General features: G+C 36.6%; 1 protein-coding gene across 1 annotated transcript; it reads left to right on the top strand.

Annotated features, from left to right (window-relative positions):
• Positions 1-20,131: 20,131 nt before the first annotated feature.
• Positions 20,132-38,437, top strand: LOC118829155 (pancreatic triacylglycerol lipase-like). Its single transcript, XM_036736121.1, has 12 exons — positions 20,132-20,177; positions 23,140-23,294; positions 23,941-24,066; positions 27,308-27,442; positions 28,684-28,795; positions 30,065-30,184; positions 30,283-30,402; positions 31,156-31,274; positions 33,320-33,449; positions 35,033-35,141; positions 35,700-35,864; positions 38,374-38,437. Exons 1-12 carry the CDS (start codon positions 20,132-20,134, stop codon positions 38,435-38,437), a joined length of 1,401 nt encoding a protein of 466 aa, XP_036592016.1.
• Positions 38,438-72,089: the final 33,652 nt, after the last annotated feature.

Here is a 72,089-nt window from a genome sequence, read left to right as displayed (position 1 = left end):
TTAAACTACTTAGAAGACTTACATGTCCATGTTACATTTACACATTAGAAAACCAAGAAAACTTAAATATGAACCATACAAAGCAATGCAATCATTAGCAATGTGAATTAACATTGAATTTCTGGTATCCCTGTAACACAGTACATATAACATCATAAATTTTTAGTCATGCCATGTCTCTTTGATGGAATTCACAAAATAAACCACAATCCATTCTTCTTTTAACATTATTAATTGTAACAAAGCTTTAGACAGGCATGATATTAACAAAATAATATTCTCACAAGTCCTTGACCTAATTGTCTTCATACCATTACCAAGAATTAAAGGACCTTAACTTACATAGGACACTAGTTCCAGTCCTACAGTAAACTAAGATATTTCATAATCAATTATTTTAATAGATTTATTACTGTACTTACATTGCTCAAGGAACCTCCTCAAGACTAGTTTTAAACAGCTTGCATGTATTTCAAAAATTAGACCATCTAAATATGATAGGTAAAATGTTTCTGATTTAATTTCAGCAATCAATTGCACAATTTTTATTAATACCCAATTGTTCTTATGTCACTTTGAAACATTTAAGGACCTTATTGCACATAGATGCAAAGTAACTTTAAATCCCAGTCTTAGTCTATGGGATAATGATTCAACCTTATATTTGTATCTTTATTTCACAGACTTCTTTTTCCTATGTCCAAATTATTCCCAATATTATCTTTCATATGACTATATATACCAATTTATCCAATCATTTGATAATCCCCAGGTAATTCTTACTTAATATACTTAGTATACTCACTTAAATTTGGTTTCCCATTTTTGAAACTTCAGAGAATTTCAGTTTATATATCATCTGCTGTTTTCTATCCTTACCTAAATCTTGTACCTGGTATAAGAATCTTTTAAAATGTGAAAGTCCAACCATAAATGAACTCATCTACCTTTTAAAATTATCAGACAATTACTTTAATAAAAGAGAAATAATTTTACTTTTACCACCATCTTATACAATTTTTGTGCAAAAATTCCAATTTAAGATCTATTTACCAAAGCATAATAAATTTTTGGAAGTCAATCATATATTTCTGTATATAATCCTTAAAGGAATCAATCTGATCCTGTTACTTTTCCCAAAATTTTGCTTTTCTATTGAATTAGACGTCTATCATATTACATCTTTGTGTTATTACTTTGTCTAATCATTTCCTCCTTTTGAAGGATATTATCCCTATGTTTATTATTTTTATTTGGCCATGAATATAGATCAAATTGTAGATACTCCAATATTCATCTATTACCTAAAAGATTTAGCATTGTGCTTATAAAACTTTGTGATAATATAAATTTGCCGTGAAAGAAAAGAGGGACAATGTGACAGAAGGAAAGAACTTCCTCTGTTTGATTCCAGGCATGAGTCATGTTTGACAGCCAGTCATATAGTCACTAGATGCTGAAAGCAGGGCTTAGGAGTAATTAGGTGGAGATTTTCCTTTTCAGAAAGGAAATAGCAGAATTTGGGAAACAGAGTCAAGAAGATACTACCTAGGCAGTGTTCAAGGTCATCTTCAAAACTTTTCCCAGACACAGACATCCACCTTTAAAGTTCTTAGCCTGCAGTACGTGCCATTCTACTATTGGCTTTATGATACCCATCCCTATTATCAGAGCTTAAAACAATAGTAAATTGTAGTCCCATAAGGTCTTAAATAGCAAATAAATATCCTTCAGACAGAACTGCTCCGAATTTCATTGAGCATCAATTCAAATCAAGTTTCACAACTTTTCTGTCTTCTAAAATACTAACTAAGATTCTCTTAGCATAACAACTATGTACGGGACAGGAAGGGCTTGGATGACTCCCATTTATCCCAAGACTTGCTTATCTGCCTTAAACAAAAGAGGTTCCTGACTTTGATCTCACTACATATCTTTGTTTCTCAACCCTTTTTATTCTTCCCCAATTACACTCATTCTGGAGAAAAGAGACGCTTCAGGAGTTGAATCTTTTATGTATGCTTAGGCCGTGGAATGATTACAAATTCAGAGTAGGCCTTCTAAAAATTGCACAAGAGATTTTTTTTTCAAAACATCCCTTCTAAAAGTATTTTCTTTTCTTTAAACAGTTTAAAATTTTATCCTGATGTTAAGAGGAATAGTCACTAAACTTTTATGAAGAAAATTATGTGGAAAGTTTTAAAATGATATGTGTCTCTCTCCTCTTCCTTAAAGCAAAAACCTTTCCTTAGTCAAAAAGGTGTTGTAATGGGGAAGACACTGGGTTCTGCAGCTCAATAATTTGTTCAGAGCCATTTTTTATAGGCGTTTGGAGGGACCTGGGGCAGGGAGCTCACGCAAATCCATGCTTTCCAGCTGCCATCTTGGCTCCATCCCCACCCCTTCTCTTTTATATCGATATTATTTTGCTTGGTGATTTCATTAGCTCCCATGAGTTCCATGATCATTTCCATGTATGTGATTTTCAGATCTACTTATGCAGCCCTAACTTCTCTCCTTACCTCCATTCTCATATCACCAAATACCTATTGAACTGAATGTCCCCCAGAAATCTTAAACTCAATGTGTTCAAACTTAGCTCATAATATTTCCTCTGTCTTTTTGGTCTTCCCAATTCAGAGTAAGTTCAGAAATATTGCAAGGTAGTCCATGATCACTGCTATTAATTGAAATAGTTCTAGAAAATCTAAGGGGAGAAAAAGCAGTTGAATGAATGATTATAGGCAAAGTGGAAACAAAATTTACAGCTTTATGTAGAGTCAAGATGGCAGATTAAAGGCAACAACCTAGCCAAAGTCTCCCCAAATTCCCCTCCAAACAACTTTAAGATAATGCCTCAAATCAAATTTGGAGCAGCAGAGCCAACGAAAGGTCAGGATGAGACAATTTTCCCACCCGAGACAATTTCAGCAGTAAGCAGGAGAGGTCTGTGACAATGGGGTGGGAGCTGGCCAGGAGAGTGGCAGCAGCACCAGCAGCAGGCCTTGGAGGTGGCTGGGACAGTGGCAGTAGCAGCTTTGGGAGCTCTCAACCCAGAGATGGCAAGGGGTTTGGACAAATCACTTGAGTCTGAAGGGGAGCAGAGGCCCATCCTGGGTAAAGACCAGAGAGCAGACCAGGAGAGCAGTGACCACACCTCTCCCTGCATCACACCACCTTGGAAGCACTGAAAACTTCTCCCACCCCAGAAATAGCTCTGAAAACTGTAGCAAAAAGAGCATGAAGCTTGGGATAGTGCATTCCCATGTCCAGATAAGGTGAATCCAAGTTGAACATAAATTTCAAGTATAAGAAATAGGCTAGAAAAATGCACAAACAACAAAAAAAAGAGAACTTGACCTTCAACAGTTACTACAGTAGCAGTAAAGACCAAAACACAAACTCAGAAGGAGGCAACAATGTGAAAATTCCTATAGCCAAAGTATCAAAGAAAAAATGCTAATTAGACAGAAGCCCAACAAGAATTCATGGAAGAGCTAAAGCAATAAGACTGGTGGAGGAAAAAGTGGGAAAAGAAATGAGAACATTGCAAGACAATTATGAAAAGAAAATTAACATCTTGGCAAAAGAAGCACAAAAATATTCTAAAAATAAAATCACCTTAAAAGCAGAATTAGCCTAACTATAAAAGTGGCACAAAAATTCACACAGGAAAAGTCTTCTGGGGGGGGGGGGGAATAACACAACAATGGCCAAGAAAAGATGCACAGAACTCACTGAAGAAAATAATGCCTTAAAAATTAGAATTGGGCAAGTGGAAGCTAATGATTCTATGAAACTTCTAGTAACAATGAAACAAAATCAAAAGAATAATTTTTTTAAATGTGACTTATTGCTTCAGAAAAAAAGCTGACCTGAAAATAGATAAAAGAGAGATAATTTAAGAATTATTCATCTACCTGAAAGCCCTCATTGGAAAAAGAGGCTAGACACCAAAGTCCAAGAAATTTTCAAGGAAAACTGCCCCAATATCCTAGGTCCTAATGGTAAAATAGAGATTGAAAGAACCCACTGGTCACCTCCTGAAAGAGATCATAAAATGAAAACTTCTAGGAATGTTATAGTTACATTCCAGAGCTCACAGGTTAAGGAGAAAATGTTGCAAGCAGCCAGAAAGAAACAATCAAATATTGTGAAGCCTCAATAAGTCTCGCACAGAATTTAGCAACTTCCACATGAAAGGATTGGAGGGTTTAGCATATGATATTCTAGAAGACAAATGCACTAATGCAACACAAAAATAATCTATTCAGCAAAACTGAGTCTAATTTTTCAGGGGAAAATGGATATTTAGTAAAATAGAGGACTTTCAAGCATTCTTGATGAAAAGACCAGAACTGAACAGAAAATTTGACATTCAAACACAAGACCCAAGATAAGCATAAAAAGGTAAACATGAAAGAGAAAACATAAGAGACTCAAGGTAAAACTTTATATTCCCATATGGGAAGGTGATATATGTAATTCCTAAGAGCTTTATCACCTTTTGAGCAGTTACACGTAGTCTACATAGACAGAGTTCAAGGGTGTGAGTTGAGTACGTTGAAATGATCTCCAAAAAATAAATAAATAAATGAGTAAAAAGAGGCACATATTGAGAGAAGTAGGAAAGGAGCAGTAGAATGGAGGAAATAATCTTACATAAGGGAGGCACATAAGGAAGAGCTTTTACAGTGGTGGGGAAAAATGGGGGGGTGGCAATGCCTGAACCTCACTCTCACTGGGCCTAGTTCAAAGAAGGAAGGATATAAATATACACCCAATAGGGAAAGAAGAACGGAAGGAAATGAGAGAAAGGGGGGTTGAAAGGGAGGACAGGTTAAAGGAGGCACTGGTCAGAAAACAGATTTTTGAAGACAGACAGCATAAAAAGATAGAGAAAGATCATTAGAAGAAAATTGGGTAGAGAGAAATGTACCATTAGTAATCACAACTGTGAATGTGAATGGGATGAGTTCATTCACAAAATGGAAGTGGATAACAGAATGGATTAGAAACCAGAACCCAACTATATGATGTTTACAAAGACACACTTGAAAGAGAAACACACACACACACACACACACACACACATACACACACACAGAGTTAAGATATCAAGATGGGGCATAATCTATTATGCTTCAACTGACATGAAAAAGGTTGGGGTAGCAATCATGACCTCAGACAAAGTAAAAAGAAAAAATAGATCTAATTGAAAGAGATAATCAGGGAAACTACATTTTGCTAAAAGGTTCGGCAGACACTGAAGGAATATTTTAAAAATTACAGCAAGTTTCTCTGATAAAGGTCTCATTTTTCAAATACATAGAGAAATGAGCTAAATTCATAAAAATAAGAGCCATTCTCCATTTGATACAAGTCAAAGGATATGAAGAGGTAGTTTTAAGAAGAAGAAATCAAAGTTATAATCATATTTAAAAATGTTCGAAATCGTTATTAATTATATAAATACAAATTAAAACAACTCTGAGGTACCACCTAACATTCATCAGATTGACTAATATGACAGAAAAGAAACATGATAAATGTTGGGGTAGATGTGGCAAAATTGGGACACTAATGCACTGTTGGTAGAGTTGAACTGATCTAACCATTCTAGAGAACAATTTGGAACTATGCCCAAAGGGCTATAAAGCTGTGCATGTCCTATGATCCAACAATACTTCTACTAAGTCTATATTCCAAAGAGACAAAAAAGAGGAAAGGACTTATTTGTACAAAATATTTATAGCAGATATTTCGTGATAACAAGGAATTGGAAAATGAGGGGATGCCCATCAATTGAGGAATGACTGAATAATTTGGGGTATATGATTATAATGGAATACTATTGTACTAGAAAAAATAATGAATAGGATGGATGTAAGAAAAATCTGGAAAGTCTTACAAAAACTCATGCAGAGTGAAGTGAACAGAACCAGGAGAGCCCTGTACACAGTATCAGGAACATTGTATGATGAGTACCTGCAAATTACTTGGCTATTCTCAGCAATACGAGCCAAGACAATTCCAGAGGACTTATGATGAAAACTGCTATCCATATGCAAAGAAAGAACTGATGGAGTCTGAATGAAGATCAAAGCATGCTATTTTTCACTTTTTTAGCCTTTTTTAAAAAACTTGATCAATACTGAAAGATGTTTTGCAAGGTTGCACATGTATAATCTACATCAAACTACTTACTATCTCAGGGAAGGAAGGAGAGAATTTGAAATTCAAAATTTTAAAAAAATTAATTTTAAAATTATCTTCACATTTAATCAGGAAAAATAAAAGATTATTTTTAAAAAATAGCCATATCTTGACCCAAAAGCAGGTATCTTTGTTTTTGTCAAATACACTCTGTTCATTTGCTTCTTCATATAGTCTACTTAATCTGTTCAACTGATCAGAACTAAATTATTCATAGTATACAAAAATGCTGATGATTTCAGTGGGTTTATTTTATATCTTTAACTATGATAAAATGTTTTAATAAATTTTTAGTTTACTCTAGTTTTCCTAAGTAAACAATATCATGTGCTCTACAAAATTTTGCTGTCTCTTTTCTTGTGCTTATCCACTCTATTTTAAAAAATTTTTCTTAGTGCTATAGCTTGTATTTCTAAACTATTGGTATTGTTCGTCCTTCATTCTTGAAGAAGATCATGACATAAGGAAGGTGATGCCATGACTAGCAAGTGCATTGGGTTTAAGTGAGGGAAGGCTGTGCAAAGTCACCAGCTTCACTTTCTCCTCCATAGCTACCTGAACCCACCGGCAAGATATAGATCAAGATGAGTTGAGATGGCCCTGGATGCAGTGGGAGACCTTGACCTTTGGAAGCTAAGGTCTTTCCCAGGTCTCAGTTTGACTGAGGAAACATCCATTGAATGATTAAGGCTAGGTAAGAAAGGAGGCAAAGAATGTCTTCTCCTACCTAGTCAAAAAAAAATCAATTTGCAAGGGGAAGATACTCAGGGTTTCTGGCCAAAACAGAAACAGTTGCTATTTCCATTCACTATGAGCCATCAGGGACTAAACAATGACCAGGTGGGGCTTGGGCTAGGTCCTATTGTTGGCCAATCAATGAGAAAAGAGTGATTTGGGTTTAAGGCATGATCCTTAAGTAAGAAATCTAGCCGGTAAATTCCATGATATCTTGAGAGGTTTCAGTGATCAAAATTTATATTCCTTGGGGAAGAGCACCCACATGTAAGGATATTAAACCCTATGTACACAGGGGGAGAGAAGGGGAGGGGAGGGGAGAAAAGAGAAGAGAAGGGGATAGGAAGAGATATAACCTTATGGTACAACTGCAATTCTGACTAGTTCTAAATGCTTTTCCAACTCTCCTCAATGCTAGCTCCTTCCTTCTTTTGATTATTTCCAGCTTGTCCAGTATATATTTTGTCTGTACATAGTTGTTTGGGTGTCATCTGTCTCATCACACTGTGATCCTCTTGCCAGTACAACACATAGTAGGTCCTTAATAAATGCTCATTGACTGACTGGCATTAGTCTTCATTGCATTTCCTCTGCCCTTCCTGCATATTTCATTAAAGGAAATTGTTGGTAGCTCCTTTTTACAGACATAAAATTTGGTCTCTTCTTACATTCCACCCACCCATGTCCATGTGCACTTTTGTTTCTGCTCATGGGTTCCCCTCAGTTCCCTTGCTTAGGAGAGAATTTCCTTTTTTGCAATTGGCTGGATGATTGCTTTGCTATGTTTGAGGCAATCTTAGACTGTGGAACATGACAATGAGTACACCTTCTCCACCCAGAATACTTTTTGTCCCCTTGACATTCCTATGACAGTTATTGTCAATACTGGCTAGTTTGTGCATGAATTGTGGAGAACAGAACTCAATCCAAATGAGTACAGGTGAGGCTATCTGAAGGTTACAGCAAGTGTAGACAGCATTTGGTATACTATGTTGACATTTTGATTATCCAGAGCCCCAGATGGCAAATGCCCTTCACTTTCCTTTGGTGATGCAAGTCTGCCAGATGTCTCTGAAAGTTTGCACTTGTGTCAATATTGACTTGTCTGCAAATACAACTCTCCAAATGCTTGGCTTATTTAAAAAAAAACTATCCCTTTGCTTAAGTCTTTAGAATTAGAGCAAAGTTGAGGGTGATGCAAAGATAAGGCAAATTTTAAAGACCTTTTTATTTCTTTCTAAATTAGCTGAATTTTTATGTACAACAGAATCTCTACTAATTGCACCCTACAATTAGAATGGCTAAAAGGGTAAACTAGTTAAAAGAGATTGATTTCCTCAATTTATAGAGTTATAGGATTTAGAACAAGAAGATATTTTAGACATACTCTATTCCTACCTTCTTATTTTACAGATAAAATGACTCAATCTAAGAGAGGGAAGGTGACTTTCACAAGATTATACAAGCAGTAGAGTCAAGATTCAAAGCCAAGTCTTTTGTTTCTGAGACCAGGGTTCTTTTGACTACATTTCACTGTAGGGATGGTCATACTGGTGACTTCTTGAACGTCCATGTACTGGGTCCACTATCTGAAGATATTTTATGTGCAATAGAGGTTGCTAGTCTCTCTCTTTCTCTCTATCAATATTTTTGAGAGGGTATTGTGTTGGTAACCAAAAATGGGCTCCTTAGCACTTAGTCAACAAGTGCCCTTGACTAGTTTGGCTTTTTCCCCTGAACTGAATGCTGTTTGTATGTTGGATTGGAGTAAGCTTATCGGCCCCTTCACCTTGCTTCCCTTGCTTAAGCTGATCGAAAGAACCTGTGCTTTCCCGGTCAACCCCTTCACCTTGCTTAAGCAGATTGAAAGAACCTGTGCTTTCCCGGCGTACCTTACACCCCCTGCAGAAGCCGGATGGTTAAAAACAGCTTCCGTTGGAGCCAGAGGCTGCTATAGCTACAGTTACAGCCACAGCCGAAGCTGAAGCTGAAGCAGGAGCTGCTGGTAGCAGAGCTGACCTACAGGAGGAAGCTGAACAAGGACTTGAGGCCAGTGGGTAATCTTTTGACCATAGAGGGGAAGCATGTATATGATTTTGCTTTACACCATCATGCTTCTCTGTGGCCTCCTGGTTACTCTTGTGCGGCGTACTTATTGGGCCTGGAAGCTTTTGATCAATATATCAAAATGGGGATGCTGGTTCATGGGTTGGTTACTGTGGAGCCTAAATATATGCTTTGATTCTTCTGTCTCCTACTTTGACAGTTTCTTATATCCAGCGGTTCCGAACCTTTCAGACATATATATGATCCTTTTTGAGATTATAAACTCTGCCCTCCTAATACAGTATGCTTATAAGAAGTTTAGATGATCCAACCTGAGGAAAAATAGCTAACTTCTTGGATGATAGAATCTAAAAAGATTTGATAAGATCAGAACACCGGGTAAAATATAATAAGATGAAATTTAATGAGTATAAATGTAAAGTCTTAGGCATGGGTTCAAGTAGTCAACCTTATAAATATAAGATGTGGCAAAATAGCAGTTCACCTGAAAAAAAGATCTAGAAGCTTTGACGAGTAGCAAGATTGTTATGTCAATAGTGTGGTAAGGCAGGCAAAAAGGTTGATGCAAAAAGAATAGCATAATTCCTACTTCCAGGGAGATCTGCTGCTATCTGGTCGCATCTTGTATTTGTAAATTTGATTAAAGGAACCATGTGCAGGACTTTACATTTATACTCATTAAATTTCATCTTATTACATTTGACCCACTCTTTTAACCTTCTGTGATCTTTTCGAATTTTTATCATTAAGAAGTCAGCTATTCTTCCTTGGTTTGGAATTCAGTTTCCAGTTCCAGGGGACTGATTGTCCCAAAGTACCCTGCTCTGGGCAGACTACATCTGTTATACTGGGTTCAGTTCTTGGCAACACAGTTTATTTTATTTTTCTCTTTTAAAAGTTGCATTGATTCCTCTAGTTTTTGTATCACAGACCTTTTGAGATATCTCCTTTCATACCTTGTTGATCCTTCCCTAGTACAAAATGAAAAATATCGGTTAATGAATGACACAGCCATCACATTCTACAGTACAGGCAACATTTTGCAACTTCCCCTACAGAAAAAAAATCAGGGAGGTGCATTTCCTAATCTTCTGACAAAAGCCAAGATTGGTCATTATAATTGTTCAACATTCAGCCTCATTTCATTGTTTATTTTATTTACATATATATGTGTATATATATATATATATGTGTATATATATATATATATATATATATATATATATATATATATATATATATATATAGTCTTTAGGAAGGACACTAATGAGTGAGATAGTATCCATAGAAAGGCAACAGAATGGTGAAGGGCCAGAAGAGCATGCCATATGCAAATACCTTTGAAGAATTGGGAATGTCTGAGACTGGTGAACAGAAGACATAGGGACAATATGATAGTTATTTTCAAATATCTGAAAGGTTGTCATGAGAGTGTCTTGCATGGCCCCAGAAGACAGAACTAGGAACATAATAGGTAGAATTTGCCAAGTGATGTATTTAGGCTTTATGGAAGCAAAAGCATCCTAATTTTTTAAAAAAATTGATTTATAGAGTAAAACAAGCATTTCCATAACATAGCACAATAAAAAGATCATTATACATGAAATTCCAAATCTACTATGCACAATATGGTATTCATTTCAAATATAAAATAAAATTATCATTTCAATTTCTGTTTTTTCTTCCTTTCCTGCCCCCTGCTCTAGACATGGCTACTGTTATACACAAATAGGGAAGTGTGTATGTGTATGAGTGTATATCAATATATCCACATAGCACATATATGTGTATAATACAAACATATATGTAAAATTATGGTATACATACTTCTTTTTATCAGTTCTTTGTCTGGATGCAATAGCATCATTTTTCATATGTTTCTATAGTTAGTTTGGGTATTCATAGTAGATAAAATAACTTATTCACTCAAAGATGTTCTTAAAACAACATTGCTATTACCGTGTACAGTGTTCTCTTTGTTCTGCTCATTTCTTTCTTCATTATTTTGTGCAAGTCTTTCCAAGTTTTCTAAAAATCGTTGAACTTGTCATTTCTTATAGCACAGTATTACTGCATAACATTCATATACCACAACTTGTTCAGCCATTCCCCAATTGATGGGCATCCCTGCAATTTCCCATTCTTTGTCCCCACAAGAGAGCTGCTATAAACATTCTAGAACACATAGGTTCTTTTCCTTTTTCCCTAATCATTTTTGGAAGTAGACCAAGTAATGGTATTATTGAGTCAAAGTGTGTAAGTAGTTCAATAACTCTTTGGGCCTAATTCCGGATTGCTTTCCAAAATGGTTGGATCACAATTCCATTAACAATGAATGTTTCCCCATTTTTCCACATCCTTTCCAACATTTGCCACTTATTTTTCTACCATTTTAGCCAATCTGGTAGGTGTAAAATGATATCTCAAGATTGTTTTAATCTGCATTTCTCTAATCAATAATGATTTAGGAGATTTTTAAAAAAATATATATAATTATAAATTATTTTGATTTCTTCATTGTAAAACTGCCTGTTCATATACTTTGACGATTTATCAATTGGGGCTTCCGAATGATCTGAAATCTCCCAAAATGGAATGTGCTGCCTTGAGAGACATTGGGTTCTCCCTTCCTGGAGGTCTTTAAGTAAAAGCAGGATGATCACTTGTTGGCTATTTTCTTATATCTCTTCTCCCATTCTCAACCAAGTTCAAATGCTGTCACCACTTGTTGACTATTTACTTTCCTTTCACTCTTCAACCTTTTTCAGACTGGCTTCTGAGGTCATCACTTAACTAAAGCTACTCTCTCCAAAGTTTCCAATGATCTCCTTTTTCTTTTCTTCTTCCTTCCTTTCTTCCTTCCTTTCTTCCTTCCTTCCTGGCAATTGGGGTTAAGTGACTTGTCCACAGTCATACAGCTAGTAAATGTTTGAGGCCTATGATTGATTTGATTGACAAATCTGGCTGTTTCTCTTTAGGCTTTATCCTTTGTAATCTCTCTGTAACAATTGACACTTTTATTTAACCTCTCTTCCTGGATATTGCTTCCTTTCTGTGTCTTTTTGAAACTACCTTTTTTGGCTCTCCTCCTGCCTGACCACCTCTTCTCCATCTCCTTTTCTTGATCATCATACATATACTACACCCTAACTGTGATTATACTCTAAGGCTCTTTCCTTAATCCTCCCCCATTCTTTTTCTCATTTAGTTACCACATTAGTTCCCATGAGTTAATTATCATCTCAACGCAAATGACTCTCAGAGCTATATTCTGCCCTATTTCCTTTACTAGTCTTAGTCCTACATCACTAATTGCTTATTTGACCTTTTGAATATCCAAATAGGCACCTCCAACTCCAAGTCCAAAATCTAATTTCTTACCTTTCTATCTCTCACTCAGCATTTCACCAACCTATCCTGGGTCCCTGAGCTTTGGTGAACTTTTTTTCTTTCCTGTTTTGAATTTTTATTTATAGAATAAAACAAACAAAAGATGATTGCACATGAGACTGCAAGTCTATTATGTACAACTTGCTATTCCTTTTATATACATAATACATTTATCATGTAAATTTCTTTCTTTTTTCGCTTCTTTTCCTCCCTCCCCATGTTAGAAATGGCTACTGTTAGACACAAATATACATATACATATATATATATACATACATATAAATGTCAAATTATTAAGAAATGATGAGCAGGCAGATTTCAGAAAAACCTGGAGAGATTTGCATGAACTGATGCTGAGTGAGGTGAGTAGAACCAGGAGCACATTGTACACAGTAACAGCAACATAATACAATGACCAATTTTGAGAGACATAGCTCTTCTCAGCAATAAAATGATCTAAGACAACACCAAAAGACTCATGATGGAAAATGCTATCCTCATCCAGAGAAAGAACTATGGAGTCTGAATGCAGATTGTGGTATATTATTTTCTTTTTTCCCCTTTCGTCCTGATTCTTTTTCACAACATGACTAATGTGAAAATATGTTTAATATGATTGTACATGTATAACCTTATCAGTTTGCTTGCTGTCTTGGGGAAGAAAATTTTGGAACTCAAAATCTTACAAAAGTGAACATTAAACACTATTAAAAAGACTAAAAAATAGATGTAAAATTATTCCATACATACTTCTGTTTATCAGTTCTTTCTCTTTCCAGCATGACTGAGAATTCTGTATTTGTCTGCCTCTGCTCCCTTTCCACCCTTATTTCTGGGAAAATAATCACACCAGCACTAGTATTCTCAGAAAAGATTTACTGATCAATTGCTCTATTCCATAACTATGACTTCTTTCACCAAAACATCTTTCCCTATCCACCAGCGCTGTATCTTCTTCTCCTGTTAGAATGTTAGCTCCTTGAAGACAAGGACCATCTTGCTTTATATTTTTTGTATCCCCAGATACAATTAAAAAATCATTTAATTAAACAATACCACTTGTAGGTCTGTATCCCAAAGAGATCATAAAAATAGGAAAAGGACACATATGTACAAATATATTTATAGCAGCTTCTTTTGTGGTGGTAAAGAATTGGAATTGAGGGGATGCCCATCAATTGGGGAATGGCTGAACAAGTTGTGGTACATGAATGTAATGGAATACTATTGTTCCACAAGAAATGATGAGCAGGCAGACTTCAGAAAAACTGGGAAAAACTTACACGAACTGATGCTGAGTGAAGTAAGCAAAACCAGAGAACATTGTATACAGTAACAGCAACATTGTGCAATGACTAACTTTGATGGACTTAGCTCTTCTCAGCAATGCAAGGATCTAAGACAACTCCAAAAGATTCATGATGGAAAATACTATCCACATCCAGAAAAAGAACTATGGAGTCTGAATACAGATCAAGGCATACTATTTGTTCTCTCTCTCTTTTTTTGGTCTCTTCTTTCATGTGGTTTCTCCCATTGGTTATGGTTCTTCTTTACAACATGACTAACATGAAAATATGTTTAATATGAATGTATATGTAGAGCCCATATCAGATTGCACACCATCTTGGGGGAGAAAGGAGAGAAGGGAGGGGAGAAAATTTAGAACTCAAAAATCTTTTGGAAGTGAATGATGAAAACTCAAAATAAATAAATAAATGTTTTAAAAAAGCATTTCTTTATTTCCTCCAAACCCATACCTCTTATCAACTTTTCTCTTATTGAAAAGGGAGCCATCATCCTCCCAGTCCCCCACTTTCACAACCCCAGAGTCATCTTAGGTTCTTCAGCTTCTCTTACCCTTTATATCCATTCAGTTGCCACATCTTGCTCTTTTTACCTCTACAATGTTTCTCCCAGATGTCCCTAATCACCACTTTTACAGCCACCTCGTTAGAATAATCCCTTATCACCTCTTGCCTGGATACTGCGATAACTTCTTAATTGGGCTGTCTACTTCATGTCTCTGGCCTCTAATTATCCACATCAGCCAAATGATTTATTTAAAGCATAGATCTCACCAGATCATTCTCCTATTAGATAAACTCTAATGGCTCCCTATTACCTCTATTATAAAATATAAATTCTTCTAAATAGCATTCACATGTAAATTTGGTATTCAAAACTTTTCATGGTGTGGTTATTATTTAATTTTCCAGCATTTGACATGTAAACATTGTTACATAAACAAATTTGCACAATATTACACATGTGACGCACATAATTCTCCTCCACAAACTTTAAGGTTCAGCCATGCTGACCTCTTACTATTTTTCACAGATAGCACTGCATCTTTCATCTCGATGACTTTGTACTCTATGTCTCCCAAGCCTGGAATGCAACCCCACCTTTCACCTTTTATCCCATCTCTTCCTTTTAGAACCTCTAGTTTCATTGAAGATTCAACTCAAGCAATATCTCCAACATGAGACGTTTCCTAATACCTCCTGGTACAAACACATTGATGGTCAAAAATGTTCTTGTATCTATCTATCTATCAATCTGTCTATCTTTCTATATATCTATGTATGTATCTATGTATGGACATATGATCATGTTTGCCTTTCATGGACAAAATGTGGAATGAAGGAAGGAAACAAACAATTATTAAGCATTTGCCATATACCACATACTGTTAAGCAATTTACAAATGGTATCTCATTTGAACCTCATGGCCACCTTAGGAGGTAGGTGTTATTATTATGTCCATTTTACAGCTGAAAAAATAGAGGCAGATGGAGGTTATGTGGCAGACTCAGTGTCACACAGCTAGTAAGTATCTGGGCAGGATTTGAACTTAGGTCTTCCTAACTCATGACCCAGTGTTCCATCCTCTGTGCCAACTACTTTGCTATGTCTTTCTATCCCTACCACCTATTCTAGTGCGTGGCTCATAGAAGGAGCTTAATAAATGCTTGTTAATAAATTGATTGGCATTGAACCGGGGGTTCTTGGTGAGGTATGGGATGAACTATGTGACTTCCAGGATCTCGTCTAATTCTGAGACTCTATTAGTCTATGATTTTTTTACTACACATCTAAAACAATAAAAAACCACAATTTCACTTTTTTAAATTAAAATTCATTTTCAACTGAAAAACATTCATTCACTCTCTCTCCTGATTGTACCCCTACCAGACAAAATTCAAAATCATCATAATAAATATGAATTTTTAGTGGGATATTTAAGCAACGAAACTCTTTTTTTATTTCTGGAGGGTGTACGTGTGTGTGTGTGTGTGTGTGTGTGTCTGTGTCTGTGTGAGAGAGAGAGAAAGAGAGAGACTTTGTTCTGAGTTGTCTAAAATAGCTATTAGTGTTAAATAGTGCTTTGCTAAATAATAACTATTCAATTATAAAAATGGATTTTGTGCTTTATATATGTATATGTGTACATGTATGTGTATATATATTCATATATGTACATATATATGAATATATATACACATACACATATTAACCCTGATGAAAAATAAAGGTTGCATTTTTTTTTACTAATGTCCCTTAAAGTTTACATCAGAATTTTAGGGTAACATTACTGGCTTTCTAGAGACACTTCAGAAAATATCACTACCCCAGCAGCTATGCACCCATTCTCCAAGAAAATCTATTTATGTGGTTTATAAATGAATACAATAAGAGGAACCCTTTCCGGAAGTTTTATTTAGGATTTGAATTCCAGCTTTTACATTGGGGATACAATGAAAGGCAAAAGTCAGACCTGGCTCTCAAGGAACAAAGTAGCTATCCATACTCACGTTTAGTTGTTTTCAGTCATGTCTGACTCTTTGTTTCCGCTTTTGAGGTTTTCTGGGCAAAGATACTGGAGTGATTTGTCATTTCCTTCTCCAGCTCATTTTACAGATAAGGAAATTGAAACAAATAGACTTGCCCAGGGTCACAGAACTAGTATGTGTCTGAGACTAGATTTGAACTCAGGTCTTCCTGACTCCAGGGCCAGAGCTGTATCTACTATGCCACCTAGCTGTCCCTTCCACACCCAAAGATTCTATGTAATTCTAAAAGGCCACCTCCAGATGAACCACTTGGCCTTCTGAGTTGGGAATACAGTTTATACTTCTGTGGCTGGGTACAAAAAAGTAGTATAAAATTGCTACCAGTCATTTTTGCCTGGCTCGAAAAATCAAGACAAGGTGATTCTCTGATGGATAGAAACATTTTTTTCTGTAGTCAAACTATATAGACCTAGACATAACTACTGGAGAATTGTCCCCACCAAAAAGTAGGGAACAAATCCCCTGATTTCTTGTTTCTGTGAAGAAAGAACAATAGGGTTGAAGGACAGGGAAAAGGAAGTGATTTATTTAGCAGATTAGATATTCACCTTCTGGACCATTTTTGATATTGTTTCAATAGAGAGGTCATAAAAATCATTGAGCTTTCTGTGAGATCCTATAGGTAACTTGGTATTATTGCAGACATTTCCTCTCTTTTTCTCTCCACATTTCAATGTTTGATCATGAAAAAATAATGAAAATGATGGAGAGAGAGAGAGAGAGAGAGAGAGAGAGAGAGAGATGGATGAACAAAGAGACTGTGTAATAATACACTGGAAAGTGCACTGGCTATAAAATCTGATCACTTGAGTTCAAATTGGGCAATTCACTTCATTTCTATAAGGCCCAATTTCTTCATTTGTTTAAAAACTGGATAGTGTGGAGTGTGGAAAGTTGGGCTAGGTGAACTCTAAGGAGCCACCTAGGTTCAAGTCTATGAAATCACTTCTTAGAATGCTAGCTATTCCCTAGCAAATTATCGAAGGATATGAAAAGGCTCAAAGGAAGAAATCCAAGCTATAACAGGCATATGGAAGAAAACTCCAAAGTTCTAATAATTACAGAAATATAAATCATGAAACCACCCTGTTTGCCAGATTGGCAAAAATGACAGCAAAGTAAAATAACAGTTTTTGGAAGGGCTGTGGGAAGACAGGCACACTGGTATACTATTGATGGAATTGTGAATATGTCTAGCCATTTTGGAGCAGTTCAGAACTATATTCCAAAATTCGAGAAACTGTGGAAACCTGCTGACTCAACATTATCATTATACGATTTTTATGACCAAAAATTTAAAAAGAGGATAAATTATTCATTTGCACAGAGATATTTATACTAGCTGTTTTTGTTGTAGCAAACAACTAGAAACAAAGTGATATTATATACCCAGCAATATTTTATATTCATATAGTCATTTCTGAATTGAATATTTTCAAAACTCTCTCCTAAAACTTGCCTTCCAGATAATTTCCCCTCAGACTTTTTTTAAAACTTAGTTGAATTCTATTTCATCATCATCCCGACATCTCATTCTGGAGGTGTATCACTTGGGTACCTTTTCTGTTATTGGCTAATTCCTATCTCTTGTGTATGGTTTCTTCCATATTGTTGTTGAGAAGTAAATGACAAATGACAAATCAAATGACAAACTCATTTAGTATTAAGTCAAACTAATATCCACCTCCTAAAATTATTAAGCTTTAATACTAGGTTAATAAGAAGAGAATTTAATCTTTTAATTGTTTGAGGATTTCCTGAGAGTATTTTCAGCAGGTTGTAGAAATATCATGTAGGCTGGTAAATTGTCATCACCTAGTTATAAAGTTACTGCAACAAGGATTATACAAAAAAAATTCTTGTAGGAATCTTGACCCATTAGAACTGTAAGGAGAATTGGGGCCCCTACAAAAGCTCTAAGGTTGAAATAATGCTACATTATTCTCCTCATCATGGCCAACTTCTCCATTTTGGCACTTGAGCCCCATTCCCTCATCTCCTCTAAGACCTTCTTCTAGTCATCACTCCCTTCATTTCTCTCTTATCTTCAATTTCTCCCTATCTCCTGACTGTTTCCTCTCTCCCTCTATATATTCTTAGGTTTGTCTTTTCTTTAAAAAAAAAAGAAAGCATCACTTAATCTTTCTGTCTCCTAACCAAACTGCTATTATTTTTCTGCCCATTCATCACCAAACTTCTACAAAACAGTTGTCTATACTTGTTGAATCTGATTCTTTTTTTAAAAAAAATTTAATTTTTTTCTCAAAATTAAGTTAAAACCAAATTTTTTAACATTTTAAAAAAGTTTTGAGTTTCAAATTCCAATCCACCCTACCTCCTTCCCCTCTCCCCTTCCTGGGGTTGCAAGCAATTATATATAGTTTATACATGTGCAATTGTGTGAAATGTTTCCATAGTAGTCATTTTGTACAGAAAGACTTGAATAAAAATGAAAGAAAGAAATACGGAAAGGGATAAATAGTCTGCTTCAGTCTGTATTCAGATAGTATCAGTTCTTTCTCTGGAGGCAGAGAATATGCTTCATCAGGAGTCCTCTGGGACAGTCTTGGATCCTTGTATTGCTCAGAATGTCTAAGTAATTTGCAGTTCATTGTAGAATATTGCTATTACTATGTACAATATTCTGCTCACTTCACTTTGCATCAGTTCATGTAAGTCTTTCTAAGTTTTTGTGACATCATCCTGCTTGTCATTTTTAATACCACTCTAATAGCTGAATCCATTTCTTTAGCAGCCACTCACTTCTACGTCCCATTACAATATTGCTTACAAGCCTATAACTTGACTCAACTTTTAGGTCCAATGCAACCAATAATCTCTTCATTATTAAATTCTGAGACCTTCTCTTGGGCTTCATTGTCCTTGACTTTTCTGTATCTTTTGACTCTCACACAACCAACCCCACGATGCCTTCTGTCCTTCTCCCTCCGTAATTCTACTTTCTTCTGGTTCTCCTTCAACTTCACTTACCACTCTTCTGTCTCCTTTGCAGGATGGATCACCATCCATCTCTTGTACCTTTAGAGTTAGAGTATTACAAAGCTCTCTGTCTTGGGCTCTTTATTCTCTTTCTGTTTTCTTAGACATCTCATCTGCTCTCATAGAGCCAAGAATCATCTCTATGCAGATGACTCCCAAAGCTATAAATCAATCCCTAATTACCTTTTCTGAAATCTACCCCCACATATTAATTATTTGCTAGACATTTCCTCCTAAATGTTCCATAATAACCTCAAAGTCATTATTTACAAAATGAAACTCAGGAGCTTCCTCATATAGTCATCCTTTACTGAGGAGAAAACACTGACTCCTCAGTAATTTTATCTGCAGGATTCAAAGCCCCCCACCATCTGCTTCCTACCTAGATCTCCAGCCTGATTTTGTATTACATCCCTCCATGTACTCTATGCTTGGGGAATATTTTGAATGTTTGTTGAATATGAGCAACTACTAAGAAGATTAACAAAGACTGTTTTGCACCTACTAACCTTCTTTCCCTGCGTATAATTACTATGGAAAATTTACCCACTATCTGGTTTTATCTGTGATTAAAATTAGAAATATACACTTGGCAGCTTCCCTATTTTTTGTGCCCCTTTCCCATGGCAATGCCAGCAGAAGATAAGATTTTGTTATAAAAGGACATTTACAGGCTATTCAGAGCAGAGCATGGGACTTGCCAGAACTTCCATGGTGAGTGGGGGAAACCTTTTTGAGACCTGTTTTATTATGCATATTATTCAAAACAAAACAGAATAATTGAAAAAAATCAAGTGAACATAAATCATTGTAGTCTTTGTTATGTTTCTCTACCAAGACTCAACTATGTATTTGACTTTATTTAGATGCTGCTCATTTGGACACTGTCTCTGCTACTGGGCACAGTGGCAGGTAAGAAACCATGTTTATGTCAGTGTTGGACATGTAAGTCCCTTGTGTGTCTCAGTCTGTGAAATGGTTCAGAATTATTTCCTCTATAGAGACAGTCTGATGTAATAGAGAGCCAGCCTCTGCTTTGGGAGAGCCTGGTTCATGTCTCACCTCAGGTATATACTGGCTGCATGGATCCTGGGAAAGTAACTTAATCTCCCTGTGCTCTAGGTAACTATCTAAGACTAAGTTGCAGAGCAGTGGTTGTTGATCTACATTGTTGAAGGAATTCCTCACAATAATATCCCTACACCCGTGGAATTACAGGATGGCCCAAAAATATCCCATGGTATAGTGTTCTAACTTTAAATTCTGGTAGCATTGCCAACACTGAATATATTTTCTTTGGAGGAGCTCACTGACATTGTGATGTTCAAGCCCAGAATTATGCTAACCTCAGAATTGCTTTTGCTCATGGGCTGAGCCTGCCTGTCCTCCATCCTGAGTGACTGTTGTGGCAATGGTTTGTTTAGGACCAAAGGATGAAAGTCTTCTGCATCTTAGATAAAATTTAAGCTCTCACGTTCAATCCTGATTAGAGCTGAGAGCATCTCTGCCAGTCACATAAGACTGGAAGAACATGTAGGTTCACATGTGGATACTACTTTGCTGTTCAGCACAATTTAAAAGAAATGTATTGAATAACAACTATATACCAAACACTGTATTACAGAATAGGGAGAAAATGTAGTTCATTCCCCTAAGGACATAAAATGGAACGAGGAAGATGAGACGTACACCAAGAGCTGTAATGCAAGGTAGAATATGCTAAATGCAAAGAGGAGATCAAAGCAAAGTGATATGAGAAATTTGAGGATAGGGAAATCACTTCTAGTTGGCAGAATTAGGGAAGACTTTTTTAAGGATGCAGCACCAGAATTGCGCAGTGAAGGAAAGAAGAGGGGCAAAAAGGGGAAGTATGAGGAAAGGATGATCAGATTTAGAGCTGGAAGGAACTTCATAGACCATCTACTCTAATCCCTTCATTTCAAAGTTTCTTAAATGAGGCTCAGGGAACTTAAATTACTTTGCAAAGTCACACAGCTCAGACTAAGTCTGAGTCTTTCTGACTCCAAGCCCAGTCTTCTACTCATACTCCTGACTGTACATGAAGCACACAGGATGACACTGAGGGATGATTAATAGTCTAGTTTGACTAAGAGTATTTGAAGAGAATTGATACTTAGTAGAATTAGATAAGTCTATAAAGGAAGAATGGAATCATATTGTTGAGAGCTTTAAAAGTAAAGAAAAGGACTTCTCTCCATTAGACAGTGGGGGGGGGGGATCACTGATGGTTTTTTATAAGAATCATTTTAAAGGTTACATTATCAAGATAATAAGAGAGAGAATAGAGAGACTGGAGGCAGGAAGACCCATTAAAAGGGATTGCTATTGTCCAACTAAGAAGTGATGAAACATTTAAAATAGGAAAGCTGTGGTGGTAGCAGAAATGAAAGGCAGGATGTGGGACATGGTATAGAAATTAAATAAATAGGACTTGACGACTGATTTGATGTAGAGGATGAAGGAGGGAAAAAAATTGAAAATGACTTTGGGTATTTCAGAATCAGAGACTGAGAAGGTGGTGCTGCCATTAACAGAAACTGACAAGTTAAAAGAGGGGCAGATTTTATGGGGGAAGAAGTTCAGTTGGAATCATGTTGAATTTAAGGGACTGATCTCACAGGTGTGGTAGGCTGCTGGAAATACATATTCTCTCACTGGATCTCCCAAACAACTCTATTAGGCATTATTATCATCCCTACTTTGCAACAAGAAAGCTGAGGTTCAGAGTTGCTGTGACTTGTCTAGAGTCACACAGCTAGTAAAACAAATACAAATCACATTTGTATACTATTTTAAGTTTTTTATTTTTATTTATTTTTTTGGAGGGTGAGGCAAAGCAATCATGGCTAAGTGACTTGTCCAAGGATACATAGGTAATAAATATAAAGTGTCTGAGACCAGATTTGAACTCAGGTCTTCCCAACTCCAGGGCCAGTATTCTATTCAGTGCACCACCTAGCTACCCCTACTTGATGTTTTTAAAGCAAGTTGTCAGGACTGGAATTAGAATCTACTTCTTTAAATTACAAAAACAAAGTTTGTCCTACTGCACCATTCTATCAATAATCCTTTTTTTTCTTTTTGATGGTTGGAAGGACAGGGGCTACTCACTGGCCTCATCTAATCTTCACTGGTCAACATGGAAACTTTGATCTATTCTGTTTCTGACCTGTGTCATTTCACTCCCTAGGCAACCTGCCAGCCCCATGCTCCCAAGGACTTCACATCTCTCGGGTACTCTGAGCCCATTGCAGCTTTGAACTTCTGAGCCCGAGTTTAGCCTCCCTGGTAGCAGGGTCTGTGGTGTGGGCCACCACATCCAGTACTAAGGTGCCTTAGCAGTATTTGGCACATAGTAAGTGCTTAACATGTTTGTTGGGGCAGCTAAGTGGCGCAGTGAGTAGAGCATCGGCCCTGGAGTCAGGGGGATCTGAGTTCAAATCAGGCCTCAGACACTTGACACACTTACTAGCAGCATGACCTTGGCCAAGTCACTTAACTCCAATTGCCTTCCCTTCCCCTCTCCCCAAAAAATAAAATAAAATAAAATAAAAAGTAACATGTTTGTAAATGATTGGCTAGGGTGTGCTTTCCCCCATTTCTATTGCCCATTAACCCAGCACAGAAATGGTGGGATTTAAAACAAAACAAAACAAAACAAATTGGTTTGTGTGGAGGTCTGACCAGGGCAATAAGAGGAATGAGACACTTTAAGCATTTAGTGATTTGAAGGAGAGGGAAGTAAAATCTAAAACATTATTTTAACAAGTCCTCCTTGTGTGTAACAGAGAACTCGTTAAAACTACCTCTAGTTTAATTTATTACTGAGATGCTCCTTTTTGGGTGATTACAGGAAGTGAAGTCTGCTATTCAAGAGTGGGATGCTTTACAGATGATAAGCCATGGGGTGGCACTGCACAAAGACCTTTCAAAGTGCTCCCCTCATCTCCAGAAGACATTGACACCCGTTTCCTTTTGTATACCAATGAAAACCCAAACAACTATCAGGTAAATCCTGCTACTATTTTAAGATTTCTGACCTGTGCATATTATTCAGAGGAAACGATAGGCTGGCTAGACTTCCTAGCTCCTCACTGAACATAGCCCAGAGAAGGCAGTTGGAGTTTGGGGGGACTTTTTAAAAAATAAGATCAAACTTTACCATGAATTTTCCAGGGAGTCACTATTATATGTCAAGTTATACCAACAAGCACCTTCTATGTGCCAAGCTCTGTGCTAAGGGCCAAGGATACGAAGAGAAGGAAAAATAACAGTCTGTGCTCTGGAAGAATTCAGAGTCTAATGGGGAAGACCATACATAAAGAACTGTGCAAACAAATTGAAGATCTATATTCTGTATTTTAAATATCAATAATTGCCTTAAATAGAATAGTTAAGGATCTACTCCTCCTTCCAGGTCATATATTTGCACGTTAAAACTGCCCCCACTATCATTGTTAGAGCTTATATATCACACTGTGTTTCCTACGCGATGGCAGAGTCCTGTGGTATTCAGCAATTAGGCTGTGATTTGCAGTAGTGTCAGTGTAGCTATGAAAAAGACCCCTTTCTCAGAAACTTTTCCTCTCATATCAAAAGAATCACATTTCAGAAAACAGAGAGGTTGATATGGATTTTTTTCTTCTTAACACAGGAAATTCTTCCAGACAATGTGGCAGCTGTCAAGAATTCTAATTTCAACACGAATAGAATAACTCGCTTTATTGTTCACGGCTTCCTAGACGAAGGGGAAGAAGACTGGCTGACAAACATGTGCGCGGTAGGATAACAGCAATAGTACACTCTACCCTCTTATTCTCTTATCCTAATCTTATAGAGCCCTTCCTCACAAAAACACTATGAGGAAAATAGTACAAGTTTTATTATCTTCATTCTGTGTATGTGCATGCGGCCAAAAATTAGTGAAGTATAGTGGAAAAAGCAATGGATTTAGAATCAAAAGCACTGGGTTCAAATTCTGCCTCTGATGCTTCCTACTTGTGATCCTACGGTCAGTTTGTAAAGCAAGAAGCGAGCAAGATCTTTTGACTCCCTGACCAACATTCTTTCTTCCTTGCCATTTTGCCCCTGATTATACTCTTATGTTGCCACTGAAGATACTCTCTTCGTGTTTTGTCAGGGCTTTCTCATGAGCCTTGGATTCCCAAATGAAACATTTAACTTGGCAAAGGAGAACAATATTCCATCAGCCTTGATTTCTGCTCCCTGACTTCTCACCGAAAGCTAAAGGTGTACACCTCCTGCATCCCTTTGATCTTTACTTCTGATTTCTATGTTTTAAACCTAGAAATGATTGTTTCCTTCTGATCACAAAAGTTGTAAAAAGAGAGCTAAGAGATTTTGCCTTTTAACGAAATATAGTCAGTTTCCAGTAGCCCAAGGATCTTAAAAAATAGTATTATGGCCACACTCATTAATTCACTCTCTCATTCAGAAAGTATAAACTGATGGCCTACTGTGTGCTGAGAAGATCAATGACTTATCCAAGACTCCCAAAACAAAACAGTTATAGGTCATTTCCATTTCCAGAGGTTTAGCCTAATGGCTAATCCCTTCATTTCATTCATTTGCATGGATTATTAATAAGATATTTATTAATTACTCAATTTGTATGTGGGAATCATGATGGACCCTGGCCATTTGCTATAATTTAGTTCATTGAAGGGCAATCCACAGTGATCATGGAGATGATGCCAATTGCCTTATTGCAATCTACCCATTTCACACTTTTATGCATGATGAACTACACTAGTTTTCTGTAGCAAATGAAAACTAATGAGAGAAAATCAAGATAACAATGAAGGAGAAACATTATAAAATTATTTTTCCTGCAAATCAGGATGCACGATACAATGGAACATTTCTTGACATCCTCAATTTGGTGTAACATCATAGACACAAAATTTCCTATAACACGGTAGGAATTACACATGGAAAGAGCACTGATTTGGGAGCTTAATGCTCACTTTAGCATGTATTAGCTCTGTGCCCTTTTCCAAGTCATCTTCCAGGTCTAGGTCTCAGTTTCTTCTTTGAAAAGAGAGGGAGCATGGAGAATAAGCCCTGGATTTGTAGTTTTTGGGTTAAAATACTAACTCTGTTATTTACTAAGAGTGTGCTCTTTGGACATTTTTACTTCTCTGGACTTTGGTTTCCTCATCATTAAAATCAGGGGATTAGAACAGATGATGACAGATGCTCCTGATTCTCCTCTAAGCTGTTTGACTAGATGATGTAAGTTTGGGGGGGGCAGGGCAGGGCAAGTAGTGCAGTGGATGGTGTTTTGCCCTTAGATTCAGGATGATCTGAGTGCAAATTCTACCTTAGACAGACACTAGCTGAGTGATCCTAGACAAGTCAACTAACCTCTCTCAGCTTTGGTTTCTTCATCTATAAAATGGAGATAAGGTAAAGATGTAATGAAGTTAACATATGTAAAGTGCTTTGCAACTATAAAATGCTATACAAATGCTAGCTCGTATTATTCTAGTGTTTCCTTTCAGCCTTGATATACCTTGTGCAGTACTTTAATGGTTATAATTCTCACTTCCTCTAACATTCTCAAAGAGCAGTGACTCTTTTCTTGAGACAGCAAGGCTACTAAGGAGACAGACCTTAAGTGCTTGTGTTCTAGACTTCTGAAGCCAGGCATAGGAGGGCTGAAAGGCTGTCCAATGAATATCTAGTAGAGTGGGGCACCTGCAGCTTCAAGACCATATGTTGCCCTCTAGGTGCTCAAGGCAGCCCTTCACAGAACTTCAAAGAACAGGTCCCTGTAATAAAAGGATTTCTTCTATAAAACTTTGACACAGTCAAGGTCCTGGAAGGCCACATATGGTATTCGAGGCTATAGGCTCCGACCCGTGAGTCTCTTCAAGGCTTCTCCTCCAGGTGTACTCTGGCTTGTTGTATGAGAGAGCAGGTCCACAAGGCTCTGCTGATTGGACATGGCTCTCAGGAATCAAGAGACCTTTCTTTTTCTCCTCCTCCATGCCCCTCTCTTCAAGCATTCATCAAAGTTCAATTCGATGCAGCAAACATTTACATTGATTGCCTGGGTTCTCAGAAAGCCTAATTTTCTGTGAAGCAGCCAAGATGGGAGGGTTGGAGTGACCAGCAGAGTCATAACTAGACAAATGCTTCTGTGGCAAATTCATTTGGGAGGGTGAGGGCCATGGTGGCACAGAAAAACCATGACTCTCCATGGGGACAACCCTAAACAGTCCTAGCACTTCTACTTACTAGGTTTGGGACTGGGAAGAGAGAGGAAGCTGATCTCCAGGAAAGGCAACGATAACTACAAGACTGCAGCCAGAGGCGATTGCATCCCACATTCCTCTTCTTCTCCTACCTGGGATAGCAGCTGCCTAGAGCAAAGCCCCATTTGCCCCATGCTAGTTATGGCTTTGTAGGAAGGTACACATGTCTAGAAAGGCTTAATATTTGAATTACATATCTGGAGGATATTTCTTCATGTGAAATACCTTTCCAGTGATGTACTTGTAAAGAAAATTATGTGGGTTTGTCCAAAAATCCCTTTAGTTTCACTGAAAACAGGATATTGTAAAAAGAAACTAACAAACTTTTTCACTTACCAACTATACTCGTGTCTAAAGGGCCTGCTATGGGAAATCTCTGTACATAGACCTGACCCTGTTATTCCTTAATAACAGCAACACATTGTCTATCGTACTTTCTGCCGTTTCCCATGAGGCACATTTCTCCACTTGCAGTGGAACCCCTCAGTAGAGTCCTTGCTGAACTTCAGATACCAGTTTTCAGCCAAGTCAAATTAATAGCTGGGAATGTTAAATGTCAAAGAGCAGTAATTCAATATTGTACCAGCCTTAAAATGTTTTAGTATTGTGAATGGATGTAATTCTTCATAGCTTTTATGATCTTGAACAAACCATGAATAGAAAATAGAGTTCATTATGCTTGTTAGTGATATGTAAAAACAGATTTTGATGGTTTGACTAGTTCTGTTGTATTTGTTCTAGAATTTGCTTGAAGTGGAAGAGGTGAACTGCATCTGTGTGGACTGGAAAAAGGGTTCACGGACTTTATATGTCCAAGCCACACAAAATGTTCAAGTAGTAGGGGCTGAAATAGCCTATTTTGTGGATTATCTCAAGGTAAATAGATGTCTTCATGTTATCTCATACACTCTAGCCATTGTCCTCTGGATGCTGTGCACATAGTATTGCTGGAGGTCATCATCAACCTTTGTATACAAAGGTTTTAGTTTGTTTTGGTTGACCAGAAGGGAACAGTAATGTGTCTACATTTGGGTTTTTGTCTGCAAACAAAGATGAAGGCAGCTCAGTGGATAAAGTGCTAGATCTTGAATTAGGAAAACTGGGCTCAGACTGGCTGTGTCACCAAGGGCAAGTCACTTAGCTTCTCTCTGCCTCAGTTTTCCCATCAACAAAGTGGGGGTAATGATAGCATATACTTAGCTGGGTTGCTATGAGGATAAAATGAGGCTATTTGGTAAGGGCTTTGCAAAATTTAAAGAACTATAGGAATGTTACTTCTTCTTCTTATTATTATCATTATGAACACAGACCTCTTTTTTTCCATTTTGATTAAATTGACTGCTCATCTGTTTTCAGAAAATGATCAAGCAACTAGTTTGATTTCGCATAACCCAGCCCCAAACTCCTACAACTGATTTTAACTAGTTGGTTGACTAAATTTTGCTAGTTTTTTAAACTATGGTGCCTAGATAGTTATCAAGGGGCAAATTATTTATGCATGTGTCAGTAACAGCTGTTAGGAAATGTTGGGAAGCAGTGGGGCACACTAGAAAGAATGCTTGATTTAGGGTCTGAGGAGGATGGTTCAAATGCCAACTCTACTACTTAACTTCCTTGTATAAGCTGATGCTAGCCAATTTTCTGGGTCTCCATTTCTTAATATGGAAATGGTTGGACTGAATGATTTGCAAGGGCCCTCTCACCACAGAATCTATGATCCTATGATCTGTAATCTTTGTCGCTAAAAGACATGAGAAATATCTTAGATTCAAAGTATAGGTGGCTGGGTAATTTCTTATTACCACTTCCTGTTTTAAATCTTTGGTTTGAGAAGCTTCTAACAATTCTAAATGGTGAGTTTAGTATCAAATCTTCCACTTCTCAAAAACATGACAAAATCACCTCAAAAACATGCTGCTTAAGACAAGAAGTACAGAATCAAAGCCATAGATCATGAATATTTTAATATTCTCCCCGAATTGAAATGCTAGAAATATCATTATTTCTCTGTTAAGGAGAAGTGAGAGGCAGGTCTCAATGAAGACTCCCAAGAATTGTGTCATGAACATGTCACTGATACCAACCTAGCCCTTTCTGAAGAGCTTTTCTCTCATCAGAACGAGTTGGATTACTCTCCTTCCAATGTCCACGTCATTGGTCACAGTCTGGGATCCCATATTGCTGGAGAGGCTGGGAAAAGATCAAATGGTCTCCTTGGACGAATCACAGGTAGGATTAAAATGGAGAAATCTGCACCATTGTGCTAACATTGCCGTCATATAATTAATACATGAGGATCAACATGATGGGAACTTGGTGGGCTTTTAAGTGTTATGTAAAATATTAAAATGCTCCTTGATTTTGTCTACTATGAGCATCATATAGGTAACATGTATATAAAACTGTGCATTTTGTTGGAAGAGAGCCTTGATGCCAGGACTACATTTCCTGTCCTGGGAAAATAAGATTATTTTACTCATAAAGATTTTCTCATCCTTGACATGAGATGAAATTTTTGGGAACATTGATTAAAAAGCTGTTTTGGACTTTTATCTCTTCCTTTCCTTTGTCTTTGATATGATGGTTTTGTCAATCAGCAAAACTTAGGGATTCTCTGGAGAATCTGTATTCTGTATTTGTATTTTGACCACCATGTGGGAATATTTAGAAAAAAATTAACTGGTATTTTCACAGGGTTTAAAGGAGAGAAATTCTCAATAAAGTCTGAACTTCTCCTGGGAGGCCAAATTTACCCCATCCTTCTATTTCCCTCAAGCTTAATACAACCATGATATGGTTCAAGGGATCGACAATTCTAAAACTTGTTATCCCTCCCTCCTATGAATTAAAACTTCATGGTAAATTCTGTGATGCTCAGAAAATTCCTTTTATAACAGAGATGGCAACAAAAGAGTCAATGATATTCTAAAAACAATAAGAAATTCACTATCTTTCCCCACGATTATTCATGAAAGATCTGGGGCCAAGTCACTTAACCTTCTTAGTCTCAGTTTCCTCATCTGCAGAAAGGAGATTATAATTACTCAAATTACATATCTTAAAGGAATGTTGTTAGGGAAATGTATTATATACCCTCAAGCACTACTTAATTCTGAACTATCAAACTATTATTACATAACACCAAATGAAAGTGCATGTATCTACAGATTTTTTTTATAACAATTCTTATGGGTAAGGCCTAGAACTGAGATTTCATTAATAGAGAGAATTCTCGGGTGTGGAGTGAGCATTTCAGGGTCAGCAGCTTCTCTACCATTTATAGTCTTAGAGAGTTGCCTAAAACATTTAAAGGTTAAGTTACTTGCCCAGGGTCGTACATCCAGTGTGAGAGATGACACATCAAAGGGAGGAATAGAACCCGGGTCTTCCTGCTGGGCAGTTAGCTCTCTATACACTATCTTGTACTAGCCACTTGATAATGGATTATGTTATTTGAGATAAAAGAATATAACTAAAATATAACAATATTTCTCCTAGGATTGGATCCTGCTGAGCCTTACTTTCAAGACACCCCAGAAGAAGTTCGATTGGATCCCAGTGATGCCTTGTTTGTTGATGTCATTCACACAGATGCTGCTCCTATGATCCCTAACATAGGTGAGCCCTTCCACTCATATCTTGCAACTCTGATGAACCATAATTAAGTGTTTGGCAATGCATTCAAACCCACTTAACACTTGTTTCAAATGTCTTAGGTTTTGGAATGAGTCAAATTGTGGGACACCTCGATTTCTTCCCAAATGGAGGAGAGGAAATGCCGGGATGTCAGAAGAATATCCTTTCTCAGATTGTAGACATAAATGGAATCTGGGAAGGTAAATCCATTCAGCATATAACAAAAGTTAGCAGCAAAATGCATATAACCATCTTGTCAAATTTGCTGAGATGTCTTGCCAATACTTTGCCTTAGTCTTCTGTGAAACTATGGATTTTAAAGTCTGTTCCATAATACTCTACTGTTGTATGAGAACTTCCTCATAGAGTGAGGATATGTAGTTATGAAAGGAAATGGATATGTGAAAGATTTTCATTGGGTGAGTTGACCTTGTCCTTCAATAAACTACCAAACCCAAATATATCCATTATGCCTCAAAATGGATTCTCCCCTCTCATATATATTTGGCCCCATTTTTGTAAGCACTAACTCCTTTGGAGAGCCAGAGTGGTCTAGTGGCTTGAGAGCAGATATCAGAGTCAGGGAGACCTTGGGTGAATCCTCCCTCTGACAAGTACTGGTTGTATGATGCTGGGCAAGTCACTGAACCTCTTGGTAGCCCAGTTTTCCCTCCAATTTGAAGACAATGTGTCAACCTCCATTGGTCAAGGATCTCTCTTTCCAGGAGCTCCCTATACTGATGAAATGAGAAGCCTGATCTGATAGTACTTAGTAATAGCTGACTATATCAGGAAACATAAACATAGCTTTTAAAAAGTGTGATATGTCCTTAAAGTTTGATTGTGATCTATGAAGTCTATAACTTATGTAAATGTCATTAATTTCCAGTAATAATTTTGGATCCAATAAATAATACAACGTACTTTCTGTGTGATCCTATCTAATTTCGCAGGAACTCGTGATTTTGCAGCATGTAATCACCTGCGAAGTTACAAGTATTATTCAGATAGCATCCTCAACCCAGATGGTTTTTCTGGATATTCCTGTGCTTCCTATGATGATTTTGAGGCAGTAAGTTATTGCTTTCCATGAGAATCAGCATAGCTACTGCATAGATAACTTGGGTTCCAAGTCTATAAATGTTGGGTTCTCTTCCTACCACTGGCACACATTAGCTTGACCGTGGACAGGTAATTTAACTTCTCAGTGATCTGGAAAGCTGCTGATCTGCACTGAGAGGGAGTTTCCTTACCATTAGCTTCCTTATAAATGAACTTAGATGTCAAGAATCAGAATTCCATATTTTTCTATACGGAATAACAGACTTGGGAGGAACAAGGACCATTAGAGGCCATTGAATGCAAACTATACTTGAAAGCAATCCTTATTACAACATGCCTGATAAGTGACCATCCAGGGACTATTAAAGTCCTTCATCAAGGGGGACTCATCACCAGCCCATTGCATTATTGGAAATTCTAACTGTTAATAATATTTTTTACTATCATGTAGCCTCTTTTCTCTTCTACTCATAATTCCTGATTCTGTCCACTACAACCCAATTAAATATTATTAATCTCTTTCATTTAATAGTTCTTAAAATATCTATTAAGCGGTTCCTGTTTCTCTTTTTCTCCAAACTAAACACCTTCAATTCCTTCAGTCCTGGAGAACAAGCAGATGGAGTCTATCCAAGTCTCCCATCTCCCCAGATCACTGTAGAATAGCTCAGAACATTGTGATACAGTGGGAAGAACATTGGACTAGAAATTAGAAGACCTTGGTTCCAGTCCTGTTCTGACCCCATGTGACCTAAAGCATTAATTATCTCTTGGGCTCCAATTTCTTTACCTGGAAGATGAGGAAAGAGTTCCAGATTCCTCCAAGATCCTTCTAGCTGTAGCATTTATTGATTTCTAGTATTGTTTCCGCTCATACTATTTGCTGAATAAATGTTGCTACACAGTGATTCTACTTTAAGACACATAAAGAATTTTAATCACATAATGATATTTGCATTTTTAAGGGGAAATATGGAAATTGTCATTTTGGTTTAAATTACCCTAATGATTGCCTCAACCTTCCCTTCCCTTAGAAGTACTGGTTAAGTATTTGTTTCATTTAGGGTCATTTTAGAAATTTTCTTTGGAAGCCATTTTTGAAAACAAGAGAGAAGATAAAAATCTAAGTTAATGTCTATCTGCTACCAAATTGAAAAATATAATTAAAATCAGAAAGTTTTTTTAAAATATGGATTATCTGAACATCCTGATAATAGATTGGATTTTTTAGCTTTGTCTAGTGTTGTAGCATAGTATAAACAGAGCTTTAGAAAAAACAGAGCTTTTAGGAAAAAAAAAAGTTTGCTTAGATATCTAGTGCAGCATTACTGTGTTGTGATCTTGGATCCCAAATGTTGATACTGTTCACTCAATTACTTTTAAAAGCTAGCTTTTCCTTAGTTCATACAAATTTCGTTGTAAAAATGATCAATGATGAATGTCATTTAACAAGTAAAAACATCTTGAGTTTTAGTTGGGAGGTATGTCACAATAGACACTTCACTGGATTTGGTGTTAGAAACACCTGAATTCCAATTCTGCCTCAGAAAGCTAGTAGTGATGGGACCCTGGGCAACTAATTAACTCTCTCTCAGCCTCAGTTTCCTCACCTATAAGATGGAAATAATAATAGCACCTACCTCACAGGTTGTGCTGTAAGGACAAAAGGAAAGATCACATGTAAAGCACTTCCTAAACTTGATGTGGTATGTAAATGCCATCTATGGTTATTGGCTGGGGCAAGGAAAGGTCATAATTCCATATTCCATTGTTAGGGTATGCTAACGCTCACTAGTATAAGTTTGTTGAAAACTGCCTTCATCATTCAATTTAAGCTACCAGTTCCACAAACATTCTTTTATATTATGCAGTCTTAGTCTAGAGGATAGAATAATTACGCCACATATTTAGAAGTAAGATTATTTTTTCCCACCTGTTAATAAGGTACCAGAATGATATTTGCTTTTTAGATAATTGAATGGATGGGGTGAGTGTAGGGAGGTAAAACCTGGAATGATAGCATGTTCTCATCAACCGTTTATGTATTTTCATCAGAACAAATGTTTCCCTTGTTCATCTGGAGGGTGTCCCCAGATGGGCCACTATGCTGACAGATATGCTGGTAAAACGGCTGCAGTGGGACAGGTCTTTTATCTCAACACTGGGGAAGCCAGTAATTTTGCCCGTAAGTTTCCATTTGATTTTCCTCATTTCCAAAGCTCTGTGAAATTGTTATTGACTGAAAGACTTTCTCCAGTACCTACAGGAAGGGAATGACCTTATTTAGGAGATGACTACTGAATACAGGTGGCCAATTTGGAGGAGGTGGCTAGTGCTAGAGAAATCTGGATGACACCACAGCATGGATGCAGCGTTAAATGTGTTGGGTGTAGAAACTGCCCAGCTTCTTTCAGATGCTGCTTGAAACAAATTGCCAAATATCCAGAGGTTTCACAAAATAAATTTCCTAGTTTCCGTGGTTGTGATAGTGCTACCTGCTCTCAGGGTCCTTAAACATACACCCATGTTTTCTTTTGTGAATTTTAAAAAACATCAGTTTGGACAGTTTTTAAGCTCCTTTCCCAATAGCTGCTGAAAGATGGACTCTATAAGGAATAATAACAGCTTATTCATAGCTGAGAGTATATAAAGGAGCTGAGAATAGCTTTATATGGTAGAATGTGACATAATTTCACTGTGCTCTGAAAGAAGGGAGAAAATATAGAACAAAGAAGCTAAAGATGTGGAAGACACTTTTACTGCACCGTTCTGCCCCTACACTGACCTAGCAGGATTGTAGTGTTTCTTAGACAAGACGTGTTGAGATAGTGTTGCAGAGTACATAGAGTGAGGAACTTGAAGTCAGGAAAAACTGGGTTCAAATCCCTCTTCTGATCCTTACTAGCTCTGTGACTGGAATAGTCCCTTAATCTCTCTGACTCTTACTTTCTTTACCTGGAAAATGAGAGTGTTAAACTAGGTGTCCTCTAAAGTCCTTTACAGCCCTGACTTCATGATATTAAAATAATATCGAACAATTGAAAGAGTATCAGGATTAGAGTCACAATATGAAGAAAGGATCAATTCCGGGCTCTGCTAGCTGCTTATATTAATATGTGATCTTTGTCAAATAACTTATACTTTCAAAACCTTGGCTTTCTAATCTACGATATGGGGGGAATCATCAAGCATCATGACAGTGAACTCTAATTTAGCAAAGTAACCATAAACAAAATTTCTTTTTTGATATAAAAATTGGAAAAATTGAAGGTTGAATCAGAGGAAAGATTAATTTAAGGAAAAATACTATTTAAAGATTATTTAGAATTAAATGTTATTTTAAGAAAGCAGAAATCGCAAGTCAAGTCATGAACTTGTAGCATTAAAATGTAAGGAAGAGGAACATGGAAAAAAATATTGGAAAAGAGACAACAGAATTGAATTCTTGGGCTGGTTTTGTCACTGTGTGACTTTGGGCAACACCACAGTAGATTGAGTGCTGGAGAAGGTAACTTTTGACTTTTGTTTGAATTCATTTTATTAGTAAGAAGTGAAAATTTGAAAAGAATTACTTAAAACTTTGCATTCAATAAGAATTACTATATTACATATTATATATAATACATAAGTATACTATACTATAATTAAATTATCATATATTTCACATTAGTACCATCTAAATTAAGTTTTACTGAAATCTCTATATATTTATATTTATACATTTCATACGTTTATTTCTTCATATTTCTATTTCTACCTTTTCTATAGGTTGGAGGTATAAGGTAACTGTCACATTGTCTGGAACCAAGGTTACTGGAAAAATACTAGTATCTTTGTTTGGAAGTAATGGAAACAGCAGGCAATATGAAATTTACAGGTAAGTTCAATATTGTCATATAGCTTAAATGTTGGAATTATTATTTCACATAAATGATTTTTATCCAAATTTTTGGTTATATTTTCATTGCTATGAAAATTGACTTAGTACTAAGATATACATTTTATGAAGTTAATCACAAGACTTCCTTTTCAATATTACACACTGAAATTGACTTCAGAATTTGGTTTCTAACTTTGGTGCATCACTATTTACTACTTTAATTTTTTAAATTTTATTTCAGAAGAGGACTTTTTTTTATTCTTTCAGCAGGTGCTTAATTTGTAATCAGTAAATAATTATGTTGCTAACACAACAGATAGAGGAAAGAGGTTTAATGAGGTCATCACTTAATAAATTTTAGGAGGAAGTTGTGACTAAAACGTTAAAATACTATGGGGCATTTGGAGCATAAATAACAACTATGTGTGTGTTTTTGCCTTTAATACATTGGAAACACAATTTAATTAGCAAAATATGTATCATGCATAGATTTTATAAATAAAGATATATGTAGAGATTCCTGTAATTGAATTTGTTCTCTACTTGTATTCCAAGTGGGAGTCTAAAACCAGATGCTACACATAGTAGTGAGTTTGATTCAGATCTTAATGTTGGAACCCTTGAAAAAGTCAAATTTCTTTGGGACAACAATTTGATCAGTCTAACCCGGCCCACACTAGGAGCATCCACGATCACTGTACAAACTTCAGATGGAGAAACGTAAGTAGTTTTATTGGGAACTAAGACAGCCATGAAGTATCGGAGAGGTATGTTTGTAATGTGTTCACCAGAAAATCTACTGGGACATAGATTTGTTTCAGGAGTCTTCTCCTATTACCTTTAGCTTGTATGTAAATTATTTCATGAGATGATGATTTACTTTAGGAAAAATGAACTTTCAAATGTGTGTTGGTTGGTCTTGGGTCATCCAATTAAAGTCCATGGAAAGGTCAGAGCTTGACCCTGAGATTCTACCATTGTGAAATTCCAATTATTTAAGCAAGTCACTACTTAATGTACTTCAAAGGAGTATAGAATAACAGAATTTAGAGAGGGGAGCAACCTTAGAAATCAACTCATCCACATCCCTCATTGTATGAGGCTCAGAGAGATTAATAAACTTAACAAAATGTCATGCAAGTAGCAAACATTTCATTGGCTTTAGGAAAATATAAAGTTAAGGGATAGAGCAGTTAGTTCCACAGAACAATGTGGTAAATACCATTAAGGACACTCTTGACTGAATAATAATATAGCACAGTTGTGCCATGTTATCTTAGTGTTTGGAAGTAATTCATTAATGTAGTTATTGCAAAATAATCGTGGTTGAATTAATCTGTGGTAAATGCCTGGCTACTAATAAGTATAATCATTTAATGGTCATGTACCAATTTCTTCCTCCATACTTTCTTGGCCAAGATAATCCCAATCCATGTGTTTTTGGTAATGTCTAGTGTAGTTCAAGCACTGCTAAAATATGAGAAAAGCTAAACATAAAAAACAAATAGGAAAGGAATATTTTACTATGTGCTGGTTTCTTGTACTGCTTCATATATCTATTTAACAGTTAGAAAATATTTACTGAGCACCCATTAAATACTGGATAAGGTAGAAGAAAACACAAGGATGAATAAAAGCTTCTTAAAGATTTTTTTTCTTACCTTTGAATTTCCAGGATTTAGCAAAGTGTCTTGCATATAGTACATACTAGGTGTTTAATAAACGATGATTTAATTGTTAAACTGAATTGAGCATTGTAACTGTCCTCAGAGCAGGAGCTTCAGGGAATATACAGTATTGTGCTCAAATTCAGTTTCCCAAATGGCATTCCAGAGTTACCTAGTGTTCAGCACAGAAGGTGCATAAGGGTTCTATGATAGTATTTTGAAGCTATCAATATTTTCCTCTCTAGAACATTAACTACAAAATTATGTACCAAAAGTACTTGTTACCTGAGGTATTTTCCGTGAAAAAATAGACTTATTTCTACTTTTTCTTCAATCTATTCTTGATATTCCTTTATTCTGGAGACATTCCATATCCCTACATTTCCTTGACCAGCACCTAGCACAGTGCAGTCAGGGCATATAGTAGGTGCTAAATACCTGCTTGATTTTTTACTGATTGATTATGGGTCCTGTCAGTATCTTTAAAGCCTGTCAGTGTTGTGGCCAATTTCATTTCTGAAATGTCATATTAAATAGTTGGCAATATTTTAAAATACATACACAAAGTCCATTCCCTGTCCTCTGGGCCTTATACTTCTTGGAGTTACTTGGAAGATCCTCAGCTGGACACAATTGAAGCAAAACTTAGAAATTAGCTCTTGTGAAACATCGAGTACCCTCTCCCCTTCTCACAACAGTGGCTTTGATTCCATAACCCCTCTCCTCTGTCCATTTTACTTTCCTCTCAGATAGAGGATTGCCAACCAATCATCTATATTTATTCTTTAAGACACTGTAAAAAAAAGCATTTATTGAGTACCTACTATAATCAAGGCTCTCAATTGGATGCTTTGAAGGATGCAAAATCTTTGCTACAAGTGTGAACCTAAAGGAGTTACTAAATCTCCAGGACTTATGTTGCTCATATAAGGCAGCTAGGTGACACAGTGGACAGAGCGTTGGGCCTGTAGTCAGGAAGATGTCAGGTCAAATTCAGCCTTATTTTACTAGCTGTGTTACCCTAGGCAAGTTTCTTAACCTCTGTTTGTGTAAGATTCCTCATCTGTAAAATAAAGATAATAACAGTCACCGACCTCCCAAGGTTGTTGTGAGGGTCAAATGAGATGATTGTTATGTGCTTAGCACAGTGCCTGGGACATAGGACGTGCAATATAAATGTTACTTAGTTATTGTAGTAGTAGTACTAATAGTAGTAGTAGTAGTAGTAGTAGTAGTAGTAGTAATAGTAGTAGTAGTAAAATCAGAGGGTTAAGGTAGATTCAATCCACTCAAGCAAGCATTTATTAAATACCTACTATGTATAAGACATTCTCCCAGGTATGGTCCCTGATCTCAACATGACTTCTATACTACTGTCTCCTCCATCTTTAACTCCTATGAAAAAGGGGCTAACACTCTAAAAAAGGAGATATCACTCATTTTACTAGAGAAAAAATATAAAAGCTTCAGAACAATATAAAATGCTGTGAGATAGCTCTAAATAGATGCATATGTATAAAGTAATAAGATAATTATAGTTTATGGTCCATTTTTTTCTACAGGTACAAGTTCTGTAGCAGTGATACTGTAAGAGAAGAAGTTCTGCTAACTCTCAATGCTTGCTAAAAGCATGTTAAAGTGAAATCATTGTTTCCTGTAGTAATAAAAGGCAAATGTAAAACTGTTCATTGTATTCATTCATCATTAATATCTACCTTATTTTCATTGCAATTTTAGTGTCGAAACATTTTAAATTAGGGGTATGTTCTAGAACTATATCTGAACATTTATTGAATTTCCCAAATTATCTCTTGATATTTCCCTATGACGATGATTCGGCAAATCAACATTAGTCATCATTGATTGCTGATCATTATTCATTTAGGTAATGCTACTATCTGTATTTTTTTACTACCCTGTCCAGACTGAATGCAAAATAGGTAATTCCTGCATTTTCTACATTTACACTATTACTAGGAAGAGAAGATGAGCATTTTTTTCTATTGTTTTTGCTAATTGCACCATTTTTCACCAATCCATCTGACTTCTTGGAGGAGATGGCATTTGAAGAGATGAAAACATGATTGAAATGAAACTAAGTAATGGGTTGGGGAATATGATAGACAGGAATGGAAGAGATTTAGTACAAGATTTTAAAAAAAGGACCAAGAAAGTTTAGTTTGACTTCAGTGAAAAGAAATGGAAAAACAATAGGCAGATTATCTATCACAATGAAACTGATGAGAAATAAGGGTTATCTAGAGATTCGTGAGCAGCTGGAGGAAATGAGAACTTCATAAGGACATATATGATGGTTATCTCAGTGGTTGAGTGTAAGGGATGCCATTTTCAAATATATAGATGACAAGTTAAATTCTGCACACACACACACGCATATACATACACACAATATACAGTATGTACTATATATAATATACAATATATATGTGTGTATATATATATATAGGTATATATGTATATATATCTATATATATATAACTTCATTGCTTAAAAAGCTTCAATTCAAACCTTTCTCTTGCGTTAGGGCACATCCCATTTGCTAACATACTAACATGTAGAAAATGGATCAAATCTGCTTCCTGAAACAAGCCACTGGTATTAACACTCAATAAAAGACAGCAGAAAGATAGATTAAAAATTAATTGAACACTAAATAATTAAATCCTAAAGAATAAATGGGCAAAAGAATAGATCATAGAAATAACCAATAATTTCACTAAAGAGAATGAGAACAATGTGGCAACATACCAAAATTTGTGGGATACAGCCAAAGCAGTACTTAGGAGATATTTTAATTCTCTAAGTACTTACATCAAAGAAATAAAGAAAGAAGAGATCAATTAATTGGGTATACAATATCAACCAAAAAAAAGCTAGGAAAAGAACAAATTAAAAAGCCTCAATTATGTGTCAAATTGGAAATCCAAATTGGAAAACCAAAGTTGAGAGTAATAAAATTGAAAATAAGTAAACTATTGAGCTAATAAATAAAAATAAGAGGTGGTTTCATGAAAAAAAAAACCAAAATGTAAATAAACTGTTGATTAATTTTAAAAAAGAACAAAGAAAATCATATTTCCACTATCAAAAATGGAAAGCGTAATTGTACCAGCAATGAAGAGGAAATTTAAACAATCAATAGGACTATTTTGCCTAATTCTATGCTAATGAATTTGAAAAAGTAAAATCAATGAATATTTATGAAAATATAAATCACACAGATTAACAAAAGAGAAAACAGACTACTTAAATAACCTCATTTGAGAAAAAGAAATTGAATAAGACATCAATGAACTCCCTAAGGAAAAAAAAAACCCCAGGGGCAGATGGGTTCACAAGTGTATTCTATGAAACATATAAAGAACAACTAATTCCAATTCTATATAAACTATTTGGAAAAAATAGGTGGAGACCTACCAAATTCCTTTTATGACACAAATATAGTCCTTATACCCAAACCAGGAAGAGCTAAGACAGAGAAAGAAAACTATAGGCCAATTTCTCTAATGAAAATTGATGCAAAAATTTAAAAAAAAATGCAAGGAGATTACAATAATATATTACCAGGATTATACTCTATGACCAGAGCATTTATATCAGGAATGTAAAGGTGGTTCAATATCAGAAAATTTATCACATCAATAGCAAAATCGACAGAAATTTTATGATTACTTCAGTAGACAAAGAAAAACTTCTGACAAAATACAGTGCCTATTCCTATTAAAAATACTAGAGACTATAGGAATAATTAGAGCTTTCCTTAAATGATAAGTAGTATCTATCTAAAACCATCAGCAAGTATTATCCATAATAATAAACTAGAAGTCTTCCCAATTAGATCAAGGGTGAGGCAAGGATGTCCATCATCACCACTCTTATTTGATATTGTACTGTAAATTTTAGCTTTAGCAATAAGAGAAGAAAAAGAAATTGAAGGAATTAGAATAGGTATTGAGGAAACAAAACTCATTTTTTGCAGATGATATAATGATAGACTTAGAGAATCCTAGAAAATCAACCAAAAAACTACTTGAAATATTAACAGCTTCAGCAAAGTTACAATATATAAGCAAACTAAAACAAATCATCAGCATTTCTATATATTAGCAACAAAGTGCAGCAGCAAGAGATAAAAAGAGAAATTCTATGTAAAATAACTCTAGACAATATAAAATACTTGAGAGTCTACCTGCCAAAACAAACCCAGGAACTATATGAACAATATTGCAAAACACTTTTCACACAAAGTCAGATATAAACAATTGGAAAAACATCAATTGTTCATGGGTAGGCTGAGTAATATAATAAAAATGACAATTCTACCTAATTAATTTACATATTCAGTGCCATACCAATCAATCTACCAAAATTTATTTTATAGACCTAGGAAAAATAATAATAAAAATTCACCTGTAATAAAGGTCAAAAGTATCAAGAGAATTAATGAAAAAAATGTTAGGAAGGTGGCCTAGCCATACCAGATCTTGAGCTATATTATAAAGCAGTAATCAACAAAAGTATCTGGTAAGTAGATTAAGTGCATAAGATACAGTAGCAAGTGACCATAGTAACCTAGTGTTTGAGAAACCCAAAGACCCAAGATTCTGGAATAAGAACTCACCATTTGACAAAAACTGCTGAGGAAACTGGAAAAAAGTATGGCAGAAACTAGACATAGACTGACACTTTACTCTATATACCAAGATACAGTCAAAATGAGTAAATCATTTAGACATAAAGGTTGATACCATACACAAATTAGGATAGTAAGGAATAGTTTAACCTGTCAGATTCATGGAGAAGGGAAGAATTTATTACCAAACAAGAGATAGAGAGCATTACAAGATTTTAAATCTATTATTTTTATTATATTAAATTTTAAAGGTTTTGCACAAACAAAACTAATGCATCCAAGACTAAAAGGAAAGCAGAAAGCTGGGAAACAATTTTTACTGCAAGTGTGTCTGATAATATCCTCATTTCTCAAATGTGTAGATAAGTGAGCCAAATTCATAAGAAAACAAACCATTACTCAATTGATATATAGTCAAAGGATATGAACAGGTAGTTTTCAAATAATAAATACTATCTTTATTTATAGGAAAAATAAGTGCTCTAAATTACTATTGATTAGAGACATGCAAATCAAAACAGTGCTGGGGTAGAGCTCCAACCATCATGTTGATAATATGACAGATCTGGAGACTGAAACACTGTTGGTGTTGTGAAAGTCTAGTTCACATGGGTTTGAGTCACATGATTATGATGCCCTCTGACCCTGAGAAGGGTGTATAAGATCTGAGGTTGGCATTTTGTTTTGGAGCTCTTACTCACTGAAAGAGTGTCATGTGATTTGACCAGAGGAGACTCTGGGTAACTTTCATGGAACCCTCTCTCCCCAACATCCAGCTTTGAAAAACCCAGATATTCTTGCTTCTCCCTCTGGTAACTATGTATGTGATGTTTTAATGAGACAAAAGCCTGTCTAATTGATCTGTTTATAATTTCTGTTTGTATTCTCTCTGAAGTTCAGGCTGCTGGCTTTTCCCCTGAAATAAGTCAATGTTATATGTATGTTTAATTAAAGTGAGATTGTAAAGCCCTTAAAATTGCTTTCCTTAGAAAAGCAGATCAAAGAAGCTGTGCTAGCAGCCCTCCTGTGTGCTCTGGTTGTAGGCCTTTCACCTCCACAGCAGCTGCTAGCAACCTTGTTGGTACAAACTATCTTCTAAGGAAGGATGTTTCCAAACTTTGCTAGCAGAATAGATGCAAGACTTTTAGGAATGGAACAAAAAAGGAGACAATTCAGTTCAAATTATCTCTCCCTATTGATTGGAGGCCTGAAGGGAGGAACTCCAAACGTCTCCCAATGCCTTCCTTTATAGAGGGCAGAAACTGGACTTTGGCCCCCACACTTTGTATCTGCTGCTCTGCCAGGTTTCAGCTCCACAGAACAGGATGACCCAGCACCTGCTAACCTCTAGAGTCCCCACAATCACTCTCCTGCCTCTCTTCTGTGTGTTATGCCCCGCTCTATAGATTGCAAGCTCCTGGAGGGCTTGAAGACATCATTTCCATGTACTGTGGCCAAGAAAATAAAGGAGGGAGGAGAGGGTACAGAATCAAGAGGCTAACAATGTGGAAGACACATTTACTTCACTGTTTCACTCCCATACATGAACCATATCGAGATAGTACGGCAGAGTACATAGAATGAGGAAGTCAGGAAGATCTAGGTTCAGATCCCACTTCTGATGCTTCGCAGGTGTGTGACTGCACAAACCCTGTAGTCCCTCTGACTCTCAGTTTCCTCATCTGGAAAATGAGAGTGTTAGACTAGATGGCCTCTAAAGTCCCTTCCTGCTCTGAATTTATGATATTAAAATAATATCATACAGTTGAAAGAGTATTGGGATTAGAGTCACAATATGAAGAAAGGTTCCATTCCAGGCTCTACTTATATCAACATGTGACCCATGTCAAATATCTCATACTTTCAAAGCCTTGGCTTTTTCAACTATAATATGGGAATCATTATACTCTTCATAAAGTTTTTTATGGGAAAAACATTTCATAAACTGTCAAACATCATGATAGTGAGCTGTAAGTTGGTGGAGTAACCATAAACAATATAACTTTTTTGATACAAAATTTACAAATTTGGAAAAATTGCAGGTTGAGTCAGAGGACAGATTAATTTAATGAAAAATATTAATTACAGGCTATTTAAAAAGAAATACTATTTTAAGAAAGCAGAAATTCCAAGTGAAGTCCTAAATACGTAGCAATAAAATGTAAGGAACAGGATCATGAAAAAAAATGTTGGATGAAGAGACAACAAAATTGTAGTCTTGGGCTTGTTTTGTCACTAATTAACTGTGTGAGTTTGGGGAAGACCACAGTAGATTGAGCACTGAAGTTGGAATCAGAAGACCTGAGTTCAACCCTGGACAAGTCACACAACCTAAGTCTCAGTTTTTTCTTCTGTCAAATGGGGATAAGAATAGCACTTCCCTCACAAGGTTATTTTGAGTATCAGATGAGATAATCTATGTAAAGCACTTCGCAAACTTTAAAGGGCTATACAAATATTAGCTATCATCATTATTCTCTAATGATAATAGCTGGTTTTCTTATAATAGCTCTCATTTGCATCTGAAGTGCTCACCTACAAACATGTGGGGGTTACACTAGAAGTTCACTTAGGTTTCTTTTACCTTTAATATTGTACAGTTGCATAAAAACTGGGCAAGTTAACATTAAAAAAAATGTGCTAGGGCCAAATTATATCCTAGACACAAAAATTCTGTAACAGAAAAGGATTGCCAAACAGAAGTGGCAAATATTATGAAGAAATACTCAGTGTCTAAATCACTTAGTTAGAAAAGTAACTTGACTTCAGTTTGAATTCATTTTATTAGTAAGAAGTGAACATTCGCAAATAAAGGAATTACTTAAAACTTTGTATCCAATAAGAATCATGCATTCTACAATTAAATTATCATATATTATACATAACTGCTGTCTAAATTGTGTTTTACTGAAATCTCTATATTTCTACTTATATGTTTATATTTATCCATTTAATATATTTATTTTTTCATATTTCTGTTTCTATCTTCCTCTATAGGTTGGAGGTATAAGGCAGCTGTCACATTGTCGGGGGCTTCTACTACTGGAACAGTAGTAGTTTCTTTGTTTGGAAGTAATGGAAACAGAAGGCAATATCAGATTTACAAGTGAGTTCAATATTATCAAATATCTTACATGTTGGAATTATTTCTGCATATAAACTGTTTTACCCAAATTATTCTTTATATTTTTAATTATTGTGAAAATTGACTTAGTACTAGAATATGTATTTTATGAAGCTAATGGCTGGACTTTCTTTTGAATTTTGCACACTGAAATTGACTTCAGAGTTTGGTTTCTGACTTTGATGCATTGCTACTTACTGTGCAAATCATTTATTTTTATCTTGTAAAATGATTTTTTTCTTGTTCTTCTCACCAGGTGTGTACAGATAGTAAAAAATTATTCTGCTAACACAACAAAGGGAGGAAAGAGATTCAATGAGGTCATCACTTATTAAATTGTAGGGGAAAGTTGTGACTAAAACATGTTACAATACTATGAGGCATAAATCACAACTATGTTGTGTCTCTTTTTGCCTTTGTTTAATGCATTGGAAACACAATTTAATTAGAAAAATATGTATCAGGTATAGATTTTATAAGCAAAGATGGATGTAGAGATTCCTACTTGAATTTGTTATTTACTTCTATTCCAAGGGGGAGCCTACAATCAGGTTATACACATTCTAATGAGTTTGATTCAGATTTCAATGTTGGAAACCTTCAAAGGGTTAAATTTCTTTGGAACAACAACATCATTAATCTAACCCGGCCCACAGTAGGAGCATCAATGATCACTGTGGAAACTTCAGATGGAGAAAAGTAAGTATGTTTTATTGTGAACCAAGAGAGATAAGAAATATTAAAGAGATATATTTGTAGTATGCTCACCCAGAAAACCTACCTTGAGATAGACTTGTCCCAGTAGCCTTCTCCTATTATCTCTAGCTTATTTGTAAAATATTTCATGGGACGATAGTTTACCTTAGAAAAATTGGACTTTCAAAGATGTGTTGGGTTATCCGATAAAAGTCCATGAAAAAGAAAGAGTTTGACACTTTAGATTCTACCATTGTGAAATTCCAATTATTTACATATGTCTCTACCTAATATACTTCAAAGGAGTATAGAATCACAGAATTTAGAGAGAGGAAGAACCTTAGAAATCACCTAATCCAAGTCTCTTATTGTACAGATGTGAAAACTGAGGTTCAGAGAGATGAATGAACTTACAATGTCATACAAGGAATAAACATTTAATTGGTTCTAGAAAAACACAAAGTTAAGAGAAATGGCATCATAGATGGCAGTTAGTTCTGCAGAGCAATGTAGTAAATACAATTAAGGACCCTTTTGACTGAATAATATTATAGTACCGTTGTGCCATGTTATCTTAGAATTTGATTGTAATTCATTAATGTTAACTGCAAAATGACCATGACTGAAATAATGTTGTGGGGTAAATGCCTGATTACTAATTTGGAAAATCATTTAATGGTCAAGTACCAGTTTCTTCCTGCATCTTGTTTGGGCCAAGATAACAGTAATGCATACATTTTTGGAAATATCTAGTATAGTTCAAGTACTGCTAGTGAGCTAAAATATGAGAAATCTAAACTAAAAAAAAAAACACAACAGGAGGAAAGGAATATTTTACTCTGGGCTGGTTTCTTGTGATGCTTCATATATTTACTTAACATTTAGCAAATATTTACTAAGTGCCCATAAAATGCTGGATAAGTCGCTAGAAAAGAATACAAGAATGAATAAAAGTTTCTTAATTTTTTTTCTTATCTTTGTATGCCCAGTACTTAGTAAAGGGCCTTGCATATAATATATAGTAGGTGTTTAATAAATGCTGATTTAATTGTTAAATTGAATTGAGCATGCTAACTGTTCTCACAAAGCAGGAGCTTCAAGGAATATGCAGCATTTTGCTCAAATTCAGTTTCCCAAATGATGTTCCATGGAATCCTGGTGTTCAGCACCCAAGGTGCATAAGGGTTCTATGAAAGTATTTTGAGGCTAGCAATATTTTCCTCTCTAGAATATTAAGTAAAAATTATGTATCAAAACCACTTATTACCTGAGGCATTTTTTCCATGCAAAACTAGACTTATTTTCACTTTTTCTTTAAAATTTCCTTGGCATTCCTTTATTCTGGAGGTATTCTGTACCACTAGATTTCTTTGACCAGCACCCAGCATAGTGCCTGGCATACAATAGGTGCTAAATACATTTTTGATTGATTGAGTATGGGTCCTGTCAGTATCTTTAAAGCCTGTAAGTTTTGTGGCCAAATTTGTTTTGCAAATGCCATATTAAATAGTTGGCAATATTTTAAAATACATAGACAAAGTCTATTCCCAGTCCTTTGGGTCTTGTACTTCTTGAAGTTACTTGGAAGGTCCTTAGCTGGACATAGTTGAGGCAAAACTTAAAAATCAGCTCTTGTGAAACATCCAATACCTTCTCCCCTTCTCACAACAGTGTTTGATTCCAGAACTGTTCTCTGTACATTTTACTTTCCTCCCAGATAGAGTACAAGGGAAGTTTACAACCTTAACCAACCCAATCATCTATATGTACACTTTAAGATGCTGTAAAAAAAGGCATTTCTTGAGTACCTACTATAATGAAGTCTCTCAATTAAATGCTTTGAAGGATGTAAAATCTTAGTTACATGTGTGACATTAAAGGAGCTACCGAATCTCAGGGCCTTACTGCTCATAGCAGGCAGCTAGGTGACACAGTGCACCTATAGTCAGGAAGACATGAGGTCAAATCTGGCTTTATTTTACAAGCTATGTGACCCTGGGCAAGTCTCTCAACCTCTGTTTAAGATTCCTCTTCTGTACAATAAAGATAATAACAGTCACTTACCTCCCAAGGTTGTTGTGAGGGTCAAATGAGGTTATTGTTAAGTGCTTAGCACAGTTCCTGGAACATAGTAAGTGCTATATAAGTGTTAGGTAGTTGTAATAGAAGCAGTAGTAGTAGCAGTAACATGAGAGGTTTAGAATAGATTCAAACCAATCAAGCAAGCATTTATTAAATACGTTTGATGTATAAAGGCGTAGTCCCTGACCTCAGCATAGCTTATATCCTACTGTCCCTCCCAGCTTTAATTCCTATGATACTAGGGCTAATAGTCGAATAAAGGAGACATAACTTCCTCACATTACTAGAGTAAAAATATAAATGCTTAAGAGACATATAAAAATGCTGGAGATAGCTCTAAATATGTGAATATGTATGAAGGTAATAAGATAATTATAGTTAATATTCCATTTTTTTCTGCAGGTACGATTTCTGTAGCAAAGAAACTGTACGAGAAGATGTTCTGCTAACTCTCGATCCTTGTTAAAGTGAAATAATTATTTCCTGTAGTAATAAAAGGCAAATGTAAAACTGTTCATTGTATTCATTCATCATTAATATCTACGTTATTTTCATTGCAATTTTTAGTGGGGAAACTTTTTTAAATTAGGAGTTTGTTCTAGAACTGTACCTGAACTTTTATTGAATTTCCCAAATTATCTCCTGGCATTTCACTAAGATGATGATTGGGTAAATCACCATTCATCATCATGGACTGGTGATTATTAATCATATAAGTAATGCTCCTATCTTTATTTTTTGTTGTCTTGTCTGGATTTAATGCAAAACACAAGTAATTTTTATACTCTCTAGGTTTACATTGTTAGCAGGCAAGGAAGATGAGCAATTTTTCTGTTGTTTTTGCTAATTTCACCACCTTTTCACCAGTCCATCTGACTCCTTGCAAGATGTGACATTTAAAGAGATGAAAACGTGATGGATTGATATGAAACTACATAATGGGTTGGGAATATGATAAACAAGAATGGAAGAGATTTAGTAGAAGATTTTGAAAAAGGACCAAGAAAGTTTAGTTTGAGTTCTGTGGAAAGAAATGAAAAAAGAGTAGTTAGATTATCTACAGGAGTGACATTGATGAGGAAGTAAAGGATACCTAGAGATTCATGAGCAGTTGGAGGAAATAAGAACTTAATAAGGACATATTGAATGGTTATCTCAGTGGTTGAGTGTAAGGGATGCCATTTTCAAATATATCAATGACAAATTAAATTCTATACATGCACACACACACACACACACATACAAGCTAATGTACATGCCTACTTCTCATTTTCACAGAAAGCATTAAGTTACAAATATTTAGAGTTAAACAATGTCCAAATAATGTGAGTGCAAAGAATTTATTGATAGAGTATTTTAATTTGCATCCTTTCATTAATTAACAAGTGAGCCAATTAAATAATAATTTTAATTGATGGGTCACAAAACACTTTGTTTAACACACGAAGAAAAATGTTTTTCATGACTTTACTGCACTTTGTTTGAATTATGGCTGTCCTCCATGCCTGGAATGTTTGCCCTCTTCATCTCTGAACCAGCTGTCCTGATTTCTTTTGAGACTTAAGTTATATAGCCCATTTCCTATGAAAACTTTTCCCAGTTCACCTCACCCACACACACCCCTACTCCTTTGCTTCGAAGATAATATTCCCTTTATACTCTATACATGTTATATATTCAAAGCTATTTGAATGTGGTTTCCCCCATTTGCATGTGAGTCCCTTTGAAGTCAGGGATCACGTTTTCACCTTTCTTTGTATCCCTATCACATGGCACAACTCCTTCACATATACCTATGTATATACACATACATACATAAATATATATATATATATATGTAAAATTTCAGCACACTTGAAATAGGGCAGTTCACCTGCAAATGGAAATTTAATACCTGTTCATGGGTACAAAGAAGACCTGCCCAAATAAAGAGGATTAAGAAAAACTGTAGATAATTTTAAAAACACTACTTTTAATTAAAAATCAATTTGTTAAGATAATTCCTATTTTGAAGTCAAAGAAGTATTGATGCAATTTAATTATTTTAAGTTATTGTTAACCATATTGTAAAATTCAGCCATACCTTGTTTTGAACTCTATTTTTGAACTTCATAAAATGTTCCTGTAAAAAAAATTACTTCATTCCTTAAAAAGCTTCAATTCAAACTTTTCTCTGGAGTTAGGGCATATCCCATTTGCTAACATGTAGAAAAAGGGTTAACCCTTCTTCTTAAGAAGAGCCGCTGGCATTACATTTAATAAAGGGTAGTGGAAAGATAGATTAAAAATTAATTGGAAACTAAATAATTTAAGCCTAAGGAATAAGTGGATGTAGAACAGATCATAGAAACAATCAATAATTTCATTAAAGAATATGAGAACAATGAGACAACATAGCAAGCTTTGTAGGGTTCAGTCAAAGCAGTACTTAGGGGGAAATTTCTTTCTCTAAATTCTTACATCAATAAAATAGAGAAAGAGCAGATAAATGAATTGGTCATGCAACAGCAACAAAAAAATAGAAAAGAACAAATTAAGAAGTCCCAATTAAACATCAAATTGGAAATCCTAAAAACAAAAGGTAAGATTAATAAAATTGAAAATAAGAAAATATTGAGAAATACATAAAAATAGAAGTTGGTTTTATGAAAAAAAGCAATAAAATAGATAGACCACTGGCAATTTTAATAGAGAAAAAGAATGAAGAAACCATATTTCCAGTACAAAATAGAAAAGAGTGAATTCACTATCAATGAAGAGGAAATAAAGTGATCATTAGGAAATATTTTACCCAATTTTATGCCGATAAATCTGATAAAGCTAAATTGAAAAATAAGGGCTAGTTTAAAGGGACTTTCAGACTTTGACCAAATTTGTGGGAGTCCTTTTTGGAAGCTAGGGATGGGGACAACTTACCCCCACCTTGTCAAGGCTAAAATTACAGAGCATTTGCAAGGTCGGGCTTCACTTCTTTGTCCTAGTCCACCATTTCCATCTGAAGTTCACGGAACCATAACTGCCATCCTAGAGCTTCGTTAAAGGAGGCAAACAGACTAGGTGAAATTAAAATTAGTACAGATTTATTCCCTTAGAGCTAGACGATACCTGATCATGGAACCAGAAGCAAGCTTCTGATTAACTTGGATAAGAGAGGTTTAAGTAACAATTCAGAGCTGCAAGGGGTGGAGCCAGGAAGGCGGCTGGAAAGCAGGGACTAGAGTGAGCTTCCTGCCAAGTCCCTCCAAAAACCTATAAAAAATGGCTCTGAACCAATTCTAGAACTGCAGAATCCACAAATTAGCAGAGGGAAGTAGGACTCTAGCCCAGGACAGCCTGGATGGTCTCTGGGTAAGGTCTATCCCGCACGGAGCTGGGAGCGGAGGGGAGCAAAGTGGAGCAGAGCCCAGTGTGGGCGGCACAGACCAACCAGACCAGGAGCCAGGCAGAGTGTGCTCTAGCACGCAGAATCAGTGACCTGCAGCAGATACCAGATTTCTCAACACACAAATACCAAAGACAACAGAGAAAGTTAGTGGGAAAAGCTGCGGGTGTGGAAGGAGTTCGCGGGTTCAGCCACTGCCCTGGGGGCAGTGGAGGTGGGGTAGCTACAGAACTACAGCCGCAGTTGCTTCCAGCCCCAGGCCCACCTGGTGGGAGGTATGAAGTGGCTGATCAGAGCAGGAGTGCAGAGCCTGCTGAAGATCTAAGTCCCGTCAGGGTTGGGGGTTCTTGGGGAAGGAGGAGTGTTGTTGTGGCAGAGCAGGCACATCCCCCCAGGCTTGGAACATAGTTCTCTTAACTCTACAAGCAGTCATACCCAGCTGAAAAACTCAATGGTCAAGTTAGTTAGCTGGGAATATGGCCAGACAGCGAAAACGCAGCCAGAGTCGGTCACAGACTTTGGAATCTTTCTTTGGTGACAAAGAAGACCAAAACATACAGCCAGAAGAAGTCAACAAAGTCAAAGAGCCTACAACAAAAGCCGCCAAGAAAAACATGAACAGGTCTCCGGCCATGGAAGAGCTCAAAAAGGATTTGGAAAAGCAAGTTAGAGAAGTAGAGGAAAAATTGGGAAGAGAAATGAGAAGGATGTGAGAATACCATGAAAAACAAGTCAATGACTTGCTAAAGGAGACCCTCTAAAAAATACTGAAAAATATACTGAAGAAAACAACACCTTAAAAAACAGACTAACTCAAATGGCAAAAGAGCTCCAAAAAGCCAATGAGGAGAAGAATGCCTTGAAAGGCAGAATTAGCCAAATGGAAAAGGAGGTCCAAAAGACCACTGAAGAAAATACTACCTTAAAAATTAGATTGGAGCAAGTGGAAGCTAGTGACTTTCTGAGAAATCAAGATATTATAAAACAGAACCAAAGGAATGAAAAAATGGAAGACAATGTGAAATATCTCATTGGAAAAACCACGGACCTGGAAAATAGGTTCAGGAGAGATAATTTAAAAATTACTGGACTACCTGAAAGCCATGATCAAAAAAAGGTTAGATATCATCTTTCGAGAAATTATCAAGGAGAACTGCCCTGATATTCTAGAACCACAGGGCAAAATAGCAGTTGAAAGAATCCACCGATCGCCTCCTCAAATAGATCCCCAAAAGAAATCTCCTAGGAATATTGCCGCCAAATTCCAGAGCTCCCAGATGAAGGAGAAAATATTGCAAGCAGCCAGAAAGAAACAACTTGAGTATTGTGGAAACACAATCAGGATAATACAAGATCTAGCAGCTTCTACATTAAGAGATCGAAGGGCTTGGAATATGATATTCCAGAGGTCAATGGAGCTAGGATTAAAACCAAGAATCACCTACCCAGCAAAATTGAGTATCATGCTCCAAGGCAAAATATGGATTTTCAATAAAATAGAGGACTTTCAAGCTTTCTCAGTGAAAAGACCAGAGTTGAATAGAAAATTTGACTTTCAAACACAAGAATCAAGAGAAGCATGAAAAGGTAATCAAGAAAAAGAACAAGAAAAAGAAATGGCAAGGGACTTACTAAAGTTGAACTGTTTTGTTTACGTTCCTACATGGAAAGATGATATGTGTGATTCATGAGACCTCAGTATTAGGGTAGCTGAAGGGAATATGCATATATATGCATGTGTGTGTGTATAAATATATATGTATATATACATATATATATACACATATATTATATATATGTTTATATATATATGAGTGTGTATGTATGTGTATATATATGTATATATACATACACACACACACACACACACACACACATATATATATATATATATATATATATATATATATAGAGAGAGAGAGAGAGAGAGAGAGAGAGGGCATGGGGTGAGTTGAAGATAAAGGGAAGATATCTTAAAGAAATAAAATCAAATTAAGAGATGAGAGAGGAATATATTGAGACAGGGAGATAGGGAGAGATAGAATAGGGTAAATTATCTTGCATAAAAGTGGCAAGAAAAAGCAATTCTGTAGGAAGAGAAGAGAAGGCAGGAGAGGGGGGATGAGTGAATCTTGTTCTCATCAGATTTGACCTGAGAAGGGAATACCATACATACTCAATTGGGTATCTTACCCCACAGGAAAAAAGGAGGAAGAAGATAAAAAAAGAGGGATGACTGAAGGGAGGGCAGATGGGGGAGGAGGTAGTCAAAAACAGACATTTCTAGGGGGGACAGGGTCAAGGGGGAGAATTCAATAAAGGGGGATAGGTAAGGAAGAAGCAAAGTATAATTAGTCTTTCCTAACATGAGTTATGGAAGGGTTATACATAATGATACGCATGTGGCCTATGTTGAATTGCTTGACTTCTTAGGGAGGGCGGGTGGGAAGGCAAAAGGGGAGAGAATTTGGAACTCAAGGTTTTAAAAACAGATGTTCAAAAACAAAAACAAAGTTTTTGCATGCAACAAGAAAATAAGATACACAGGCAATGGAGCATAGAAGTTTATCTTGCTCTACAAGAAAGGAAGGGAAAAAGGGGATGGGAGGGGAGTGGGGTGACAGAAGGGAGGGCTGACTGGGGAACAGGGCAACCAGAATATACACCATCTTGAGTGGGGGGTAGGGTAGAAAAGGGGAGAAAATTTGTAATTCAAACTCTTGTGAAAATCAATGCTGAAAACTAAATAAATATAATAAATTAAAAAAAAAAACAAACAATTCAGAGCTGCAGTTTACGATTTCCATATCAAAGAAATGTAGTTCTTATGTACAAGGTAGTTGACAATGTAGGGTCACTTAGAGATGCAAATGTTTCTAGCCCACAGCTCTGGCTGCAGACTTTCTGTCACCACAGGCAATAAAGATACTCTTGGTCTTTGAAGTTGCTGAGGCAGGAAAAGGGATTTTTAGCATAGAACAAAAGCAGTTTGGAGGCTTTAGATATTATAAGGGTTCAAATAATCTGAAAGGTTTCACAATATAAAGAATGATACCATAAGCAAATTAGGAGAGCAAGGAATAGTTTACCTGTTAGATCATGGAGAAGGGAAGAATTTATGACCAAACAAGAGATAGAGAGTATTACAAGATATAAAATGGATAATTTTTATTTTATTACATTTAAAACATTTTGCACAAACAAAACCAATGCAACCAAGATTAGAAGGAAAGCAAAAAGCTGAGAAACAATTTTTATATCAAGTGTCTCTGATAATGCCCTCATTTCTAAAACATATAGAAAATTGAGCCAAATTCACAGGAAGACAAGCCATTACCCAACTGATAAGTATGAACATGTAGTTTTCGAAGAAATCATGGCTATGTATATTCATAAGAAAAATGCTGTAAATCACTATTGGTTAGAGACATGCAAATTGAAACAACTCTGAGGTACCATCTCACATCTATCAGACTGACTAATGTGACAGAAAAGAAAAATGATTAATGTTGGCAGGAATGTGGAAAAATTGGGACACTAGCAAACTATTGGTGAAATTGTACACTGATCCAACTGTTGTAGAGAGAAATTTGGAGCTATGCCCTGAGGACAATCAAATATACCTTTTGTATACCTTTTGATCCACTACTAGTTCTAAAGAGATCATAAAAAGCAAAAAGGGCCCATGTATGCAAAAAATATTTGTAGCAGTTCTTTTTGTGGTGGCAAAAAATTAGAAATTGAGGGGATGCCCATCAATTGAGGAATGGCTGGCTGAACATGTTGTGCTATATGAATGTAATGGAATACTGTTATGCTACAAGAAATGATGAGTAGGCAAATTTCAGAAAAATCTAGAAAGACTTACATGCTCTGATGCAAAGTGAAATAAGCAGAATCAGAAGAATATTTTATATAGTAGTGCAACATTGTGCAATGATCAACCATGATTGACTGAGCTCTTCTCAGCAATACAATGACTGAAGATAAGACCAAAAGATTCATGATAGAAAATGCTATCCACATCCAGAGAAAGGACTGATAGAGTCTGAATGCAGATCAAAACATTCTATTTACACTTTCTTTATTTTTTCCTTTAGTTCTTTTCCTTCCTTCAAAACATGACTAATATGGAAAAATGTTTTTTTAAAGGAATGGCCACTGGTTGGGGTTATGTTAGGCCTTTTGGTTTAAATTGTTTCATTAAGGAGTGTCTTATAAGAAAGGATGTTGCCAAACTTTGCTAGTAGAATAGACACAAGATGGTCTTAGGAATGCAATTTAAAAAAGGAGACAATCTGGTTCAAATTATTTCTCCCCTCTGATTGAAGGGCTGGAGGGAAGAATACCAAACTTCTCCCAATGCCTTCTTTTATAGAGGGCAGAAACTTAACTTTGGCATCACCCCACTTTGCATCTGTCTTGACAAAACAAGATGACATAGCACCTGTTAAGCCATAAGGATCTCCACAACCACTTTCTTGCCTCTCTTCCATGTATTGTCTCCCCCACACCCCAATTAGAGTGCAAGCTCCTTCAGGGCAAGAACTATCATTCTTTTTATTAATTGTAGCCCTAGCATTTAGTATAATGATTGTCACATAGTAGGCACTTAATACTCATTGCATTCTTAGAGATTTGTACGATAATGCTTGTTCTTACCCTTAGCTTCTAATAGCCAAGTCTGTGAACTTCATCTATACTATTGTGATGTCTTTAAATATTGGCTGCCAACATCACCTATCACTCCTATTGGGAAACTCTTGATAATAACCTAATTTTATCTAATTACTGCTGATATTTGAGACATAGTAAAGAACTTTCCCCAAATTCCAAAATACATTTTCATTTTGTCAAACTTCCAGTACTTTAGCCAGTAAAAGATTAATGTGGCTTTGACTACTTTCTTTACATATGTAATTATAAAACATTCAATGCCTTGAACTTTGGAAAGATGTTAAAGTACGTCAACCACTGAGTTTTGAAAAAAAAATTCTAAACATATGACCCAATGATGACCTTTTCCAAGGATACTCAGTGCAAATAATGATGTGAAAGTTCATCTAAATGGTGAAGGTGAACAAATGATGAACAAGTAAAAGCAGAGTATTCTACTTTTGTAATATAAACAGTCATCAGTCAGAAGGCTTAGCTTTTTATAACATTAGTTCTTAGAGGAAGAGCCAAAATGGCAGAGTCAAGGCAGGGACTCACCTGAGTTCTCCCTCAAACTCCACCAAATAACATTAAATAATGAAGGTTAACAAATCTGGAGCAGCAGAATGCACAAAAGGATGGAGTAACAGTTTTCTAGATCATGAAAACTTGGAAGGTTGGCGGGAAGTGTGTATTGCATCAGGGTGTGAGAAGAATATAGTCTATTATAGGCTATACTAACAAAGTCCCAGCCATAGCAAACCAGGAATAGGCCTTGGGTGCCACTACATCAGCAGCTTCAGCAACTGATTCCAGAGTTCTCACGTCACAGACGATACAGGGGTAGAACTGATTAGGAGGATATTACAGGGGTCTCTTTGCTGGAACTAGGGGCAGGCCTCTGTTGCTTTGTTCCTACTCAGATTCAGGTCACAGTCCTGGGTGGCAGTCCCATGGTGAGGAGGAGCACTTGCACCAGAACTTGTGGGCACAGCGGAGTGGGGACCCTTCTCAGAGGTCTGGGGCAGAAAGGAGCACTTGTGGTCACTCACAGACCAGAGTAAAGGCCAGGAGAGTAGGAAACACACCTCTCCTTAGATCATACCACCTTGGAAATCCCTAGAAGTATCTCTGAAAACAGCTGCACAAAATCCCTGAAGCTTGGTACATTTTACCTCCACCCTGGAAGCAGAGCTCTATTTGAACAAAGAGTTAAAAGTCAAGTAATAGCCTGGGGAAATGAATAAGCAACAGAAAGAAAATCTGACCATATTAAGTTACTACAGTGACAAAGAAGATCAAAACGCACACTCAAAAGAAGCTAACAAAATCAAAGCTCCTATATCCAAAGACTTCAAGAATGATATGAATTGGTCTCAGGTCATGGAAGAGCTCAAAAAGGATTTTGAAAATCAAATAAGAGAAGTAGAGAAAAAATTGCAAAGAGAAATGAGAATGATACAAGAAAATCATGAAAAAAGTGTCAACAGCTTGGTAAAGGAGACAAAATAAAATAGTGAAGAAAATAACCTCAAAAAACAGACTAGGCCAAAGAGTAAAAAATAGGTACAATAATTCAACGAGAAGAAGAATGCCTTAAAAAGCAGAATTGGCCAGATGGAAAAAGAGGCACAAAAATTCACTGAAGAAAATAATTCCTTAAAAATGTGTATAATCATTCAGGGCAAAACAATGGATATTCAATGAAATAGAGGACTTTCAAACATTCTTGAAAAAAGACCAGAGCTGAATAGAAAATTTGATTTTCACATGCGAGATGCAAGGGAAGCACACAAAGGTAAACAGTAGGGGGCGGAGCCAAGATGGCGGCTGGTAAGCAGGGACTAGCGTGAGCTCCGTACTGAGTCCCGCCAAAACCCTATAAAAAATGGCTCTGAACCAATTCTAGAATGGCAGAACCCACAAAACAGCAGAGGGAAGCAGGGTTTCAGCCCAGGACAGCGTGGATGGTCTCTCGGTGAGGTCTATCCCACATGGAGCTGGGAGCTGGGAGCTGGGAGCTGGGAACAGAGTGGAGCAGAGCCCAGCCTGAGTGGCGTGGACCAACAAGACCAGCAACTAGGCAGAGCATGCCCTAGCGCCCTGAATCAGTGAGCTGCGGCAGTTACCAGACCTCTGAACCCACAAACACCAAAGACTGCGGAGAAGGTTAGTGGGAAAAGCTGCGGGAGTAGAAGGAGTTCGAGGTTTGGCTTCCAGCCCCGGGGGCAGCAGAGGTGGGGCAGCTACAGCTGTTGTTACTTCCAGCTCCAGGCCCACCTGGTGGGAGGAATTAAGTGGCGGATCAGAGCAGGAGTGCACAGCGTGCTGAAGATCTAAGCCCAGTTCGGGTTGGGGGTTCTTGGGGAAGGAGCAGTGCTGGTGGGGCAGAGCCCCAAAGGAGATCAAAACACACACTCAAAAGAAGCTAACAAAATCAAAACTCCTATATCCAAAGACTTCAAGAATTATATGAATTGGTCCCAGGCCATAGAAGAGCTCAAAAAGGATTTGGAAAAAGCAAGTTAGAGAAGTAGAGGAAAAATTGGGAAGAGAAATGAGAAGGATGTGAGAATACCATGAAAAACAAGTCAATGACTTGCTAAAGGAGACCCCCCAAAATACTGAAAAATACACTGAAGAAAACAACACCTTAAAAAACAGACTAACTCAAATGGCAAAAGAGCTCCAAAAAGCCAATGAGGAGAAGAATGCCTTGAAAGGCAGAATTAGCCAAATGGAAAAGGAGGTCCAAAAGACCACTGAAGAAAATACTACTTAAAAAGTAGATTGGAGCAAGTGGAAGTTAGTGACTTTATGAGAAATCAAGATATTATAAAACAGAACCAAAGGAATGAAAAAATGGAAGACAATGTGAAATATCTCATTGGAAAAACCACTGACCTGGAAAATAGGTTCAGGAGAGATAATTTAAAAATTATTGCACTACCTGAAAGCCATGATCAAAAAAAGAGCCTAGATATCATCTTTCAAGAAATTATCAGGGAGAACTGACCTGATATTCTAGAGCCACAGGGCAAAATAGAAATTGAAAGAATCCATCGATCGCCTCCTCAAATAGATCCCAAAAAGAAATCTCCCAGGAATATTGTCGCCAAATTCCAGAGCTCCCAGATCGAGGAGAAAATACTGCAAGCAGCCAGAAAGAAACAATTTGAGTATTGTGGAAACCCAATCAGAATAACCCAAGATCTGGCAGCCTCTACATTAAGAGATCGAAGGGCTCGGAATACGATATTCTGGAGGTCAATGGAGCTATGATTAAAACCTAGAATCACCTACCCAGCAAAACTGAGTATCATGCTCCAAGGCAAAATATGGATTTTCAATAAAATAGAGGACTTTCAAGCTTTCTCAGTGAAAAGACCAGAACTGAATAAAAAATTTGACTTTCAAACACAAGAATCAAGAGAAGCATGAAAAGGTAATCAAGAAAAAGAACAAGAAAAAGAAATTGCAAGGGACTTAGTAAAGGTGAATTGTTTTGTTGACATTCCTACATGGAAAGATGACAAGTATGATTCATGAGACCTCAGTATTAGGGTAGCTGAAGGGAATATGCATACGTATGTGTTTATGTATATATATGGGTGAATGTGTATGTATGTATATATCTATGTGTGTATATCTATATCTATATCTATATATCTATATATATATATATATATATATATATATACAGAGAGAGGGAGAGAGAGAGAGAGAGAGAGAGAGAAAGGGAAAGAGCGGACACAGGGTGAGTTGAAGATGAAGGGAAGATATCTAAAAGAAATAAAATCAAATTAAGGGATGAGAGAGGAACATACTGAGAGAGGGAGATAAGGAGAGATAGAATTGGATGGATTATCTCCCATAAAGGTGGCAAGAGGAAGCAGTTCTGTGGGAGGAGGGTAGAGGGAGGATGAGGGGGGAATGAGTGAACATTGCTCTCATCAGATTTGGCCTAAGGAGGGAATACCATACATACCCAATTGGGAATCTTACCCCACAGGAAAGAAGAGGGAAGAAGATAAAAAAAATGGGGGGGGATGATGGAGGGGAGGGCAGATGGGGGTTGAGGTAGTCAAAAACAAACACTTTCAAAAGGGGCAGGGTCAAGGGAGAAAATTAAATAAAGGGGGATGGGTTGGGAAGGAGGAAAATATAGTTAGTCTTTCACAACATGAGTATTGTGGAAGGGTTATACATAACGATACACATGTGGCCTATGTTGAATTGCTTGACTTCTTAGGGAGGTTGGGTGGGAAGGGAAGAGGGGAGAGAATTTGGAACTGAAAGTTTTAAAAACAGATGATCAAAAACAAACAAAAATGTTTTGGCATGCAACTAGAAAATAAGATACACAGGCAATGGGGCATAGAAATTTATCTTGCCCTACAAGAAAGGAAGGGAAAAGGGGATGGGAGGGGAGTGGGATGACAGAGGGGAGCGCTGACTGGGGAACAGGGCAACCAGAATATACGCCATCTTGGAGTGGCGGGGAGGGTAGAAATGGGGAGAAAATTTGTAATTCAAACTCTTGTGAAAATCAATGCTGAAAACTAAATATTTTAAATAAATTTAAAAAAAAGGTAAACAGTAAAGGGAAATCACAAGGGAATTATTAAGATTAAACTGTTTACATTCCTACGTGGGAAGTTGATACTTGTAACTCATCAGAACTTTATCATTATTAGGGCATTTAGAATGAGTATATATAGACAGAGGGCACAGATGTGAGTTGAATATGAAGAAGTGATATCTAAAAAAATAAAATTAAGAGGTGAGAGGGGAATGTACTGGGAGAAAGGGAAAGGGAAAGGTAGAATGGGCTAAATTATCTCACATAAAAGAGGCAAGGGAAAGCTTTTACAATGGAGGGGAAAATGGGAAAGTGGGGTAGATTGATTGAACCTTGCTCTCATCAGAATTGCCTCAAAGAGGGAATAGCTTACACAATCAATTGGGAATAGAAATCTGTCTTACCCTACAGGAAAGTAGGAGGAGAGCGGGATAAGAGAAGGTGGGGAATAAGAAAAGGGGTAGTCATAAAAAGGAGGGCAGATTGGGGGAGGGGTTGGTCAGAAGCAAAACACTTTTGAAGAGGGACAGGGTGAAAGGAGAGAGTAGAATAAACAGGTTGGGAATAGGATGGAGAGAAATATAGTTAGCAATGGTAACTGTGAAAGAATTTTGAAGCAAGTTTCTCTGATAAAGCCCTCATTTCTCACACATATAGAGAACTGAGTCAACCTTGTAGAAATGAGTCATTCTACAATTGATAAGTGATCAAAACATATGAACAGTTTTCAGATGAAGTAATCAAAGCTATCCATAGCCATATGAAATGATACTCTATCTCACTATTGATTGGCAAAATATAATTAAAACAAATCTGAGGTACTACCTCATACCTATTAAATTGGTTAATAGGACAGAAAAGGAAGATGACTGCTGTTGGAGGGGATGTGGGGAAAATGAGATATTGGTGCACTGTTGGTGGAGTTGTGAGCTGATTCAACCATTCCGTAGAGCAATTTATAACTATACCCAAAGTGCTATAGAACCATACATACTGCTTGACCTAGCAATACCACCACTAGGTCTGTATCCCAAAAGATATTTTAAAAAAGGAAAAGGACCTACGTGTACAAAAATTTGTATGGCAGCTCTTTTCTCATGGCAAAAAATTGGAAATTGACGGGATGCCCATTGGTTGGGGAATGGCTGAACATGTTGTGGTACGTGATTGTGATGGAATACTATTGTGCTATAAGAAATGATGAGCAGGATGCTCTAAGAAAAACCTGGAAAGACCTACATGAACAGATGCAGAGTGAAATAGACTGTGTGGAAAGTAACAGTAAAAAAAGAAAGTAAAAAAAGTATGCATCATTCTGTATTCAGACACCATGAGTTCTTTCTCTGGACAAGGATAACATTCTTCATCATAAGTCCTTCAGGGTTGTCTTGGATCATCGTATTGCTGAGAATAGCTAAGCCATTCACAGCTGTAAAGATTGTTTCCCAGCTTTCTAGTTTCCTTCTAATATTGGTTGCATTGTTTTCTTCTTTACAAAAATATTTATAGCAGCTCTTTGCTGGTGGCAAAGAATTGGAGATTGAGGGATGCCCATCAATTGGGGAATGGCTGAACAAATTGTGGTTTGTGATTATGATGGAATACTATGGTACTATAAGAAATGATGAACAGGATGCTCTCAGAAAAACCTGGAAAGACTTAGATGAGCTAGTGCAAAGTGATATGTACTATGTAGAAAGTAGCCACAATACTGTAAGATGATCAGCTGTGAGTGACTTAGTTGTTCTCAGCAATACAATGATCCAAGGCAACTCTGAAGGACTTATGATGAAGAATGTCATCCATGCCCAGAGAAATAATTGATGGTGTCTGAATACAGAATGATGCATACTTTTTTACTTTATTTTCTTCAGGTTTTTTGTCTGTGTTTTCTTTCACAACATGTCTATTATGGAAATGTTTTCCATGACTATACATGTATAACTTATAATGAATTGTTTCCCTTCTCAGTGGTGGTGGGGGGGAAGAAAAGAAGGTAGAGAAGTTGGAACTCAAAGTTTTAAAAATGAATGTTAAAATGGTTTTTACATGTAACTGGGAAAATGAAACTCTAAACAGGAAAAAAATTGACTCTTTAAAGTGTTGACATTCCAGCCACTTTTTTGTGTGGGATTGGGATTTTATGTTTCTTTAGAATACCAAATGTCTCTCCCTCCCAACCAACAAATACCTTGTGTCACAAATACAATGTATATAAGTTGTTTATTCTCAAATTTTCTGCACTCTTTCAAGAATACTGACTATAAAATATGGTAGTTCAATTGGTATGGCACTGAATAGATACCTGATATGCTTTCATTCAAATCCATTGACTTATTTGTCATGCTGGGGAGTTAGAAGATTCCTTGTTCCTTACTGCAACATCTAGACTCTCCCCTACCACCTTTACTTAGTAAGCTCTCCTTCCTTGAGTCTCATTCAGTCTGTATTGATCACCAATTAAGATTCTGGTAACTATTACCCACTGATCTCCAGGTCACTATCCTTCCTTGCTCAAATATTTCAGTGCCAAGCTCACTCAGTTTTTCTTCTCCATTTTTTATCTTTATATCAGGGGACCTCAACCTAAGTATAGACATACCCACAAAAAGCACAACTAACTTTGCAGTACCTCAATTTCCTCATCTTCCTTGACTTCTACTCCATCTCAACTATTTGGTCATATCCTTGATCTTGCTATCACACATAAGTATTCCACGTCCATAGTAAACAAACTCTGAAATTCCTTTATGCGATTGTAATTTTTATCAGTCTAAATTTTCCCCTGCCTTACAACCCTTGATCCTATTCTTGGTCCTCACTGTGACCTCCAATCCCTCTATCCTTTGGTTTTTCCCAATGCCATCACCCTAATACCAGCTATACTCTCCTCCTTTTTCAATTTGATCCCTTGGTGGAATAGTTCAATTCTACAGTATTCTATTCTTATGCCTTGTTCCCTATTCAGTAGCTAATCTTGTCTGGCAGGCTTCAATCTTATATTGCTGCCAATTTTGGCTTCTTTTGATCCTATTCATGTGCTGCGGAGACAAGTTGTAGAAATTCATGAAACTATAATGATGGGCACACTCTACAAATTTGTTTTACAAAATTCCAACTGGGTCATCCCTACAACAAGGCATTCACTAATCAATACTTTATCTTATTAACCACAGTGGCTTTTACAAACCTTTTGATTCTCTTCAAACCTTCCATGACTTCTCTCACTGATCTTTTCATCTGAGAACTTGCCTCCTTATTTCACTGAAAACATTGAGGCAGTTCACTAAGAGATCTCACTTCTCTCCTCTTCTTCATTTTACTTTGTTCAGATGTCTTCCCTCAATATATCCGGCTTCATTCCTGACTTATATGAAAAGATGGCTTTCCTTGCCAAGACAAACCTCTGTCTGTGCACAAGTGATCTCATTTCATCCTCTCTCTTCTGGTAGATTCATTCCTCTTTTATGCCCAGTTTCTCACCAATCTGCAATCTTTCCCCATCTATTGGCTTCTTCTCTACTCATACAAACCTGCCCATGTTACTCCCACTCTTTAAAAAAAATCTCTCATTTGATCCATCAAGCCCCACAAAATATTATCCTATGTCACTTCCTCCCTCTGTGGCTAAACTCCTTGAGAAAGCTGTGTTCATTTACTCCACTTCTTTTCTCTCATTCCCTTCTCAATCCTCTGTAGCTTGCCTTCCAACCGCATTATTCAATTGAAACTGCCCACTACAAAATTACCAATTGTTAAAACTAATAAACTTTGCTCAGTAGTTGTCCCTCTTTAAATCTCTGCAAGTTTGATATTTTCAATCAATCTCTTCTCCCTGATACTCTCTTCTATCTAAGTTTTTTGTGAAACTGCTCTCTCTTGCTTCTCTTGTCTGGCTCCTTTACTATAGCTTCTTCCAGGCCATGAAAGCTAACCATTGAGACCCCCAAAGCTTTGTCCTAGGCCTTCTTCTTCTTTTGTGACCATTTTCTTTATTTGACATTTTTGAGTTTTCAGCATTAATTTCCACAAGATTTTGAGTTACAAATTTTCTACCCATTTCTACCCCTCCCCACTCCAAGATGTCATATATTTTGATTGCCCTATTACCCAGTCAACCCTCCCTTCTATCAGCCCCCTTTCCCTGCCCCCCATCCCTTTTCCCCTTACTTTCTTGCAGGGCAAGATAGATCTCTATGCCACATTGCCTGTATATCTTATTTTCCTGTTACATGCAAAAATAACCTTTTTTTTGAGCATCTGCTTTTAAAACTTTGAGTTCCAAATTCTCTCCTCTCCTCCCTCCCCACACACTCTCCCCAAGAAGGTAAGCAATTCAACACAGGCCATACATGTATCATTATGCAAAACATTGCCATAAATCATCATGTTGTGAAAGACTAAATATATTTCCCTCCCTTCTATCCTGTCCCACTTTATTCAATTTTCTCCCTTGACCCAGTCCCTTTTAAAAAGTGTTTTCTTTTGATTACTTCTTCCCCTATCTGTCTTCCCTTCTATTGTCCTCCTTTTTTATCCCCTTCCCCCTACTTTCATGTGGGGTAAGATACCCAATTGAGTGTGTATGGTATTCCCTCCTCAAGTCAAATCCGATGAGAGCAAGATTCACTCATTCCCTCTCACCTGGACTCTCTTCCCTTCCAATGAACTACTTTTTCTTGCAACTTTTGTGTGAGGTAATTTATCCCATTCTATCTCTCCCTTTCTCCCTCTCTCAATATATTCCTCTCATCTCTTAATTTGATTTTATTTTCTTAGATATTATTCCTTCATATTCAACTCACCCTGTGTCCTCTCTCTCTCCCTCTCCCCCTCTCTCTCTCTCTCTCTCTCTCTCTCTCTCTCTCTCTCTCTCTCTCTCTCTCTCTCTCTCTGTCTCTCTCTCTTTCCCTTCAGCTACCCAGTACTGAGGTCTCATGACTTACACACGTCATCTTTCCCTGTAGGATTGTAAACAAAACAGTTCAACTTTAGTAAGTCCCTTATGATCTCTCTTTCTTGTTTACTTTTTCATGCTTCTGTTGATTCTTGTGTTTGAAAGTCACATTTTCTATTCAGTTCTGGTGTTTTCACTGAGAAAGCTTGAAAGTCCTCTATTTTATTGAAAACCCATATTTTGCCTTGGAGCATGATACTCAGTTTTGCTGGGTAGGTGATTCTTGGTTTTAATCCTAGCTCCGTGGACCTCTGGAATATCCCGTTCCAAGCCCTTCAATTCCTTAATATAGAAGCTGCTAGATCTGGTGTTATCCTGATTGTGTTTCCACAATAGTCAAGTTGTTTCTTTCTGGCTGCTTGCAGTATTTTCTCCTTGATCTGGGAGCTCTGGAATTTGGCAACAATATTCCTAGGAGTTTTCCTTTTGGGATCTTTTTCAGGAGGCAATCAGTGGATTCTTTCAATTTCTATTTTACCCTCTGCTTCTAGAATATCAGGGCAGTTCACCTTGATAATTTCTTGAAAGATGATATCTAGGCTCCATTTTTGATCATGGCTTTCAGATAGTCCAATAATTTTACAATTCTCTCTCCTGGATCTATTTTCCAGGTCAGTGGTTTTTCCAATGAAGTATTTCACATTGTCTTCCATTTGTTTTCATTCCTTTGATTCTGTTTTATAATATCTTAATTTCTCATAAAGTCACTAGCTTCCACTTGCTCCAATCCAATTTTATGGTAGTATTTTCTTCTGTGGTCTTTTGGACCTCCTTTTCCATTTGGTTAATTCTGCTTTTCAAGGCATTCTTCTCCTCATTAGCTTTTTGGAGCTCTTTTGCCATTTGGGTCTCCTTTATCAAGTCATTGACTTGTTTTTCATGATTTTCTTGCATCACTCTCATTTTTCATCCCACTTTTTCCTCTGCTTCTCTAACTTGCTTTTCCAAATCCTTTTTGAGCTCTTCCATGGCCTGAGACCATGGAATATTCATATTTTTCTTGGAGGATTTTGTTGTAGGCTCTTTGACTTTGTTGACTTCTTCTGGCTGTATGTTTTGTTCTTCTTTGCCACAAAAAAAAGATTCCAAAATCGGAGTCGGAATCTGGGTCTGTTTTCAATGCCTGGCCATGTTCCCAGCTGACTACTTGACCCTTGAGGTTTTCATCGGAGTATGACTGGTTGTAGAGTAGAGAATGTTTTGTGTGTGTGTGTGTGTGTGTGTGTGTGTGTGTGTGTTATTTTGTTTGGGGACCTTGTGCTACTGTTTTCAGAGCTACTTCTACACAGCAAGCTCTGCCATACCAGTGCTCCTCCCCCTCAAGAACCATCAACCCAGACCGCGACTCAGATCCAAGCAGGCTCTGCACTCCTTCTCTGATCTGCTGCTTAATTCCTCCCACATGGTGGCCCTGGGCCGCAAGTAACTGCAGCTGGAAGCAGCCCCAGAACTACACGACTTCTGAACCCCTGGGGCTTGGCCTAACCACGGACTTCTTTCACCCTGTTCTAGCACTTCTACACACTAACCTTCTCTGTCGTCTTTGGTGTTTGTGCGTTGAGAAATCTGGTAACTGCCACAGCTCAATGATTCAGGGCCCTGTGGCCTGTTCCGCCTGGCTCCTGGTCTGGTTGGTCCTGGTGCAGCCCAAGCTCGGCTCTGCTCTGCTCCCAGCTCCATGTGATAGAACCTTCCCTGTGACCATCCAGGCTTTCCTGGGATGGAGCCCTCCTTCCCTCTGTTATTTCATGGGTTCTGCAGCTCAATAATTTGTTCAGAGCCATTTTTTATAGGTGTTTGGAGGGACCTGGGGCAGGGAGCTCACGCAAATCCATGCTTTCCAGCTGCCATCTTGGCTCCATCCCCACCCCTTCTCTTTTATATCGATATTATTTTGCTTGGTGATTTCATTAGCTCCCATGAGTTCCATGATCATTTCCATGTATGTGATTTTCAGATCTACTTATGCAGCCCTAACTTCTCTCCTTACCTCCATTCTCATATCACCAAATACCTATTTAACTGAATGTCCCCCAGAAATCTTAAAATCAATGTGTTCAAACTTAACTCATAATATTTCCTCTGTCTTTTTAGTCTTCCCCAATTCAGAGTAAGTTCAGAAATATTGCAAGGTAGTCCATGATCACTGCTATTAATTACTATAGTTCTTGAAAAGCTAAAGGGAGAAAAAGAAGTTGAATGAATGAGTATAGTCAGATACATAGAGAAATGAGCTAAATTCATAAAAATAAGAGCCATTCTCCATTTGATAAAAATCAAAGATATGAAGAGGTAGTTTTCAGAAGAAGAAATCAAAGTTATAATCATATTTAAAAATGTTCTAAATCATTACTAATTACATTAATACAAATTAAAACAACTTTGAGGTACCACCTAACATTCATCAGATTGGCTAATATGACAGAAAAGAAACATGATAAATGTTGGGGTAGATGTGGCAAACTTGGGACACTAATGCACTGTTGGTATAGAGTTGGACCAATCCAACCATTCTAGAGAGCAATTTGGAGCAGCTACGAAGATGTGCATACCCTTTGATCCAGCAATACTTCTACTAAGTCTATATTGCAAAGAGACAAAAAAGGGGAAAGGACTTATTTGTACAAAATATTTATAGCAGATCTTTTTGTGATAACAAGGAATTGGAAAATGAGGGGATGCCCATCAATTGAGGAATGACTGAACAATTTGGGGTATATGATTGTAATGGAATACTATTGTGCTAGAAGAAATAATGAACAGGATGGATGTAAGAAAAATCTGGGAAGGCTTACATAAACTGATGCAGAGTGAAGTGAACAGAACCAGGAGAGCACTGTTCACAGTATTGGCAACATTGTATGATGAATAACTGCAAATTACTTGGCTATTCTCAGCAAAGGAGCCAAGAGAATTCCAAGGGACTTATGATGAAAACTGCTATCCATATTCAAAGAAAGAACTGATGCAGTCTGAATGAAGATTGAAGCATGCTATTTTTCACTTTTTTAGCCTTTTTTTGTAAACTTGATTAATATTGAAAGACGTTTTGCAAGGTTGCACATGTATAACCTACATCAAACTACTTACTATCTCAGGGAAGGAAGGAGAGAATTCAAAATTCAAAATTTTAAAAAATTAATGTTAAAATTATCTTCACATTTAATCAGGAATAATAAAATATTGTTTTTAAAAAATAGTCATATCTTGACCCAAAGGCAGGTATCTTTGTATTTGTCAAATACACTCTGTTCATTTGCTTCTTCATATAGTCTACTTAATCAGTTAAACTGATCAGCACTAAATTGTTGGTGTTATACAAAAATGCTGATGATTTCATTGGGTTTATTTTATATCTTGCAACTTTGATAGTGTTCTAATAAATTTTTAGTTTACTCTAGGTTTCCTAAGTAAACAATATCATATGATCTACAAAATTTTGCTCTCTCTTTTCTTGTGCTTATCCACTCCATTTTTAAAATCTTTTCTTAGTGCTATGCCTTGTATTTCTAGAACTATTGGTATTGTTCATCCTTCATTTTTGAAGAGGATCATGACATAAGGAAGGTGATGCCATGATTAGCAAGTGCATTGGGTTCAAGTGAGGGAAGGCTGTGCAAAGTCACCAGCTTCACTTTCTCCTCCACAGCTGTCAGAGCCCACTGGCAAGATATAGATCAAGATGAATTCAGATGGCCCTGGATGCAGTGGGAGACCTTGATCTTTTGAAGCTAAGGTCTTTCCCAGGTCTCAGTTTGACTGAGGAAACACCCATCGATTGATTAAGGCTAGGTGAGAAAGGAGGCAAAGAATGGCTTCTCTTACCCAGTCAAAAAAAGTCAATTTGTAAGGGGACGATACTCAGGATTTCTGGCCAAAACAGAAACAGTTGCTATTTCCATTCACTATGAGCCATCAGGACCTAAACAATGACCAGATGGGGCTAGGGCTGGGTCCTATTGTTGGCCAATCAATGAGAAAAAGAGTGATTTGTATTTAAGGCATGATCATTAAGAAAGAAATCTAGTCTGTAAATTCCATGATATCCTGAGAGGTTTCAGTGATCAAAATTTATATTCCTTTGGGAAGAGCACCCACATGTAAGGATATTAAACCCTATATGGACAGGGGGAGAGGAGGGAAGGGGAGGGGAGAGGAGAAAAGAGAAGAGATGGGGATTGGAAGAGATATAGCCTTATGGTACAACTGCAATTCTGACTAATTCTGAAGGCTTTTCCAACTCTCCTCAATGCTAGTACCTTCCTTCTTTTGTCCAATATATATTTTGTCTGTACATAGTTGTTTGGGTATCATCTCTCTCATCACACTGTGATCCTCTTGCCAGTACAACACATAGTAGGTCCTTAATAAATGCTCATTGACTGACTGACATTAGTCTTCATTGCATTTCCTCTGCCCTTCCTGCATAATTCATTAAAGGAAATTGTTGGTAGCTCCTTTTTACAGACATAAAATTTGGTCTCTTCTTACATTCCACCCACCCATGTCCATGTGCACTTTTGTTTCTGCTCATGGGTTTCCCTCAGTTCCCTTGCTTAGGACAGAATTTCCTTTTTTGCAATTGGCTGGATGATTGCTTTGCTATGTTTGAGGCAATCTTAGACTGTGGAACATGACAATGAGTACACCTTCTCCACCCAGAATACTTTTTGTCCCCTTGACATTCCTATGACAGTTATTGTCAATACTGGCTAGTTTGCGCATGAATTGTGGAGAACAGAACTCAATCCAAATGAGTACAGGTGAGGCTATCTGAAGGTTACAACAAGTGTAGACAGCATTTGGTATACTATGTTGACATTTTGATTATCCAGAGCCCCAGATGGCAAATGCCCTTCACTTTCCTTTGGTGATGCAAGTCAGCCACATGTCTCTGAAAGTTTGCACTTGTGTCAACATTGACTTGTCTGCAAATACAACTCCCCAAATGCTTGGCTTATTTAAAAAAAACCTATCCCTTTGCTTAAGTCTTTAGAATTAGAGCAAAGTTGAGGGTGATGCAAAGATCAGGTAAATTTTAAAGACCTTTTCATTTCTTTCTAAACTAGCTGAATTTTTATGTACCACAGAATCTCTACTAATTGCACCCTACAATTAGAATGGCTGAAAGGGTAAACTAGTTAAAAGAGACTGATTTCCTCAATTTATAGAGTTATAGGATTTAGAGCAAGAAGGGATTTTAGACATACTCTATTCCTACCTTCTTATTTTACAAATAAAATAACTGAATCCAAGAGAGGGAAGGTGACTTTCACAAGATTATACAAGCAGCAGAGTCAGGATTCAAAGCCAAGTCTTTTGTTTCTGAGCCCAGGGTTCTTTTGACTACATCTCACCGTAGGAATGGTCATACTGGTGCCTTCTTGAATGTCCATGTACTGGGTCCACTATCTGAAGATATTTTATGTGCATTTGAAGTTGCCAATCTCTCTCTTTCTCTCTATCAATATTTTTGAGAGGGTATGCTTATAAGAAGTTTAGATGATCCAACCTGAGGAAAAATAGCTAACTTCTTGTATGATAGAACCTAAAAAGATTTGAGAAGATTAAATATAATAAGATGAAATTTAATGAGTATAAATGTAAAGTCTTGGGCATGGGTTCAAGTAGTCAACCTTATAAATATAAGATGTGGCAAAATAACAGTTCACCTGAAAAAAAGATCTAGAAGTTTTGATGAGTAGCAAGATTGATATGTCAATAGTGTGTTAAGGCAGGCAAAAAGGTTGATGCAAAAAGAATAGCATAATTTCTTCTTCTAGGGAGATCTGCTGCTATCTGGTCACATCTTGTACTTGTAAATTTGATTAAAGGAACCATGTCCAAGACTTTACATTTATATCATTAAATTTCATGTTATTACATCTGACCCACTGTTTTAACCTTCTGTGGTCTTTTTAAATTTTTATCATTAAGAAGTCAGCTATTCTTCCTTGGTTTGGAATTCAGTTTCCAGTTCCAGGGAAGTGATTGTCCCAAAGTACCCTGATCTGGGCAGACTATAGCTGTTATACTGGGTTCAGTTCTTGGCATCATGGTTTATTTTATTTTTCTCTTTTAAAAGTTGCATTGATGCCTCTAGTTTTTATATCACAGACATTTTGAGATATCTCCTCTCTCACCTCATTGATCCTTTCCTAGTACAAAATAAAAATATGGGATGAATGAATGACACAGCCATTACATTCTACAGTACAGGCAACATTTTGCACCTTCCCCTACAGAAAAAAAAAATCAGGGAGGTGCATTTCCTAATCTTCTGACAAAAGCCAAGATTGGTCATTATAATTGTTCAACATTCAGCCTCATTTCATTGTTTATTATATATATATATATATATATATATATATGTGTGTGTGTGTGTGTGTGTGTGTGTGTGTGTGTGTGTGTGTGTATGTATGTGTGTATATATAGTCTTCATTGTAGTGTCACATTTTAGGAAGGACCCTAATGAGTGAGACAGTATTCATAGGAGGGCAACAGAATGGTGAAGGGCCAGAAGAGCATGCCATATGCAAATACCTTTGGAGAATTGGGAATGTCTGAGACTGGTGAACAGAAGACTTAGGGACAATATGATAGCTATTTTCAAATATTTGAAAGGTTGTCATGAGAGTGTCTTGCATGGCCCCAGAAGACAGAACTAGGAACATAATAGGTAGAATTTGCAAAGTGACGTATTTAGTCTTTATAGAAGCAAAAGTTTCCTAATTTTTTAAAAAAATTAATTTATACAGTAAAACAAGCATTTCCATAACATAGTACAATAAAAAAGATCATTATACATGAAATTCCGAATCTACTATGCACAATATGGTATTCGTTTCAAATATACAATAAAATTATCATGTGAATTTCAGTTTTTTCTTCCCTCCCTGCTCCTTGCTCTAGACATGGCTACCGTTATACACATATGTGTATGTGTATGTATATGTGTGTGAGTGTATATCAATATATTCACATAGCACACACACACACACATATATATATAATGCAAACATATACATGTAAAAGTATCCTATACATACTTCTTTTTATCAGTTCTTTCTCTGGATGCAATAGCATCATTTTTCATATTCTCTAGAGTTAGTTTGGGTGAATTTATGAATAGTAGATAAAATAAA

This window comes from Trichosurus vulpecula, chromosome 8 (assembly GCF_011100635.1).
Source record: "Trichosurus vulpecula isolate mTriVul1 chromosome 8, mTriVul1.pri, whole genome shotgun sequence".
NCBI lineage: Eukaryota > Metazoa > Chordata > Mammalia > Diprotodontia > Phalangeridae > Trichosurus > Trichosurus vulpecula.
Note: the sequence above shows the minus strand (reverse complement) of the source record. Positions and strands in the feature narration are given on the sequence as shown.

Excerpts from the sequence above, each read along its gene's own strand:
- LOC118829155 (XM_036736121.1), top strand. The coding sequence starts at position 20,132 with ATGCTGCTCATTTGGACACTGTCTCTGCTACTGGGCACAGTGGCAG. Across the intron at positions 23,295-23,940 it reads AAAACCCAAACAACTATCAG|GAAATTCTTCCAGACAATGT; the intron begins GTAAATCCTGCT and ends TTCTTAACACAG. Across the intron at positions 31,275-33,319 it reads CCTATGATGATTTTGAGGCA|AACAAATGTTTCCCTTGTTC; the intron begins GTAAGTTATTGC and ends TATTTTCATCAG.